General features: G+C 37.1%; 1 protein-coding gene across 1 annotated transcript; it reads right to left on the bottom strand.

Annotated features, from left to right (window-relative positions):
• Positions 1-22,537: 22,537 nt before the first annotated feature.
• LOC129253359 (uncharacterized) lies at positions 22,538-61,627 on the bottom strand. The gene is made up of 5 exons (XM_054891709.1): positions 61,548-61,627; positions 56,744-57,421; positions 35,123-35,281; positions 28,295-28,443; positions 22,538-22,597 (listed from the first exon to the last, which is right to left on the bottom strand). Exons 3-5 carry the CDS (start codon positions 35,256-35,258, stop codon positions 22,538-22,540), a joined length of 345 nt encoding a protein of 114 aa, XP_054747684.1. The 5' UTR covers positions 35,259-35,281; positions 56,744-57,421; positions 61,548-61,627.
• Between the last annotated feature and the right edge of the window lie 10,462 nt (positions 61,628-72,089).

Here is a 72,089-nt window from a genome sequence, read left to right as displayed (position 1 = left end):
TGTGGTTCCAGCAGGACGGTGCTACGTGCCACACAGCAAACGCCATTTGCTTCCATTTCAACATCTACCCACCCTTATTGAAAAACCCTTTATTAAGAAGTCGAAATTGCTTAAAAGTCTATGTGTGTAGACATTTTTTATTTAAATTTTTGAAGATATTTTTTTATAAATTTTTTTGTTTTTTTATTTTTATAATTTTTTATTGTTTAGTATTATTTTTTTATTATATTTGAAATTTATTGTTATTGTTATTAATTTTTTTTTTTGTTGTAGTTTATTATTTTATTTTATTAATTTTTTTTTTGTTGTATTTTATTACTTCATTTTATTAAATTTTTTTATTTGTCGGTTTTTACAAACACATTCACCAAAATGTAGAATTGAGAGGTACTCATATCGCACCCTAAATACAAAAGGGTCACAACTCAAAATTTTCCAAAACTGAGTTTTTTGCATAAATTAATTCAGAATACACATTTCTAACTGCTGCAAATATTTCGTTCACATAACTATCTTCTTTAACTGGAAAAATACAGTTATGTCTATTTTTATGTCAAGTGTGTTGCTTTCGCACGATCAACTAAAGAGAATTATTTTTAGTTGCGTTAATGGGCTCAACAACAGCTGATTACTTTTATTACACATAAAGAGTTTTATTTTGAGTTCTGCCTCTATAACTGTAAAAATGGATAAATTTCGTGGTATATTATTTTGCATTGTGCCTCTTTAGTTGTAAAAAGTGAGTTCAATTAGGTTAGGAAACTTATAAAATTAAAACATTTTATCAGTTAAAAAGGCACAACTTAAGATAATATCACTAGTTAATCGAAAAAATTTCAGTTAAAGAGTCATTAATCAAAATTTTGTTTTATTTTCGCAAACATAATATAAAATTGAAAAAAATATAGTAGAACCTTCTTCAATGTTGTATATTTTCATGATGGAACAATATTTTCTTAAAATATTACAATAATTTTTACATAAAACGTTTTTCGTCTCTCCTGAAAATCTTAGTATTTTGAGTTGTGACCCTTTTGTATTTAGGGTGCGATATCAGCAGCAAGCGCGCGACAGGGGGCAGGCAGCGCATCGAATTTTGAAAACAAAAGCGCAAGCAAGCAAGAGAAGAAACGGATTCGGAGTGTGACGACCGCGGGGAAAAGTTGTAGCACACAATTTTAGTGACTGAGCAACAAAGAGAAGTCAAAAACATGAACACAAAGAAAAAACAAACACAACAATCCACCATAACAAAGTCCTACGCACTTCACACAAAACAAAGGCTAGTTCTGTATGCATGAATGTCGTGATAGTGACGTCGCAGCAATTGTCCGTGGGGTGTCAGTGGTGTACACACGTAATTTTTTTTAAATTTTTTTTTTACGCGCTGCTTTATTATCATTTTCTCTATCACAGGTAATTCTCCGCTAAGCGACGCAACTTCTATGCGCATTCGTGGAATATTTTTACAAGATTTACATAATTGTTTTTTCTTTGTAAATTTTCCATTACCTCACGCAATATTTGCCGCTGCTGCGGTTGCCACCGATATGCGGCATTTCTTTTGTTTTTTATGTATTTTTATTTTACTTAATGCAGCTTTTATTTGGGCTTCTTCACAGTTTACTTCACATTATATAATTTTGGTTTACATGTGTATGTACATATACATAAATATTTTTTTAATTTCTTTTATTTTTAATTTTTATTTTTTTAATTTTTGCTAACTTCGCTTTTTTTCTATATCGAAAAATGCAAATCAGCTGTCGCGCTGCGTCGTCTTTGTTGTTTTATTAATTTGTGTGCCCTCACTTTTATTTTAATTTTCGCATTTCTTGCACTTCTCGCACTACTACACACATTTTTCGCTTTTTGCTTTCGCTTTACTTCCACCACCGGTCTATCAGCAAATTGTTGGTTTCTTAGTTGCCTGGGGTGGCTGGTTGCTTTGCAAGTTGAATGGGTGGTGGGGCTACGGTGCTGCATCACCACTAACACCAAAACAGCTGTTTGTTGTCGCCCGGTGGTTTGGATGTGCTTTGTGAAATTTTTTCTCGATTTGCTTTATTATTGGCGTTTTGTTATATCGCCATTTTCATTTAAATATTTTTTACTTATTAACCGTGTCGCGCTTGAGTTTTTGCAAATCATCATTTTTTTATTGTAATTTTTAAAAACTCGCGTATTTGAATAATTTCTTTGCAATATATTTTGTGATTTTTATTGTGTTATATTTGCAGTAAAAAAAATAATTTTTTTACATCTCTTTTTTTATAACTTTGCAAAAAATTTTTAGATGAGTAAAACAAAGTGTAATAGGTAATTAAGTCTAAACCTTTCGGAAATTTCGATATTATTATATTATTACACATACAGACGTATGTATATATGTATTTTCTTATTATTTTAATATATTTCTTTCGTTAATTTTTTGGCTTAAAGACGGCGCTACAAAATCAAAACTTTGTCACATTCAAACAAGGGACTAGATTCATTGCGCCCGTTCCCAGGACAATCGGTGCCAGAACGACCAGAAATTATTTCCGGCCAAGGATTTCCACGCCAGCAGCATTCCCCGTACATGCTGCAACAAGAACAACAACTCATTCTACCCGAGCAAAAGTCAAATGATACGCCTTTAACTAGCAACGCTCGACGTAGTCACTGTATTAAAAAACAAAAACTATTGCAAAACGATTGGCTTTTGCCGGACAACATTTGAATGAAGACCCTAATTTTTGGAGTGATTAATCCAAATTTAAAGTGCTTGGGAATGATGGAAGGCCCTACGTGAGTAATCGAATTTCAAGTACACAAAAAACTACCACTTTAACAAGGTGGCTCGTGGCTCGGTCATAGTGTAAGTCGAAATTACTGGAATTATGTTCAAGGTATTCTTGCAACAAGCGCTTTCTTGCTATGGTTTTCCAGGTCAGGCGTGCAACCAGGATTTTTTTTTCGGTGGTGTTTTATTTGGAAACCGTCTAAATTTTCTACAAAAATGTACTCATAAAACAAAAATACACAAACAAATTGTTTGATATAAGCAAATTAAATCTCGTAATCCAACTAATCCTTGGTTGCGCACAGTGCTAGTAAATCCATGAATTGGCAGCAATTTTTTAAGAACCCTTCGAGTGGCCGGCGCAAAACTTCGACCTACAGGCAATAGAGAATTCGTGGGGAATCATAAAGACAGCAGTAGCTGCATGAAAAGCGGGAAAATTCGCATGACAGTCGCTTCTACATCGCGGGAACAATCCGGATTTACATTCGATTAAAGCCTGTCGATCCAGCAGCATTCACCAAATATTTATGGGGAATGTTTATGCTGGTATAACTCCAACAGCAACTTCATTATGGCCAGATCATCAAAAATTTCCCTTTTACTCAAATACTTTCAGACAGCACTTGATCGATGAACTCCGTGGCAACACTTGATAGCTTCACTCAGAGAAGCGTGTGTTACTGGCTGGGATTAGTAACACACCAACAACAATAACTATTTAGAATGATGGAGAGAATACAGAAGCTGGGGATATCCGCGAACAGCTAACCGCCTCTCAGTGGATTTGACAGAATCAGCTGACTTGTTGACGTAATATAATATAAACTTTTTCTTACTTTGCTGTTATCTAGAGCAGCATACTCGGAGAGTGCTTACGCACTTAGAGAGCGCTCAGTATGCTTTGGCCGAGACGCATTCATTAAAGGTGATGGGCATGTCGTCCTTATGAGAACATCGAGAACGTAGTACGGAAAAAAAACATTGACTTCGACACAGTGCAACAAAGCGAAGCCGCACAGATAGAGACACAAGAAGACGAGCCTATAGCATGAAAGCTGGCTACAAATATGGTGGACTCAGACGTGGGTGAATAGATTTGGTCATTTTGGATGCCGTACTGGCCCCTCCCGAAGTAATATAAAAATCAGTTCCGGGAAGGGTGTCTCCCCAGAAGGAGAGGAGGGATCGTTTTAGTGGCCACACCACACGACGTAGAAAACGACGGTCGCTGTAAGTGCGAGGGTATTTTGAACCCTACCTCACCCTCCCAAAAAAAAAAGCAAAAAAAAAAACAATGGTGATGGCACTAAACCAACAAAAAAAGTTTTGTGTATCAGAATGTCAAAAAGAAAATAGCAAAGAAAAAGGCAAACTGCGTTGAACGCCCGAAATGCAGTTGAAACTCGCAGCATACGACGAGAATGGTGCGAATGGAACGGCATTCGTCATTTCATTTTATGCTGGCACCCTAATGTCCGCGACGAAAGAAAAACAAATAAGCTGGTCTACTACTATCACTTTCAATAGATTCGCCTCTAATTTGGCCTGCCGATTACTACTCTGGATATTTGAACAACAACAAAATACACGCCATTATTATTTTTGCTCTACTGCTGCTACCTTTTAGAAGCGCCTTGCGACATGTACCAACAAAAATTAACCCCACATCTGCATTTGCGTTGAACTATCGCATGAGAACTGTCAGTTTCATGGTATGCGGAAAAATTATCACAGATGAATGTTTTAACATAACTTTTCATTTGAAAAAAAAAAACTCCGTACAAAGCCCTCCTTGCATTTTCGAGCAAAAGAAAAAAGTCAGTTTAACGAAAAATAAAAAAAAATGTTGGTAGACCAATCCATTCGCTGCTTTTATACACAAAAGGGTTAAATAGATTAATGGGACTAGAAGAAACGCCTCGTTCTTTAATTTCTTTTTTGATTTTATAATGCTGTCACCATAGATAACTAGATGTGAAACTTCTTCATTTTGAGAGAGAGCGCGCCCATGAGGACGTTTAAAAACTTGGCAGCACTCACACATTATGGGATTTTGAACAGCTGATAGGCGAAATGGCAGACTGCCAGAAGAAACGCGCCGAAAATAACTGACGAAAACAGTTCGTTTTTGCTTAATGGAGAAATGACGTGTTGAAATGTTTATAATTATTTGTCTTAAAATTAATTCAATTGAAATGTAATAATTTGAATTGAAGTGAGTTTGTAGAATCCAAAGCTCGTTATATCCTTTTCGACTTCTAATTTTAATTAGTCTTATGTACATAATGTAGTTTTATTGAGAAGTGTGTGTTGGTTTATGTAAATTTGTATATACGTAAATATTCTATGGTTGAAAAGCGTAGGTAAGGGAACTGAATTTGTGTTTGAGATATTTTACAAAAATTAAAGGTAATCTGCTTTAACTTATTTTGTTCGTTGTTTGAGAATTTTTGTTTTTTGTTACCCACTTTCTGTGTTATATTAAAAAATCGCTATAAGTCATGTTTTTAATTATAACTTATGATTTTCGGGTTCATAACTTTATTATTATTAAATTACTTATGTATATCAGTTTTAAATAATTTCATTTACATATAAATTTTTAAATTTTTGGCTTATTTATGTACACATTTCATACGGATTGTGCTTATTTTTAGTATATGTAGGTGTTTACGAGTGATATACGGCTATTGGGCAACCGCACACTAAACACTAACCTCAATGGTGGTATGGAAACTAAAAATTCCAGACCTTTGGTTCAAAAATACCCAATTCATGTTTCTACCGGTGTGGCAATATTGGAAAATGTTATAAAAAATGCACATTTTTCAGCGCTCTCACGAGAAAAAGAGTTTCACATCTAGTCATCTATGGCTGTCACTACAAAGATTTCTTGTGAATGAAAATATGTATGTGTAGCTGCGAAAAAACCCAAGGGACAGTTCATTGCATGCGATAAACCCATGCCATAAGCTCTGCGATAAGCGGTATCCATTTCCATTTGCATTATATCGCATGAGATAATTTGCATGCGATCAGTAAGAGATGAGATAATTTGCATGCGATCAGCGTCCGCATGTCAGAGCACAGGCTAGCGATTTAAACACACTTTCTGGAAATATTTTTATACACAATAAATTTGTGCGATATTTGTTTGCTCTTAAAAACAAAAATACACTTTTTCTTAATTTTTAAATATAACATTTATTTAAATTGCAAATTTTGTAAATATTTCATTTTAATTGCAAAACAAGTTATTACAAATACTAATACAAGGGATTAATGTATCGGCTTAATGTTATACAGATTTTTATTTACATTTGTTCTTTTTTTTTTTGTTGTAATTAAGGCAATTGTGAATCTTTTCTTCTCTCAAACGGACTAATGAAAAGGAGGTTAATCATGTGGCTTACAGTTTTTTAATAACTCGATTTTTTTTGTTTTAGCCTCAATTTTCGATATTCATTTTATATTTAGTTTATTATTTTTATAAACAGTCGATATTTGCTTAATTTTCCACGCAGAATACAAAGACGATGTTGAAGTTCGATTTTTTAATTTTGGTTCTACTTTTTCGTAGTATTTTTCAGAAAAAGGTTTACCTTAGAAAAAGCATTTTACCTTCCATAAAACTAAACACGCAAAAATATTTCATTATTATTTCATATTTATTTGTATCTGTTTACCCAATTTTTTTTTATAACTTTTGTTTATCAGTCTGATTCCACTCAAGAGAAAGACTTTATTATGTGTCCGGAGGATTTCGTGTCCAAAAATTTTATCAGTCGCCTGATAATAGAAATAATGTCAGTAGAATTTTGGCGTAGCTTATCTGCCACATAAAATCATGCAATTCAAAAAAATATAATAAAAAAATGGCGCATACTACAAAAACACTTTCAAGCTGCTTACGCTGAAGACAAAAATATAAAAAATGTGAAACATAAAAATTGAACTACTAATAAAATTTCTGGTAATTCAGTGAAGAGGTTAAATGGATTGCATTAGAAAAAGTTAGTAGCGCACAGAATTATTGCATTCTCCAAAACAATTAAAAATAAGGATAAATAAGAAAATTAAAAATTAACCACTTTCACTTTTGCCTAATGGTGCTAGAATGAACTGTCTTTGCCTGGAAAGGCCAAGCCAGTTTGGGGTACTCACCGAATGCCATCGTCTAGCTCATGTAACGGTAGGCCTAGGAAACTTGCTGTTTCGACAGGTTGGGTCCAGAGGGAAAAAGGTTTTAGATGAGTGGGTTTAATAGGGCATGTGAAAAAGTGGTTAGTGTCGTGCGGAGTGCCCGATTCTGGATAAGTAGGAGTTTAACCTGCTATAAAATCCAAAGCGTAATTGAGCCAAGGTTACGCTGGACACTCGGGGTAGCTAGAGGTCTTTGTCTGCGATGGGTGGTGGTTGGACTTCGATTATGCATTCGGTGGTCAGGACCTTAAGAAGTTGGTAAGTGTCTTCCGATGAATGTCGTTTATTGTCTGTCCAAACACTGTCTGGTCCAGTAGATGTCTCTTCGTTTTGTCCTAGATCTTGTCGGCGTAATTGAAGAAATGCCTCCTGATGTGCCTGGGAGGTGGCTCAGGTTCGAGCAGGTGCCTGCATGGGTGAGGCCTGCGGTAAAACCCTAGCAGAGACTGCTTACTGAGCAATTTATTGTGCTCCTTTACTGGGAGCATCTGTGCCTCATTGTGAAGGTGCTGAAGAGGGGACATCCACTGCGTGTCACTAGTTATAGACGACCAGACAGGCGCAGCATAGTTTAGAACCGGCCGGTTTAGTTGGCCTTAAATGTCCATAGTCCATAGCAACAATTCTTTGTCTTTGCCCCAAGTGCTGCCGGCAATCGATTTGAGGACCTTGTTGCGATTTTGTACTTAAGTGGCAATTGCGGTTGTGCGCGCAAAGAAGGAGAGCAAACTGACAAAGATTACGCCCAAAATTATCGAATTGTTAACAATCGGAATTAGTGTATCATCGACTTTTACCTTGAGCTGCAGTTTGACCTCCTTTGTCTAGGTGATAAAGTGGGTCGCAGTGGACTTTATGGGGGAAAGTTGGAGATCCTCGCAGTGAAAAAGATCTGTGGGGTAGACGTTCACTTTGGCGCACAGGCCATCAACGTCATTGCCCGTCGCCATTATCGTGCAGTCGTCAGCGTATGAGACCAGGTGACTCCCTCTAGTGGTTGGGGGAGCATCGATAGATAGAAGTTGAACAGCAAAGGTGAAAGGACACCACCCTGCGGAACATCTTGCTTGATCTTCCTCTGTTTAGATTTTTGGTGTTTAAAAATCACTGAATCATTTTGTTTATGTCGTATTAGCGTCCAGCTTCTTCTAGAGGAGTACACTCGAAGAATATATGATTTATTGTCAAACTCATTTAGCAGAGCAGGCAAGATGACGTTTATCACTCGTCTGGGCGAGAGCTTCGCCTATGACCCAGCCGGAAACTCGAGAAAGTTTGAATGAGCTCTTTCGCAATAACAGTCAGATAAATTGGGGTTTTGCGCGCTCGGTTAATGTTTGAGTAGTGGTGGCGCTAGTAGTCGTGCCATTTCTGTGAGCTTTTATAGCGTAAGTGATCTACTATGAATCGCCGCGTGTCACTCTGCATTTCTGCTTTGCTTTTGTCTTTGCAGCTTTACAATTTATAAGTACTTTAAGGGCTATTTTCAACGCTATGGTTCAAATATTATATTATTACGTCACGAAATTAGTTGATTCTGTCAAATTGCCTGCGAGCAGAATATCGGTTCGCGGATATCCTCACCTCTGTATTATTTTCACCGTTAACGTTAAGCTGCAGTTAGTGATGCCGTAACCATAAGCATAACCATAGCCGCAGCATTAGAGCATATGTCGATTTGTCATGCCGTAATCATAAACATCTGATATTCAAGTAGAATTAATGACAACATTTGCATTTTGTCTTAAAAACACAGATTATTTTCCACTGAGTCAATTCAATTTCCGTCTTTAATTGTAATCAAATTTGTATCGCAATTATCAAAACAAATGGAAAGTATTTTACAGCTGCTTACGGTTACGGGAAAAACCAAAATTCAATAGTTACATACGGTTACGGTTATGGTTATGCCGTTATGGTGCGGCACCTATAACCGTTTACAGTGAAGCCCAGATGATGTTTGATCCGAACAGCTGATTGCTATGGTTACGGTTACGGCTAAGGTACGGTACCAGTCGCAGCTTAAAAGGTAATTTTCATAACCCCACACTCAAAATTTCATAGTGAAGAGCGAGTAGAAATGAGCGAAATAAGCAAACAATTTTATTGCAACTTAATGGAACATTTTTGAAATTTCGCGAAATTGTTTAACGCACTATTTTGAGTGTTTTTTCTATAAATAAAATAATATTTCTGGTTGTCATCAGTTTAACAAAACAAAACTAAGAGAATTGGTTATCTTTTTTTAAATAATTTTTGTATTACTTTATTGGGTATGGGTATAAGTTTCCGTCCTTTCTTAGCCAAAGTTACGAATTATTTAAACAATTAAATAATTAAAATTAAACTACAACTTTACTCCATCTTTCAGGCAGCATACGATTTCCTCTGACGAAAAATTCGAGTTCTTTCGACCTGATCCATTCATTGAGCCAGTTTGCGATGCTCTCGTAAGAAGTGAACCGCTCTCCAATAAGGGCTGACTGCATTGATCGGAACAGATGGTAAGCCGAAGATGCAATGTCTGGGGAATACGAAGGGGTGGGTAAGATTTCCCAATTGAGTACCTCTAAATATTTCTTGACCGATTTAGCAACGTGTGGTCTGGTGCTGTCGTGCATCAGAATGAGTTTGTCATGTCTGCCGTCTCAATCCGGCCGCTTTTCTTTGAAAGCTCGATTCAAACGCATTAGCTGCAGACGGTAACGATCGCCAGTGATGGTTTCAGATGGTTTAAGGAGTTCATAATAGCTGACCCCCTTCTGATCCCACCAGATGCACAACATAACTTTTGAAACAAGAATTTTTTTTTTCGATGTCACCTGCAGGCTCCAACATTTTCGACGCTTAGGGTTATCATAATAGATCCATTTTTCATCGCCAGTGAGGATGCGATGCAGAAAACCTTTTTCTATCTGCCGTTCAAGAAGCATTTCACACGTCACCAAACGTCTCTCGCGATCTTTTTCACTCACGTCGAAACTGCCACTTTGGAGCGTCGAAACCACTCTTTACAAGTTCTATTTGATGGAGCATGATTACGGTAAATATTGATCAATATTCGACACGTTTCAGCTGCACTTTTCTTTAAAAAGTAATAATGAAGCCTGACTTTCCGCAAATCCTGTTTTTTCAGGACGAACGTAGACATTTTTGAAGTCAGTTAAAAAAGGATCTTTACGCTTTACGCGAATGTCAACTACTGCAATCGAGACCTCACATATATACCTTCAAGTCACCAGTATATTACTAAATCGAACACAAAAATAGTATCAGCAGCGACACCTCTTTTACGAGGGCGGAAACTTATTCCCATAGCCAATAATTTCGTGATTTCGGTTGTGTTTGAGAAGAATAGAAATTTGTAAAAATTTAGCTGCAAATGCAGCGGAGTTCCCACGACAAACAGTCGGTTCTATGCAACCGGAACGACCCGAATTTATATCCGACCAGAGGCTGCCGCGTCAGCAGCATTCCCCAGATATATGTATGAAGAATATTTATGCTGCTGCAACAACAACAACAACAACAACAACCGCCTACGTGGCAAATTCTTTTTAGTAAAGAGCTGCAACAACAACAAAAACTAAGTTTTTGCTAAATTACATAGCTTTAACCACAAATTGTCAAAATTGGCCAAAATCGACCAAAAAAACTTATTTTTTGTATTGCTTTATTTTCATCCTTAAGATCTTAAAAATGATTTCATCTACTTTAAGATTTTTTTGGTTTTTTCGTTTCAGATCAGTTGACAGGGCTGTAGAGTGCCCCGCGCATGACCGTCGTCAGTGAGGGCTGGAGCTGCCATTTTGTATTATTTTTACTCGAAAAATTTTTGTGAACTTTTTAAAATATAGACAAATAAATGCCACAAAAGTTTTTTTTTAAATACGTACATATGTACTCTCAAAAAAAAAACAAAATCATGAAATTACGCACATTTTCGGGCCTTTGGACTAGAACCTCCCCTTAAAAGCTATAAACCTCCGTAGGATGCGGTTTACTGTTTCAGGATGAGGATACACCTCTCTACTCCCCTTTACATCCTTGTTTTGCAAATCGTGCGCATGACACCATTTATGCCCCAAAACTCCAAATTGAGGTTAAAATAGTTACTCTTGTCAAACATAAATTAATTGAAGTGGCTTTTATTTATTTTTATGCCTTCTTAGTAGTTTAAAAATTGATGAATTTTGCAATTGGATTGTTTAAAAATTAGTGCTAGAAAGCAAGGGATAATATTTTAGTACTAAAAAAATGATTATATTATAGCTCCTCTTATTTCACATGGATGTTGTTGGAGTTGTGTATTAAATTTTTATTTTCAAAAGTTTGCGTTATTTTTTTTCTGCCTTCCATATTTATTTCACTAAAATTTTAATTTGACTTCTGCCTACTCTCTCACACTCCATCATCCATTGCAGATTAACCCTCTTTTGAGTTTTTAGAATTTTTCTAACTGCTTTTGCCATTTTTTTTTTGTATTTCTCTCTTTCTAATTGCCACAAACTTTACTTCCAATGCGTTTTTGCATTTTCTTATTTGCACTGCACTCACTTCATTTTACTTCACTTTTTAACTTTTTCTCTCTTATGTACATATATACATACATACATACATACATACATACATACATACGTACATATGTATGTGATTTTGCCAGACTGTAAAAGTTTTACAGCCAAACGGTCGCAAATGGCCGCAGATACATTTAGCCAAAGTCCACCAAAACTACAAATTTATTGTGGGTAATTTAAACCAATTAGCCGCGTTTCAATTTCACTTGTTTTCCCAATTGAACTTTTAATTGCGCCCAAGCGTTTAGACAGCAAGGCACTTAACAAAAAACAAAACGACACAAAAGAATTTATACGCACAACGAAAACACAACTTTGATTTCAGTGGAAAACATAGAAACTACCAGTTGGTGCGTACATACATTTAAGACACTCGCATATACTTAAAACTTGCCGACTAAGGCATGAGGAAAACAATTGGAGGAGCAAAAATGCATAGAAACACACGCGCGATCGCTGGCGACACGCTCGTCCAATTCTACTCGTACCCCACCGTATGGAGTTAATATTTCTCACGCTTATTTTTCTTTTCAATATTTCTTCGATTTTCCAGCGTTAATACAATTCGCATATTCTTTCGTTGGATCCGTATCCGCCGTTCTATATCAGATCGACCAACCAACAACAATTAAACGAAAAGTAATCAGCGATACCGTTGTTGAACGTTCACACTCACTGACAGTTTGCCAAGTACTAAAGTCGCACACTTGCATACAATCGCCCGTTTCCAAGTCATTTTCATTTCTTTTGCCTTCTCTACCGCCTGCTGCGGCGACCTTACCCCACCCACCTCCAAAACTGACATTGTTTTCCGCTTGGTATTCTGCGTATTCCATCTCCAGCCGGTCAGCTGCCAATCTAAAAGCATGCCAACCAACTAAGTATTCCGGCCTCCAGGTGTACTAACATACAACGGCAGTGAAGTCATTTAGACTTTACCCGTTTGCGCTAGCGCTCGCTAATTTAGATTCTACTATTTACTGTTTGTTTCTAGTTTGGTCATTTTCATTTGACTTTTTTGCCCCCTTTTTGTGTTGTTGTAAGGAAGAAGCATGCCTGCCATGCTCCAGCTAGTGAGTTGTTTCATTTATTTCATTTTTTTCTTAGTGTTTTACTAGTGTGTCACTAAAGGCAGAGAACGTTTATTTTATTCCAATTCAACGCGTTCGTTTTCCATGGCTTTTCGCTGCTGCGGCAGTGTTCCACTTCCAGTTCCAGTTTCCAATTGTCAATTCATTTATAGTGTGGCCAGGTTAAAATTTTCAATGGTAGATTTAGCATAATTTTGCTAAAGCCTTGGAATTTAATTATGGCCGCGTTATATTTTTCTAACATTCTTACTTAAAATATTAATTGAGTAATTACATAAATTTTATGAATTTTTCAAATTGATTGAAAGCTAAATTTTATTTGATTTATTGGCAGATTCAAGAATTTTATATTATTCACGATAATATTTTTTTTATTTACTTATTATTTATTAAGCGAATTAAAATAATAGATTCTTATAGCTTAAGTAGACATAATTTAAGGTTAATATACATTAAAACAAAAGAAATTACAAATAGCTATTTTTAATAAATATTAAAAAATTTCAATAGACGATCTTTTGAACATGAAAAATCTATCTCAACAAAATTAGGGATTTTATTGAACTCAATTAAGGCTCTAGTAATAGGAGAGACGATTTTGAAAAATCATCATAGAAAAACTTCGAACTACGAAGGGCTCTGACCGGAATATTAAACCAAACAGTCAACAGAATAATGGATTAAATCAGAAGTGAAAGACAAAGATAAGAAATTTCTCCTGTTCTGCAATGATTTTAAGTTAATCAATAACCTTTTTTAGCTCTGCTTCGTTGGGATCCGAAAAGCGTAAATTATGCAATTTGAAATGTAAAAACTACTTTCTGGATTCCTTCAATTCTAGCAGCATGGCACGGAGACCAAATGAAGCATGCAACGTTTGGAACGTACAAACGCCGTATACAAAAGTTTCAGCGTATAAGGGTCAGAGGAATCGGAGCTATGACGCCTAACAAAAGCAAACCTGTTATTCGTATGAACTACAAAACATTAATAAATCATTTGAAAGACACACAGCTTACCTTGCAAAACTGTTTTATGATCTAAAATAATGACTTCCTCTTAGAGCACCAAAATTTATATTTACATATAGATTTATATTTCGGTGAGCTTACGGTAGATATTTGCCGTACCCCGTTTAACTTTTTTGCTCCCAACTTTGAATTTTTCCTATTAATTTTAAGAATGTATTGATAGTTGAATTAAGATCGTAATTTCGCACAAGATGTCAGTTCTTTGGCCAGCAATTTGGCCAATAACAGCAGTCTACTTAATTTCCAAGTATATTAATATTTATTTATTTACTAAGCCAATGAATATAATAGATTCTTACAGGCTAAGTAGAGATATTTTAAGGTTAACAGGCATAAGAAGAAAAAAAATTAAACTATTTATTACAAATATATAAAAATTTCAATAGGCGATCTTTTGAAAACGAAAAATCTACCTCAACAAATTTAGACATTTTATTACGCTCAGGTCTCCAGTAATAGGAACATTTTCAGCATAAAGAGATTTTGAGAGACCAACATAGAAAACTTCATTACTTGAGATACATTGTCAAAGACAGGTGAGAAATGAAACCTCAAACGCAGAGTTTTGGGAAGAACTTCAAGAATTTAAAAACTTATTAATTTTCCTTATTTAGACAAATTGGTTTTTATTTTAATGTTAGTATGACCACTTGGTAATGCTTATTTGGAAAGAGTTTATAGGACCATGGAAATTTTAAAAATTAAAAAATGGAACTCAATTAAAACGAAAATGGTTAGCTAGCTATTTAATATTAAATGATTAAAGCTCTCCCGATTAGTTTGATGAATATGGCATTATATAATTACGTTATTTATAATTTTTTAGGTTTTTTCTCTGTAGATCGTATGAACTGTCAAAACAACGATGCCAATTTGTCGCCAAAAAGCTGAGATGTCACATCACTGGACTATTTTTCATGAGACGCTGTAAAGCATTAATACTTCTTGAATTATAAGAAGATGATTCGAGAGTTGAAACGTGAATCGAAGACGTCATCGGCGAGTTGGGGGACGAATTTAACGAAATTTACTGACAAATCGTAATGAGAATGACTGAAATTTTGTTCTATGTTTAAATAAAAGCTCGCTATTTTCATTAAAAAAAATTATTCACTGAAAAATAATCAATTAATGTTATTTATAGCCGAATTAAGTTGAATTCTAGCACTATATGGGTCACCTTGTATAACATAAATCAGAGTTTTTGTAAAGTGTTTCATTTATATTCAATTTTTGTATTCATACAGGTATCTACTTTCATAGAACTAAGTGAACGTGTTTTTAGCTTTATTTATTTACTCAATAGTTTAAAAATGCAAAATTTCTTACAGAATATAAAATAATAATAAAAAAACAAAAAAAAAATATATATATATTATATACAATATATATATATATATATATATATATATATTATTTATAAAAATAAAACAATAATTTAACAAATTAAATATCAAAATTAAACTTACAATTTACTTGTTTCAGTGTAATGAATGCAAGTAAATGTGACATTTCTTACAAATACAGAGAAAATATCATCTGAACTTAGAATTTACTTCAATTTTTCATAGAATTTAATATTTTCTAGTTTTATTTTATGTAGCGGCGCGCAACAAAGTTAATCTAAAATAATTGTTTCAATAACTATAAATATATGAAATGATTATTTAAAATTTATTTGGTTTTATTGTTGACCAGAAAAAAGTTTTAAACCATTTCGTTTCAATAATTATGAAAAAATGGTAGTTTATATAAAAAAAAAATGTGTTTCTTTTGCCTAAGAAAATATGATGAGTTACATACGCGTCTTCCAAGAATATTTTTGATCTATTTGTTTTTATTATTATTTCTATTTTTATTTATTCATTTTAATGATTTTTGCTCCTCTGGCTGCTGCGCTTTTCAAAAGCATAGCTGTGCTTTCTATACAAATGTCTTTTATAATTACGCAAATGATCCGTTGAATGAATTTAAAACTAAAAAATTTGCACACTGTCCCTCTTCAACTCGAAAGCATAATCGCCCCTTTTAATCCTGTCTTCTGCGAACCGAATTTTTTTATTAACATTGAAACAAAATTTTTATTAACGAATTTTTTCAATAATTAATAAAACGGAATTTTTTTTTTTCTTAATAACCAGCAAACCGAATATTTTTGTTTGAAAATTTAGGAAGTGCTTGGCAGGATTTTATTTTAACTTAACATTCACATTATTGGCATAAAGAATAGAAACTAAATTATTTTTCTTTTATTGTTAAAACTAACCCAATGCAGTTTCTTTCGCTTTTTTAATCATCTGGTCACACTGTTAATTTCCATTCGCTAGACTATGTGCGTTTTGACAACTCACTCAGTTGGTTCACTCAGCTGCTGCTTTGTCATCGAAACTGGTTGGTTTCGATCACCCCTCTTATCCCGCTTCCATTCGTTTGTAAACAGAAATAAAAAGCGATTGGCGTGCATGGAGCGGTTTGTTGGCGTTTATCATTTCTCCGCCGCTTCGTCTCGGCTGTCAGCTGTTTGTACTATTTAATGTGCTGCTTATGTACAAATTGCCTTTTTTGCCTCTTTGGAGTTTACTCGCTGTTTTGCGTTTTGTTTACAGTTCACTCGCAGAGAGATCAATTTGTTGTTTGAGTAGCGAGTAACTGGTTAAGGGCATGTTTACATCATCACAAAGTGTTTAATCTTAATTAGCAGATTGCAATGCATATTTTTGGCTTTTATTTGATTTTTTTATTTCAGTAAATATTTAAGTTTTTAAAATTTTGTTGCTACTTTTGTTAAAAAACTCCAAATAAAATCGGCTTTTATCACATCACATTTAAGTCACTTAAATATGTACTTTGCGGATAACTCTTACATTTTATTAACAAATAAGTAATATAAAAGAACATTGAATTCGACGTAAGTAGTGAATTTGGCAGTTAATTTAATATTTAACAATTAGAAAAATTTTCTTTAATGATGCGTCGTGCGCAGCATTGCACGGTTGAGGAGGGGAGGTTTTTTTTGTCAATTTTCGAAAACAAAAAATATCGTACAAATTTATCGCTCAGCCACTTGGACGATACACAAATTTTGTTGTAAATGCCCTTAAACCCGAAAATTCACAGAAAGTCGTGGTGGCAAAAATAAAGCGACATTTACTTCTTAAAATTTAATTGCGTCTCTTGCCAAGAAGGATCCTTTAAGTCATTAACGGCCATTGCAGCTGAAATCAACAACGTCGTGCCAGCAAAAACTATTCGGGTGTACAACATGGACCTACCAGGCAGAAAAGCTTTTAATGTTCCTCTATTGAAACAAACAAATTTAAGGAAGAGGAAAAATTTTGCTCAAGAGCACAAGTCATGGTGTGGACTAGAGGGTATAAAAAGTGGTATGGAGCGTATGCTATGGAGCGTTGAAATTAAAATAAATTTATTTGGAAATGATGCTGGGCAAAATGTCAGGCAAGAGTTCTCACCGGGTTCACAAAAAAAAAAAACAGCCAAGTACGGTGGCGGCAACATATTGTTTAAAATTTATGCTTCTCTTGGTATGAAAAAGGACCTATCCAGGAAAATGGACAAATTTATTTACAACGACGTATGCACTTCGCTGAGGAAATATGCGACTTGGGTGGCTTTTTATGCAAGATAATGACAGAAAACACTAGTCAATGTTAGTACGCCAATGGTTTTTACAAAATAATGTTACAATTATGGATTGGTCAAGTCAGTCAACGGTCTTAAACCCCATTGAAAACCTTTGGAGAGATTTAATGAAGCGAAGCGGGAAAGAAATATTTAAAAATAAGAAGGTTTTATGAAAAAAAAGCAAAGAACTATGGCATTCTACTTTCATAGAAACCTGCCGTAGGATTATCAATTATTATTCTATGCCAAATCGAATACAAAAAGTTATTACCAATCATGGCGGATACAGTGGCTATTGATTAAACTTCGGCCGGTAGTCTTAAACTTTAGGCCGATAGTCTTAGCTGCTAGTGCCTTTCGTAATGCAATATAATTATTCATTATATTTTTTATCTATATATATAAAAATGAAATGATGTTCGTTTGTACGCATTTTTTTGGGCCGATACGAGGCCAATTTTATTCGTTCTTTTTTCATATTATAGGGATCCACTAGGGGAAGGTTTTTAGCAAAAAAAAATTTCTTTTAAATATTTTCTTCATATAAAAAAAAGAAAAAATCAAAATATTGTACAAAACAAAACTTGCTCGATTCTTAGAGTAAAGTAAGTTTCGAATCGACATTCATTTTATGTGTACAACTTTTTTTGAATTTTTCGTTATTGTATACAGAAATTTCAAATGATTCGAATGAAAATTTTTTTTTTTTTTATTTCTTCCATAAAATATTACACCTGTCGTTAGACAATAAGTAATTTGATTTACAAAAGGATGGAATGAGAGTGATATTGAAGGGCCAATGCCCCCAAGCTCATTTAGAAGAAATATATACATATTATTTAAAAACAAGTGGTTAACAAACAATGACATATACGATTAGTTGACAATTGATTACAAGGATTTTGCAAGATCTGTTGGTGTTTGACGGTTAAGCCGACTTTGGGTAGATTTTTCTTTATTTGGTAGTCTTCTCATCATAGGATTTGTATGCGTTAATAGTCTATTTATGTGTCTTCTGGCAGCGCTTTGTATTGTTTCATCAATAGTATCGATGTCAACGTCGCGATGAATATCTGCGTTAGGTAATCAAGGCGCATTAGTTAAGGTCCTAAGTATTTATGAAAATAATGTTTCAATTCAATTCAACATCCGATGAAGCGACGCTTGGAGTGTTCGAGAGAAAGATTCTGCGTAAGATTTTTGGACCTTTGCACGTTGGCAACGGCGAATATCGCAGACGATGGAACGATGAGCTGTATGAGCTTTACGACGGCATAGGCATAGCGCAGCGAATAAAGATCCAGCGGCTTCGCTGGCTGGGTCATGTCGTCCGAATGGATACAAACGCTCCGGCTTTGAAAGTATTCGATGCGGTACCAGCTGGTGGTAGCAGAGGAAGAGGAAGGCCTCCTCTGCGTTGGAAAGATCAGGTGGAGAAGGACTTGGTTTCACTTGGTGTGTCCAATTGGCGTCGGTTAGCACGAGAAAGAAACGACTGGCGCGCTTTGTTAATCTCGGCCAAAATCGCGTAAGCGGTTATCGCGCCAATTAAGAAGAAGAAGAATTCAATTGAGCAATGCTTTCTTTGACCAATTCTATATGGAAATGAATGCGTTTGCAAACGATGTTTTCGGCTATGAACAAATGTTGGAATCGAATGAAAAAGGAAAGAAACGCGAAATGATAAAAAAAATTCTTGGAAAATTTAAAATGAATGGTGCTTCATTGGAAAAATTCAAAGGTAATAAGAACATACACAAGATAAAGTTAGAATTCGAATTTTTAGATTTATTTTGTTTATTTCTCATTTTTTCAGAAGTACACCACACAACAACTCATTCCAACTCTGATTTTGAAATCCTGTTGGAATTGGTGATCGATAATTTTGTCACTATAATGGTCAATGGAAATTTGCGTGTATCAGACCCTGCATATTATTTACCACATCAACTTTTTATGGAACATATGGACCAAATGAACACAAAAAAATAATTTAGTTTTGTTTTGATTTTTTGCAACATTTTGGTTTTCAGTTAATACAATAAAAACAATACTGTTTTTTCGTGAACACAAAATTCTAAATTTATTACGTTGTTTGTTTAGAATTTTTTTAGAAAAAAAGTAAATTTTTTGGTTTTGAGGAAATTTGTTTATTGTTGCTATTTATGAAAGCGTAGATATTTGTAAGTATTTGACTATAATCCTAAAAGTTAATGGAATACCACTATGACACATAGAAAACATTTTTTCAAAGGGGTGTTTTTCGAAAATTATAAAAAAAATTGTTTTCAAAAATTTTGAAGAAATAAAGTAAAATAAAAAAATTTCGAAAGCATGAAATTTTTTCAAAACAAATTTCTCTCAAAAAGATAAAAGAAATTTCTTCGAAGAGGTGTTTTTCTAAAATTACAAAAAAAAAATTCAAAAATTTTAAACAAATAAAATAAAATAAAACTTTTTCAAGGGTATGCAATTTTTTCAAAACAAAATTTTCTGAAAACCAAACAAAATTAAAAAAAAAATGGTGTTTTCAAAGCATTTCATATTCCACTATTAATAGAGAATACATTTTTTCGAGGGGGTGTTTTTCAAAGCGGAAAAAATCTTTTTTAACAAATCAATTTAAACTTTTACAAAAGTATGAAATTTTTTCAAGAACAAAATTTTCTCAAAAACGTTAAATTAAAAAAAAAATAGTTTTTTCAAAATATTTAATTTTCAGCAATTAACTGAGAAGAAATTTGTTAGAGCGAAGTGTTTTTCAAAACTTCAAAAAACACTTTTTAACCAAAAAAAATAAACCTTTTTTCAAAAACAACAGGAATGATAACATTGCCTAACAATTTCTGCACTTTTGCACAGTCTAAAGAGGCATTGATACAGAGTGTATTTCCAAACATAGTTCAACATTACAAAAACCATGATTGACTCATCGAAAGAGCAATTTTAGCTGGGAAAAATAAGGACGTCAATGATATGAATTCAGCTATTTAGATCAAATACCTGGTGACATAGTTGCATATAAGTCAATGGACTCTATTACTGATCAAGATGATGTCGTAAATTATCCAACTGAATTCTTAAACTCACTCGATTTGCTAGGCTTACCACCTCATAATTTACGATTAAAAATTGGAGCACCGATTATTATGCTGCGCAATAGTAATGTGCCCCGACTTTGCAACGGTACCAGACTCGCTGTGAAGAAGCTAATGGGTAACGTTATCGAAGCAACAATTTTGAAAGGGAAGTACAAAGGAGAAGACATTTTGATACCCTGAATTCCACTGATTCCGGCGGATTTACCATTCGATTTCAAACGTTTGCAGTTCCCTATTCGCCTTGCCTTCGCTATGAGAATTAATAAGGCGCAAGGACAGTCTCTACAAATGTGCGGTATTAATTTAGAATACCCAATTTTTTCTCATGGACAATTGTATGTAGCTTGCTCACGAGTTGGCAAACCATCGTCATTATTCACGCGAAAGATGAAAAAACCAAAAACGTTGTCTACCAAAAAGTGTTACAATAAAGTTCGAATGAAATTGTATCAAAGAATTTGCTTTGTTTCGTATTAATTTTATTCCCTTTCAGCAAATCATTGAATTTATCGTCTAGCGAAGCGGGCGAGGGTACGCTAGTAAATAATATAAATAAAATAAAAGAAACTTCGATAATTTAAAAACCATTTTTAATAAAATCACTAAGTAATTTTTGTATGGCATTTTTTTTTTTGCTATTTCGTATCTGTTTTAATGATAGCATGAATATTTACTGTTTATTCCTATTGCCATTAGTTTTAAAAGATCCTTCCAATATTATTTATATTTTTTGTATTAATCTATGAAATAAAAATCACATGCAATTGAATAAATATCTGTTATTACTAATTCCAAAAATTCGCATTTTTCGTTTGAACCTGGGGGTACTTATTTTAATGGCCAGTTTTAAAAATTTTATCCGCCAACGAAATCTTTCTTCCTCCCATGAGGCCTCCAATATCCTACATTAAAAAATCCTAGCCTGTTAGAAAATTCCAGTAACCAGTTCAGTCAGTTGCGAAATGTTTTAATGAAATATGCCACAGAAATATGCAGGCAAGCATTCGATTGGAAGCCGCAAGGACGCCCGATGTGCACTTGGAAGAGAACTCTCGAAAAAAATTAAGACTGCAGGGAACTTTTTCAAATAAGTCAAAATCAGAGCCAAGAATCGTGACCGTTGGAAGCGTTTTGTAGAGGCCCAATCAGGGAGTCCAGGAATTAGGAGAGAACGGTGGCGAACACAAATACCAAAAAGAAGACGCTCACCCGGCAGTCGGTGCTACGTTACCAAATTTATATCTGGACTGTAACTCCCGCAGCATTCCCCGTAATTGTTTGGGGAATGCTCATACCGCTACAGCAACAACAACTAAGAAGAATAAAAATAAATATTTTAGCTAAATAAACAAGTAAATTTTAATCGAACTTAAGTAATTTTTTAAACATTCGAGGCAAAAAGTATATATTTCAAAGCTGTTTTGCCATAACTTACTTATTTTATGTTAAAGAAAGAACTTTTGTTTATTGTGATTATTTGATTAAAACAGGTTTCAGATAAAACTGCATCAACACATTTTTCAATAAACTTTTTGGACTTTCAAACCAACGTAAATAGGAGGTGTATGTAGACTTTTTTCCATCACTGTATGTTTAACATTTCTAATAATAATGAATGACGTTTTTAGTAGATAATTTTTACATGTACAATCACATTACACCCCTTACTTCGAGAAAATACAACAAACATACCTACCTACTCGTTCTAGAATTTAAATATCATAAAGTTGGCCCTGTAGTATAAAGTTTCTCATTTTAATTTGTTTCACTTGCAAACAAATACTGTAGCTATAGAAATTACTCATCTTCGCCTTTTATTATCCCAATTATTAACAATAATTCTGTCAAGGCAACTCGATGAGCACATTAATACATACATACACACATATTTATGGATTTGTGTATCGGTATGCCAATACTAAAAATTACAATTAGCGTCGTTAATACTCTGCTGTTTTATTACGCCATATTAATTTTTACAATATTTGCAAAATTATTGAAGAGAAATTCGCAAAGAATGAGAAAGCCTGACGATTTTTTGGAATTTGAGTCACCTTGCAAAATGCAGCCGTATATTATTTACGGCCGTTCTCTCAACTTCCTCTTACGGTGAATCTAACGAAGCAGTCAAATCAATCCGTTGATGCGATGTGTTCGATTTGGGCTTTGGATTTAAATACATATTTATTATTAGGTGCGTTTCAGTATACAATTTTTGAAGTACCATAAGCCCGCTTTTACCTTCCGGAGTAGCTTTTATTTCGCGCCATTTCAACAGTTATAGACTTAAGACTGCCATCAATTGTTTGTGGTGCGAAAGCTCACTCTATTTTGTAAAACCGTTACCTTTTTCCAAGAAGCTGCACTTTGACTAGTCTTTTCGGCGTTTCATAATGATAAGACACCAGTCGAAAATAAGCTTCTGAAGAGATAGAAGGTGCTGATTGTTGTTTTGGATGACTTTAATTATAATTTTAAATTAATTTAGGGGTTCAATATTATCACAAGAGGAGCGTGAACAAATTTTGGCCTACAAGGATTCAGGCTTGTCAATCAAATTAATTGCGAAAAAAAAAACAGGCAGAAGTCGTTGTGTTATCCGGAATTTTTTACGGAGTCCTGAGAATTACAACATTTTGAAGCCCGTTGGAAGAAAATTATCACTATCAAGTCGAGAACAGCAAGCAATCATAAGAAAAGCTTCCAACTCGACTAAGTCTTGCGCCAACTTTGCCGCTCTTGTTCAAAATAAGGTTTCAAAAACAACAGTTGGGCGCACATTACAGAGGTGCAATCATTCAAAATTATCAAAAATAAGAAAAGGACCCCATCTTCTGTCACGGCACAAGCTAGCGCTTCTTCAGTATGCAGAAAAACACCTAGACACCAACTGGGACACAGTAAGATTTTTGGAATATTTTTAATGTTGCCCAATTTCATATTATTTTTAAAAAGGTTATATTTTCGGATGAAAAAAATGGAACCTTGTTGGACCCGCTGGTTTTGAAATTATTGGAAAGATTTGCCCCCTCTTATTTCCCATGCGCAACTTCGGTGCAGGTTCTGTTATGGTTTGCGGTGCGTTTACATCGAAAGCAACCCTTGATATACAGTTTACATCAACGCGAATGAACAGTGGGGACTAAAAAAATGTTTTGAAAAAAAGTCTCCTTCCTTTTATTCAGGATAATCGGAAAGTGCCCTTCGTTTTTCAGCAAGACAACGCCCGAATCCACATAAGCAGGAAAACAAGACAGTATTTGGCCGACTGTTTCATAAAAACTATGGACTGGGCGGCGTGTTCTCTGCATCTAAACCCAATAAAAAACATTTGGGGTATATTAGTCAGAAGAGCTTACGCTAAAAATCGCCAATTTGACAACACCAACGAGCTTCAAGCGGCAATTAAGGCAGAATGGGCTTCTCTGGATATAAATTTACTTAAAAAGTTAGCAGAATCGATGAAAAAAAAAGTTATTTTGTGTCGCTAAAGCAAATGCTGCTTCCATAGAATACTAAAATATTCTAGACGACAGAAAAAAATTCGAAAAAAGTATACTTTTGTTAAACGATCACTTTACTTAAACAGTGTCTTATCATTTTGAAACGCCTGGAAATACGTTTTTGCTAAACATTTTCTTTATGTATTAAAAAAAGTTCTAAATTTTGTTACTTTAATCGATGTATAAAATTTTCATTTTCCTCTGAAGGCTACAAATTAAAATACTTTGAAAAATTAGGGGTGTCTTATGATTATGAAACGCACCTTATTTGTGGAGAGCGTCTTGATATTGTTCCACAATTGGAGGGACAGTTTTAATCTGACTCCGAACGACAGATGTTTCTATGAGGAGCTTTTTCATGGCAGAAATACATTCGGAGGTTTGCCATGGCCTGCCGAGGGGCAACTGCTATTAGAAAAAATTTGCCTATTAAATATTTGATATTCATGCACGGATATATAAACTCACTCACTCCCGAAATGGTAATCAAGGAACCAACCCATTTGTCAACAGCGGCCTAATACAACAACAAAAATCATATAACGCAAATTTTCAAACTTAGTGATTTTTTTTTATATTCATGAAAATTTTCAGGTTTTTAACCAAATACCATACATACTCGAGTTTTTTATATAAAACAAAATGCCCCACATCATCGAAATCAGCAGTATTTTGTAGACATTTGAAACTTGTATTTTGTACGGCATGCCCCAAAAATTCTGAGAAAGAAAGTTGCATATACCTTCTACTCAAATATGAACGAGACGTTATCAATAAAACGGTCCGCGGATGACATATGGCAAAAATAAATTTTTTGTTTTTTGGTAGGACTGTTATAAGCTTACATGGCAAATTTCAGCGTGATATGTCACATAGTTTGTTTTCTGTGCTACTGTAAACAAGTCAAGCTCGAGTGTGTTCTTCGAATTTAACGATGGAAATTCAAGTTGAACAAAGAATTTGTTTGAAATTTTGTTATTCCAACAAAATTTCGGCTTCAGACGCCTTAAAAATGTTGCAGACAATCTATGGAGACTCTTCTCTATCGCGTGCACGTGTTTTCCAGTGGTACAAATCGTTCAAAGAGGGCCGTACATCGGTTGAAAACTTGCCTCATGAACGTCGTCCAGCAACATCAGTAAACGACGAAAACATCGGAAAAGTAAAGGAAATTGTGCTTGAAAATCGCGCAAATCGCAAAATCGGTTAACGCTGAATATTATTTAGACGTTTTAAAGCGTTTGCGCGAAAACATTCGTCTTAAAAGGAAGGAATTGTGGGACAACAAGTCATGGTTCTTGCATCACGATAATGCACCAGCTCATACCTCACGTCTTCTTCGCGATTATTTGAACAAAAATAATGTTAATATCGTTCCGCAAGCACCGTATTCGCCTGATATGGCTCCATGTGACTTTTTCCTGTTTCCCAAGCTCAAGTTGCCGCTCCTTGGAAAACATTTTGAGACAATTGAAGTCATAAAAGAGCAGCACAGAAAACAAACTATGTGACATATCACGCTGAAATTTGCCATGTAAGCTTATAACAGTCCTACCAAAAAACAAAAAATTTATTTTTGCCATATGTCATCCGCGGACCGTTTTATTGATAACGTCTCGTTCATATTTGAGCAGAAGATATCTTAATATGGAAATCCACGAGCTCCACGTGAAATTTTTGATTTAGCACAGCTTTTTTAGCTTTATCTATGGAAGGTGTATACGAGGGGTGCGACTTAATTCATTGAAGAAATCCTTTTTGTTTTTTTGCACGCATTTTTAAGGGCAGAGTTGGGATGACCAAATTACGGTGCAGTTGCGGCCAACATTTAAAAGCGATTACCTACCTTTAAAAAATATATCTCGTGAATGGTTCTACACAAAAATCACAAAGATTTCCCAATTAATTTGAATTTTCGTTGTTTTATTTCAAATTAAAATGCAATTTAGAGATAAATTGATCACCCTTTACTTATGTGAGATTCGAAAAACAATGGCGATGACTGTATGTCTATATGCACATGGTGTATGTATGTATTAGGGATGTCAATCTCTACGTTTTTTTTTTTGAAATCCCAAGATAGTTGAGTAAATTTTTTTTCACCAGATCCTTTCACTTTTCATCATCATCTTTGGTAAAGAAAAAGCTTTATTTGCAACATTGGTTGAGCTTTACGCGTTTGCAATATCTTTTTAGAAAAAAACTGGGTTTACATTAGGCGGAGAATTGTGTTTTAGAGTGCGAAAAAGTAGCAGCACAAAATTCCCGTTACACCCAGTAGTTAACATGAGGAATAAAATGCAAAGAGGGTTAATAGAAAGCCGTATGATATGCCAGTGGTTTTGATTAAGGAAATTAATAAACGGTGCTTTTTTAGCTATTATCTTTTTAAACAGTTAGTTTAAACAGCTGACGCACGTTTCGTGTTTTGTTTCACTGTCAAACATCTTTAATTTGGTCTATAATTTAACCATGAATCGTCTTACAAACGAACAACGCTTGCAAATCATTGAATTTTATTATAAAAATGCGTGTTCTGTTAAGAAAGTTTAAAGTCGAAAAATTGTGTTCAGCGACGAAGCTCATTTTTGGATCAATGGGTACGTAAATAAGCAGAATTGTCGATTTTGGAGTGAAGATCAGTCAGAAGAACTGCAAGAGCTACCAATGTATCCAGAAAAGATCACAGTTTGGTGCGGTTTATGGGCTGGAGGTGTCATTGGACCGTACTTCTTCAAAGATGCTGCGAATCGTAACGTAACTGTGAATGGTGAGTGCTACCGTGAATTGATATCCAACTTTTGTTTGCCCAAAATGCAAGAGCTTGACTTGCATGACATGTGGTTTGAGCAAGACGGTGCCACATATAACCCTTTGGGGACGGAGCCGTTCGACGGGTGAGCGTCGCTGAGGACGAGAGCTATTGGAGTACGCAGTAAAGAAAATAAATACGTTCAACGTTATTAAAACTAAGGCTTTATTTAACGCAAGAAAAAATTGTTCATGAAATCAAAAAATAATTATAAACAAACTGCTATCACTGCCAATGTTGAAATGCCTGAGTGGATTCCTTATTGCACGGATTTCACTTTCACTTCACGAAGTAATGCCGTCATCTTATCAGATTCAAAGTAATATTCGTCAGAGCTGTCACTATCTAACGTATCATCTCTAGATCGCTTAGCCATCGTGCGTGGGATAAAATATAAAATATATAAAAATCCTGCTGGTTCCTCTGGCAGTGACACGGGGAGATTGAATCGAAAAACTGAAATTCGTTCTGACTTTACCGTCGTCTCACATCGTAAGTTTACATTATAAGGAAGATAAGACTTCGTCGCTAATGGCCCCTAATGTCTGTGAATGAAAAAGTGACTATTTTACTATACCTATGCGTATCTTATCGCTTAGAACAACAGACGTCGCGAGCCTTGCAGCTACGAACTAATTTGGGCGGCTATATACCGAAACTCGTCCCCACAAGGTTAGTACAGTCAACAAGAGTTGAAGCAGAGTGGTGTTTCTCATCTGCTGGTTTTATGTGCAATAAATTTTGGTCTCGCTTGGAGGATAACACTCTAAACTGTAATACGCTAATATATTTAAAATACAACAAACTCCAAACGACGTTTAATTTCGGAATAGTCCCAGGATCCCAAAAGTACAAAATGAGATCTCGAAAATTCCGGGATCAGCAAAGTCCCGAAACGCAATATTTTACACACAATTCGCTAATGTATTTCAAATACAAAAAACTACGTTTAATTTCAGAACCGTCCCGTGATCCCGAAATTACAAAATGAGTTCCCGAAAGTTTCGGGATCAATAACATCCGAAAAATTTGCATCCCTACTACATACATTTCCCGCACGCTTATGTACTTCAATTCATTAGAGTCTAAACACAATTAAAAACACTTCCCAATGGAAAATTGATATTGAAGTCTATTAATATTTCTGAGCGATTTCCGTCTAATTACAAGCAGAATTTCAGTAGTTTACTTGAAATGACAAAAAATAAAACAAACGAACCCAGAATGAAAATTAGATCAGCATTACTCAAATGCTAGAACAAAAGTCAACAACAATTTTGAGCGAAAGCAATCGATAAAAGTATCGCCTTTGCATAACCGACAAGGCACACATACAAAAGTACGCATGAGCCAGTATATGGGTAACAAAATTTCTATATGAAAATACTAATTAGCAAACGAGTTTCCATGCCTTGGTAACCATCAAAGTCTCAAGGCTTTTTAAGCGCCGAGTACAGTTAAGCTGCCCAGTATAGTTGCTCGTAATTGGAGGTTGAAAGCTTATTATTATGTCTGTAGGTAAATCATCTATGGGCTGCGCACTTACCTGTTCAATGTCGAAATCCCATTCCGGCGAGGGTGAACGTACCGAACGTTCTGTTGGTGGTGTGCCCTGCGCCGGTGAACCTTGCGGTTCCTCGGGGATGACAGCGAAACGCCCACGTTGCAATATGGGCGAAATTGCACCATAATTAGCTGGAATGTAAAAATGGAACACAAAGAGTAATCGGTCAGTGAGTTGTATGAGAGAATAAAGTAAAGGATTTTTTAGATAAAATCAAACAATTTTATAGACTTTTTAAGTGTTTATGAGTTACTGCAGGTTGTGTGGGAGTGAGTACTGCAATGCGTTAGGGTAAATTATAAAAATACAATGGTTAGGTTGAACATTCTCGTCGATTCTCGTCTCATCGGTCATAATTGATTGCATACTTATAAGCGCAACGTTTTTCGTTAAGTCAAGCGAGGCTAAGTAATACGATTTCGGTGTCGCCAGTAACTGGGCATGATGCCCAGTATACAGAGAGAGTATGAACTATATTCAGCAAGAGTCTCTTACTACAGTCATGGTAGGTAAGGTACGGTACGGTGCACTAGACAGAGCTAGTTTCCTGGGGTGGCTGCCCTTGGCAGGAAAAAATGCGAGTGATTCCGGTAACGTAGAACCGGCTGCTATGGACAAAATGACGCAAACGCTATGTGGCAGACGCTAAATGGCATTCAAAGGGAGACACTTACGTCTTTTCTAAACTCCCAACCTCTGAATGCCATCATCGAAGTACATTGAAGAGCTTTATAGATGAAGAGCAGACTAAACTCCTACCTATCCAGAATTGACCCCGACATACCCAACATATGTCCAGCATGTGAAGGCACTCCGCACGATACTAGCCACTTTTTCACATGTCCCATCAAAACTACGCACCTAACACCCCTTTCATTCTGGACCCAAGATGTCGAAACCGCAAGTTTCTTGGGCGTACCACTAGATGAGCTAGACGAAGACGACCAGTAACTACATTACTCTGAGAGGGTTTAGTAAGATGCTAAACAACAACAACAACACCTTTATGAACTCTGGCTCCCGGAGTATCGTTATCGGAATACAAACACTACCCATCGCAGACGAAAAGCTCCAGCTGACTTGTGAGATTCTGGTTACTGTAGCAGGTTAAACTTCTACTGAAACAGAATCGATCTGCCCAGCATGTGATTAAGGTGTCTTACAGGACTCTAATTAACTCTTAACTTGCTTTCATAAGCACTCTCATCCAGCATCTCTTTCCTTCTGGTGCCATCCTGTTGAAATGGCCCTTTTCTTGTGCCTGCCGTTGGATGAGCTCGACGACAACGACCGATGATTTTACAAAACTGGGTAAGCAGTTTACAATGCTACAACAACAAAGAAGTTTTCCACCTTTCGATGACACCATTGAGAAAAATTTCACACCAAACTATTTAGGAGGATAGAGACACCATAGATTTTTAGTGCTCCAAATACGGCAATTTTACTAATTAACGAAGCCTCTTAACCAAAAGTCTGCCTCATAACTAAAAAAAATTTCTTTCTAAGGCCAGGGTCATCCGCCAATTGCTCTGAAACCCAATTATCGAACACCCAATCTAGTCTATGGTCGTTGAGCTTTAGTTTTTGAGTTATGTTAATTAAACTTTGTTGGGATGGAAACCAAGGTCTGGACGCAAAATCAGCTAAGTTGATGTCACTCAAAGACCCAGCTTCTGTAGAATGGACTGCCTTAGATTCTCTCGCGCACTACCTCGAACGCCAACACTATTCTCTAACGATCTTACGTTTCTCCGACATGAAGATACTTCTTCATCGACCTTTGCGGTTGTCCAAATTTATGGATAAAGTGCCGAATTGTTAAGTCTGCAGGGTGGAACTAATATATTTTGTTTAAATCGGTTCAATTGCTGGCTTACGCGAACGACATAGACATAATCGCATCCTCACTGAGGAGTTTGGAAGAAGCCTTCGTAAATATTGAAAGGACTCTGTGAGTCAAATACTAAAAATCGGTGACTATGGTTTCGAAATAGTGAAGGAATTTAAATATTTTGGAGTAATTATTAAATATGACAACAAAATATTCTGCAGAAATCGGCCACAGAATTCTAGTAGCCAACCGCTGCTATTTTTCGCTGCGTCAATACCTAAAGAGTCGCTTCTTAGACAGAAAAGCAAAGATTTCACTGTATCGCTCAATTATAATTTCCATCTGCTATACGGTAGTGAAACGTGGACACTCAAAGATGCGGATAAACAGAAGCTGCTGATTTTCGAGAGGAGAGTTCGGTGGAAAATGCGATAAAGGCGAGTGGCGCAAGCGCTACAATCATGAACTCGAAAAACTATAGTATATGCGAACCCATCTGTGATAACCACAATCATGATCACATATTGCGGTCGAACACGGATTACCCACCTGAAAAATACTCTTTAGTAAATGCCACAGACAGAGAAGAAGCGGCCGCCTGTCGCTTAGATGGATTGGCGGTGTAGAATAAGATGCAGGCTTACGAGTATTGGGATTTCGGGCATGGAGCACACAGGCACGAAACCGAGGCAATTGGAGGCATATGCTACAGCAGGCGAAGACCCGACCAGGGTTGTCCAGCCAACAATGATGATGATAATGGTATTTCGTAGTCATTCCTATCGTTTTCCTAAATTCCTATACCTTTTAATTTTCTAAATTCGGCATAATCGTGAAATCTTTTAACATTTAGCCCTAACTAGAAGATAAATAATTTAATTGTCCTTGGTTGATTTGATAGTTTGCTTTCGCTCGTGATTTTCGTGACTATCAGTCTGTATTGCATCGCTGTAGAGAATTGGGAGTGAGGCACGTAAGACTGATTTGCTTGTAGATAGCAATAATATTCTTCGATGGCTTGCGGGTGTAGCTACTGTGGCCGAAAATATGCAATTTATTTTTTTTTAAGCCAGAATGCTCCAGACGTCATTGATCTTAATAACTCAATATTTTGTTCACCAATTTGATGAGAATTTTCACCAAAGACCCATATAACTCAGCAATTGATAGCAAACAATCATTATTTTTCAGGCAAGAAAAATTGAATTGATTTCAAAATCAAGATTTTAACTAAAATTTTTAGAGGGTTACTGACTTGTTGAATCCTAATAAGACCTCAGAAGAACTTTACCACGCTATTTATCCGGCTTGGATATGCAAAAACCATAATTTATTATATTTGAGGTTATGCAACATCATGAGCACTGTTTTTGAAGTGAAACTTCTTAGGCGTCGATGGACGAGCGAGAATGGACGGTAAAATTTCAAGGCCATGCAACGTTTTGGGCATTTTTGTTCCGCGAGAGAGAAACAAGATATAAAGTAGAGGAAAAGGAGAGAGAGAGAGCTATACCTTGTATATATCTTAGATACACTTTAGGCTTTTTTTCCTGAGTTTTTCCTTGTGATTGCTAATTTCTAGTGAGAAATAACACTGCCTACTTTTTGGCGCTTTTTTGTTGGAGCAAACTTGTAGGAAATATATTTTTGGAGCTTACTTTTTGGCGTTATACAATATTTCCTTGGTGCCTACTGTCTTGGGCGTTTTTTAGTCCCAATTTTTTGGCGTTTTTTTTTTCGGTGCCTATTTTTTGGCGCTTATTTTCGTTTCCTGGCTAGTGCTTACTATTAAGTGCGTACTATAAAGTGCTATCCATTCCGGCGTCGAATTTATTGGCATTGCCTTGCGGTAATTTGTGCCGTTGCTACGATCCTGGAATCGTTGCGTTTGTGCGGGTGATAAACGCTCGGACTACTGCGCGTTGTTGCCACGGTTTGTTTCCGGCATTTACTTACACCGGTCGACCCTCTATAGTGTCGCAGAGGAGTGAGTGAGCATGATCTGTCAATTAGCTTGTTTTTGGCATTTAATTTATGAGTCAACTGCAGGTTTGCTCTGCGATTTTCACTATGGGTAAAAATATCGAACAAAGAATTTATCTTAAATTTTCCGTGTTTGAACGGGATTACATGTGCCGAATCGTTGAAAATGTTGAAGAAAGTCTATGGCAAGTGTGCTTTATCAAAACCACGGGTATACGAGTGGCATAAGGCTTTTGCAGGGGGCCGAGAAGTCGTGGAAAATTTGCTCCACCGCGTGAAAACATCGACAAAGTCAAGGAAATGATGCTGGAAAGCCATCATTTAAATTTGAGGGAGGTAACACGTGACCTTAGCATATCAATTCGCAACATTTTACACCACCAATTGGACATGAGACGCGTGGCTGCTCGACTCGTTCCCAGAGAATTGAATTTCTTCCAAATCGGAATCATCGGGAGAAGGTGGCTGTAGGCATGCTCGAGCAAGTGAATTCGGACCCAACGTTTATCCAGCGTATCATAACAGGTGTTGAGACGTAGGTATATAACTTTGACATGCAAACCAGTTAACAGGCGACTGAATGGCGCTATCCACATGAGCCGAAACCCAAAAAACCACGTCTAAGTCGGTCAAAAGTGAAAGTTGTGCTACTCGTTTTCTTTGATATCTGGCGTTGTGCACTCGGAATTCATTCCAAATGGTTCTACGGTTGTTGTTGTTGTTGTTGAAGTGGTTGAGTATTTGCACTGAAATAGTCCTAATTAGTGACCAGCACCGTTTTGCTACCACTGTCCTCGTGTGATGAAGTTTTTTTTTTTTTTTGATCTAAGTCAGATAGTAAATTCTTCATCTCGATGTCTGAGATCTCATTAATTTGCTTCAAGAAAGGCTTACCAAAGGATCGGAGTCGTGCTCTAGGCAGCTTTGGACATTCACATAAGTGCATAAGTCTTTTCCAAGACTTTCCTTCGCCCCTTCTGCTTCACAGCTTCTGCAGATAAGATTAAAGGGTAGGTTGAGTCTAGCTGCATAATCCCCTACTTTCCAATGACCTGTAAGGGCTGCAGTGATTCGTGACATGTTTGGCCGAGAGCATCCTAACAGATCATTCGTCCTTTGGATTTTGTATGACGGCCATTTGTTTTTTGTTGTAATACATGTATGTAGTTAATTGCTTCCATCTTCTTTCGGCTAATGCATGATAGTGTGAAGCAATGGATGCTTTTAATGTGTTGAGTGGGGTGGAGACTGCCACTGCCTCTGCTATTTCTAGTGTCGAACCTTTTCTTGCTAGCTCATCCGCTACCTCATTACCACGTATGTTCCTATGACCGGGAACCCATATCAGAGTGATTTCAAGCTACGGTAAATAAAGAATATTATTTGGAAGTTATGCGACGTTTGAGAGAGAATGTGCGTAGAAAACGTCCCAATTTGTGGAAAGAAAACGCACCATCTCACGAGGCTCATATTGTGAACACTTTTTGACCAAAAACTCGACAAATATCATCGAACAACCACAGGGGGCTAGTGACTTTTTTTCCCCCAAAACTTAAATTTCCAATTCCCAGACGCCGCTAGAGGGCATTAAGGAGAATTCGCTGAAGCTGAAGAAGATCTCTTCGAACGCGTTTAAAAGGTACTTTGATGACTGGACTAATAGTTGGCATAAGTGTATTGCTTCGAATGGAGCCTATTTTGAAGGCGAAAAAAAAACATTTTGATGATTAAACAATTATTTTGCATATTACTTAAGAATTCACAGTATTTTTTTGACAGAATGTATTACACCGTTTTCTGCTTGCTTGTTTAATTGCTACGCCTCAACCATAAATACAGGGTTTGATTCAAAAGTAATGAGCCTTCACGCGCGGAGCGTCTGCCAAGCGATCAACCGAATCGTTTGGTGGGGGAAAATGATCGTTGGACCTTCCCCTTCCACTAGAAACCGGTCCCAGTTCGCTGGCAACAGCGGTGCAGTCAACATCACTCCGCGCGTGAAAGCTGTTTTAAAAGTGTGTTATGGTTTTGCAGTGGCGAAAATGCAGCGATCGTTGGAGCAACGTTACTCGATCAAATTTTGCGTAAAGCTAAAGAAAACGAGTACCGAAACCATTGGGCTACTCAAGGCGGCTTACGGGGACCAATCTCTGTCCAGTGCCCAGGTAAAACGGTGGCACAAGTCGTTGAAACCCGGCTTCGGCGCGACCTCATCAACAATTGGACCCTTCATCACGACAATGCACCGGCGCACACCGTCTTCCTCTGCACCTCTGCATTAGCCAAGATGGGGGTTCCGGTGCTTCCCTACCCTCCCTACAGCCTAGACCTGTCCCCTCCGGACTTCATCTTGTTCCCGCGCCTGAAAAGAAAGCTGAAGGGGAGGCGTTTCGACTCCATCGAGGCGATCCAAAAAACTGTGACAGCCGAATTGAACGCGATTCCGGCGGATGAGTTTAAAAAATGTTCCCTGCAGTGGAAGGACCGCTACCAGCGGTGTATTGACGCTCAAGGGTCCTATTTTAAAGAATATTTGTTGTATAAGCCAAAAGGTTTAATAAAACTGCTTAAAAAAATAAGGCTCATTACTTTTCAATCAAACCCTGTACGTTCTCTTGTACGGCTGAAATTCGAAACCAACAGTGGGTATGAAACTCCAAATGATACAAAATAAAACAATAGCGGTGACCCCTCAGGGCAATGGCAAATCCGAATGTATTTCTGCCATGAAAAATATCCTCTTTATGCTTGGCTTAGGCTTGTCAAAATGCACTTGTGTTATTCTTCTTTGCTTTGTTGCAGTTTTATTTTATATTTTTCAATTTACGCGAAGCTGTAACTTAAGCATTCAAAATCTACAGGCTGTTTAAGCTTTTTATTAAGGTAAGTTAATTTTCGCTCTGTACGTAAGTCCTGCATAAGTAATGGCCACTGGGCAAAATGTTTCTCTCTTTTTCCATTGACTTTTGTATATTACATTTAGTTATACTTACATGTGGGCATTAGACGAAAACGTCCGAAGGTCGTCTCTGGTGGTCCTTGCGCTGTCGTTGAGGTCACATGAAAGCGACCACGTCTGGCGGCGGCCACCTCTTCGTAGCCACTGCCACCACCGCTACCACCAGGCATTTTGTTGCTGCTGCAGGTTCGGGCTGTAATTAAATACAAAAATATACGTGCATAAGTATGTATGCTCATCAATGCAAAAACAACAAAAACATGTTAAAGGCGATTATAATTAAGTAAGTGCATACTTATGGTGCTACTGTACTTTCAAATATATTACAAACACACTCTACTTCGCATGTGGATGTAGAGGCGAGTGCATACGAGCAGAAAACTAGTAGATTTTAAGCGCTAAAACCTTAAAGCGCGCACAATATTTATGGCATTGACGTACGAGCGACACAAAAAAAAAATGAGAACAGAAAACAAATAACGAAAAGAAACCGTAAATAGTTTTACATAGCCAAAAATGTACCTATTATAAAAAGTAGTTTGAGAAAGGGTTGCTTCCGCCGTCGATGAACAGCCATGCAGCGGCCCTAATGGTAGGCAGACATGCGATTATATTTATATGTGTATATTTGTTTTTGTTTCTATATTAATTTACAGCCAAAATCGAAATGCTAAACTAAAATGAGATAAGAAGTTGAAGGAAAAGCTGCGCAACGGAAATAGGCTTAAACGAAATTGCAAATAAGGTTGTAATTTGACAGGAGATACGTATCTACCACGTAACGGTATATAAAGCATATGTCATAAAATGTTGGGGGCGGCTGACGCAACACAAATGACAAATGACAGATTGCAGATGGCAGACATATTGGATTGAAGAAGTAAGTAAAAAATTGCAGATAACCAGTGCCATTGAAAGGCAAACTGAGACTGAAGGTAATGGCATGCAGCCCTGCTCTCCTGTTCAAATACCTTTGTGATATAGAACTTATCACCGATTAGAAATCAAAATTTGCATAAGCACCAGTAGCTTTGGTATCACAATGGGCGAATTTGTTCAAGTCGGCTCGCTCAAGGCGGCCATTTATATAAAGGGTTCCCCAATAACAGGTGTTATTTTGAATAGCCCGCTATTTCGGTAGATGTCGCTTTTGAAACTGTCATTTTTTGATATTTGACAAGTAGAAACTACGCCATAAATAAAAATGGAACAATACACGCTTAAAAAACGCATTGAAATTATTAAAATTCACTATAAAAATGGTGAACATTTGGCAGAGACGGTTCGAAAACTCGAACATTTTTGGGTCACGTAAAGCACCTTATCGGACCGCAATACAGAAATTGGTGAAAAAATTCGAGTTGTTGGGACAAGTTAGTGATGTGAAGAATAAAACTCGTGCACGTCGCTCAAGAACAGTCGAAAATATTGTTGTTGTAGCCAAAAGTGTTGAAGAAAACTCAAGTTTGTCTGGGAATTAGGCATTCCACAAATGTCATTACACCGTATTTTGCATAAAGATTTGGGTCTTAAGGCTTATAAAGTCCAGTTAACACAAGAACTCAACCGGCCGATCATCAACAACGTTGTGTCTTTGCTGAGTGGGTCGTTGAAATGCATGAAAATGGTCCGGAATTCCATCGAAAAATCATCTTGAGTGATGAGGCCCATTTCCACTTCGGTGGCTTCGACAACAAGCAAAATTCAAGAGTTATTGTTGGAAATCCTCTCTGTCCTCAAAGTGTGACTGTTTGGTGCGTTTTATGGTCCGGCGGAGTCATTGGATCTTACTTTTTCGAAAATGAGCTGGAGTAACCGCTACGGTGAATGGTTTGCGCTATCGAGAGATGATTAATGATTTTTTATGGTTTCACGCATCTACGGCTTCCTTGGGGATTCCAGTTTAGCGCTGTTCCTGCGATGTCATCCCGTAGTTTGCGCAATATGTGTCCGATCTATTTCTACTTGCGACGCATAATTTCTATGAGAACTGGTGTTTCACCGGTAGCCGCCGAAAGATCATCGTTGCTTGTAATATCAGGCCAGAATATCCGCATTATCTTTCGTAGGCAACGGTTTAGGTTATTAAGTTCCATGTTTCACATCCATACAGAACTACCGACTTCAGGTTGGCATCAAATAATTTCAGTTTTGTGTGCCTAGAGATGTGGGTTGACTTCCATACCTTGTCTAGCCTGCTAAATGCAACGCGTCCCTTCGATATTCGGTTTCATATATCAGTTGTTGATCCGCCGTTTTTTGAAATTATGTTCCCAAGGTAGCAAAATTCATTTACATCTTCAAGCGGCGTGTTGGAAATTTGAAGGGCTTGCGTTTCGGTGGTGTTACTCCGCATTACTTTGGTCTTTGCTATGTTCAGTTTTAGACCTGTTTGTGCTACTGAGTATTTGTGCGATAATAAACAAATGTCCTCCGCATAGTCTAGGTATTTAAGCCGCATAAACCCCAGGATATGCCCCTGCTGACCGCACGCGCTTGTCGCATTACTAAGTCCAGGACAAGGTTGAACAAGAGTGGAGATAATACACATCCTTACCTAACACCGGTTTGAACTTCCATAGTACTACTTAAAGCAATTTCGAATTTCGCGCGGATGAAGCGCCCGAGTACAATTCTTTTATGATGGTGGCAATTGGCTCAGGTACTCCTTTACATTCAAGAGCTTTCCAGATTGCTTCATGATTGAGAATGTCGAACGCTTTCTCGAAGTCGATGAAGCAGAGGTAAAGAGGCGAGTGCCAATCAACCGACTGCTCCACGGTCACTCTCAAGGAGTTTGAGCTTACACGACCGACGCAAGAGCAGTGGGGACGAAGGCCTGCTTGTTCTTTGCGTAGTATCTGATTCAATGAGTTGGGCAGCCTTTTGAGAACTACCAATTTTTGCACTCAGATAGGTTACCCTTCTTCGGGAGACTGGTTTTTCACCCCCTCTTTTAACTCAGAGGATATTTTTTCAGAGTTCCAGATGTTTTTCAATAAGGGCAAAAGGATCCGAGCGCTTATCTTGGCAGTTTTGCAGTTTTTTAGCCATTTAACCTAACCTAACTAATCACTTGCCTGACTATTACGTTGAAACTCAAAAAATACCGAATACTTGCCCGAGCACTCCCTCTCCTGTTTCGACAGGCTTACAGATGTTAGAAGTATCTATATTAAAATAAATGGTAATTATTACATAAAGACATTTGATTGTACTCTTTCCTAGAACTACGAAACCGATTCTAAACGAATTGTTCTATTAAGAAAGCTGCGATACTCCTTATTGGCATAGGTTATCTTTCGTCATGCCTAGAGATATACACTCGATAGAAAAAGTCAGCGTACACGGAACCAACAAAAATAATTAATTAAAAAATCGATTTATTTTAAATCCACTCAAGAATAGTTGGCTTTCAATTTTATGAAAATAAAAGAGAAAAAAAATGTAATCAATAACATACATCCAAAACCAAACATGCATTCGCCTTCAAAATCCATTATGAAAAGTCTGCGTACAAAATTATTTTTCTTCCAAATATTCACAACAAACCTGCTATTACATGCTATGCTGTGTCACAGTAGGCATTAAATTGCACTTATCGAGTGCCGTACCCTTTTTTCGCCACACAATCTTACGCCCTTTGATTCCAAAGACGCAAAATTTGCTCTCATTGGAGAAAATACCACAAAACTACCGAGGATAAGATATTAAGATCTTTTTGTAAGTAGGGTATAAATTCCAAGAACCAATACTTAAGTTCCTTAGATTCAAAAAGCTGCAATATTTCTGGGTGTCATAGACTATATATAAATGCTAATATCTCAAATAATGTCAGAGGTATAGATTAAATAGGAAGCGTATGTCATCTATGCCTATGTACAAAGCTCAAATTAAGTATAAATCTCCGGAATGAGCGAATTATAACTTAATCGAGCGAATTACCATTCCGAGCGAGAGTCAAGCGACACTGAAAGCGTTGTCATCCTTTTCGGTTAAGATGTTATTTGTCCCTGAGGGAGTCGAGAAATTAAATTTATTAAGGACAAATCGCATTCGGCTCACACAGGTGTCAGGACATAGTGGTGTATTTGGAAACAAAGTAGCGGATGCGTTGGCTAGAGAGGCTGCGGCTTCGTCATTAATAAGACTCGAACTCCTCCTCGCCATGAGACAACACACCACCAAGGGAGAGCTTGGAAGCGAAGAGCTAACGTTAGAAGCTGAGCTAACACCAAACTATACCGAGTTCTCTACTGGCATAATCAAACGAGGTTCATGCAACTCATAATCCTACCTAAGAACAAACTGAGAATGTTCACGCAGATTTTCAAAAGTCACTGCGTAACCATCTGCACAGGCTTGGATCTCTGATCCCCAAAAACTCCAGCACATCTTCTTTTCGCATGTGATGAATACAGCGAGAAGAAGGAGAAGATATCTCTTTCGGATGCGCCGGAAGGAAGGCATATATGCTCAACCCAACCTAGCTCCATCTTAGATTTATTGTTATTGAAAGAGCTGGGTTTGAATGAGGTATAGTGATGAGTTGAGGGCACAAGAGACCGTGAGATCGAAGAGCAACCTTCATTTTCATTCATATATGGAAGTAGTCGATTTGCTAAACTTGAAATCTGTGCTTCGATAAAACTGACTTCCCACAAAATGGACATCAAACGAAAGGTATTTAAAAACGTTTCATTCCCTAAATGTCTCTGTACCGGTGTGAAAAGTTAAAGCATATGGAGGGCCGCAAGCAAGGAAGTAAATTTACATCTTCGACTAGAGAAGAGTAAGTAAGAATTATACATAGTGTGCCCACACCAGACGATGCCGTGGCATTATATGATTTTGCAGGTCCATATTCAGCAATCCCTATGCTCGGTCATCAATGCAAGCATTATAAGTCTAGATGTGCTTTTTTTTCTTTTTAACAGAGGACGCTCTTGGCAATCAATTTCAAATCTACCTGAGTGTACTTCTGATTTTCAAAAATTTCTCATAAACGGTAAATGGCGTTGGGAGGTGGATCAAAAGTTACAGCTTTTCGATTGGTCCGAGAACATCAAGACGCATGCCGTAAAATGCAAAAATAGCTTGGCGCAAAACACCAGTCAGGGGTGCATGCGTCAGTATTTTATTTTTTTGCTTGGTAAATAACAAACATAGAGAAAATAACTCGTGAGGTAAGCAAAGAGGCACCCAGCATGTAATAAATTGCTGAACTATAAATACAATGCCAGGGGTGGCAGGAAACGCCTGTGGCTGCCGATATTTAAAGAGCCACATTAAGACTTAGGCGGTAAATAAGGAATGACGTGGGGCACATTGACGGTGACTGCGAAAAATATCCTTGTCCTCATAATGTGAGTTAGGTAACCAAACAAATTTGCTACAGATATCTGACTGTTGTGGGTGTGAAGAAAGATTCTAGGCAATTAAACTCTGAAAGAAATGAAAATTTATAAAAAGTGAAATATGTAAGCAAAGGGAATTACTCAGATAGCGCGAGTAACAAATTTCTTTATTCTCAACTTTTCAAATTGCTCTTTTATGCTCTGCTCCCATTATAGGCAATGCCAAATGTAAGCATAGCCAGTAGTCGCACGTAGTAAACAAAATGTATACAATGAAAGTGCAGGGAAACATGACATGAAGGGGCACCTAGGGGCCTTCTAGGGTGAAGTTTCACCCATCTTCGTACTTAGTGATAACCAAGCTGCAATAAGAGGTATCGGCTCTTTCACTTCCAATTCTAAACTTACACTGGACTAACGTCGATCTATAGAGAAAACTCTAGACCGCTTGGATCACAGGCCATGTCGAAGCTGAGGAAAACTACCATTCAGATGAAATTTAAAGCGAAATCCCGTCGAAGCAAATCTTCTTCAATTTAAGAAGGTTCAGTGAAGAGCTGATGATATGGAAAAAAGTTCGTGGATCCAGTTGAAAAAGGATCTCAAGAGTCTACTAACGAGGAATGTGGCAAAATTCGTGTAAATTTGTATGGTTCTACATTGCTATGAAGCCACTCTGAGAAGATTTTAGTGCTAATGAAAATTAGTTGGTTTTTATAAAATTTGATATTTTGAAAGTGTGAATTTAATTTTTTGCTTCTTTTAAGATCATGGAAGAACATTAAATGTCCCTCTCTCAACTTTTCTTAAGATTGAAAACTTTTTACACATTTTAAAAGGCGTTTGAATTTACTGAATGCGGATTAAAACCATAGAGGTGTAATCGTTTCTTCCGGCCATCAATCCTTAGTGGGACATAGGACATTAAGAGTTATATTCATTGTAAAAGTAAGCAACAAAATAGCAGAAAATACTAAAGCAACCATACTGGCATTTTTACAAAAAGAGTACCTTATCTAGTTACATAACTTCAAATATAGCAAAAAATTCGTTCCCTTAACAAAAGAGTCTCGCTTAACAAAAAAACTCATAAATTAAATTAAAAAAGGGTAGCACATTTATTTAAAAAAACGCACATTTTATAGACAATTTGTCACGTATACAAAGTTCTTTAAGTGATTCAATAAAAATTTGTTGAGTTATTTTCTTTGAATGGGCATTTTAGTGCCTTTTTATATCCAAAGCTAGGCAACACTGCAGTAGCGAGAGAGAGATTTGACTGCCGAAAGCAGAAGAACACCAACAACACCTGCAATCGCGGGCAATGCCACTAAACTTACACTGGACTAACGTCGATCTATAGATGAAACGGTACACCGCTTGGATCACAGGCCATGTTGAAGTTTTTTTTTTTAATTTTTAATAATAAGTAGTCTTCCTCTATCTCTTCCCCTTCCTGTAGCTATTCCTTTTCCTCTTTCATCTCCAGCTCCATCTCCTTTCTTTATCCCGGAAACGGGCAGTAAAAATTACTTCACTTAAAAGCTTTCATCAACAGCTTCCATCTTATACCCATATTGTACAAACACATCCAAGGGTACCTTGGTCCACCTTTTCGACTATATTACGAGACCCTGGTCACTCAGAGATCTAAAAAATACTCTGTATTAAAGCACTCATCAGTAGCTTTGATTTGATACCCACAATGTAAAACCACATCCTAGGGTTACCCGGGTCCTCGTTTTGGCCTTCGGCAGCGCCACCTGGTGGCGAGTAGAATCAATAAGCATATTATACTAACCTTCTCCGTGGAAAAATATGTATATATACCAAATTTCATAATAATCGGCCCAGACACACACGATCAAAATGTATTCAATTCTAATGAATGCTATGTGCGGTACAAAAAAAACGTGCGGCAAATAGCAAAAACACACTCACTTAACTGGCGCACCGCACACACACACGTTATCGGATTTCAACCAAATTTCACAGAAACCTTTGCCAAAGCAACACCAACAATGTGTGAATCTTTCATTGTGTTCCTTACACGCGTTGCTGAGATTACTCCGGACAAACGCACACTTTTTTTCGGCTTAATTTTTATATATATAGATGTATGTATATAATTGGCGAGTATACCCTTTTGGGGTGTTTAGCCGAGCTCCTCTTCCTATATGTGGCACGCGTCTTGTTGTTGTTGCACAAATGGAGGGACCTACAGTTTAAAGCCGACTCCGAACGGCAGATATTTTTATGAGGAGCTTTTTCATGGCAGAAATACACTCGGAGGTGTGCCATTGCCCGCCGAGGCCCGACAGCTATTAGAAAAATGTTGATCTTCATTTTGATGTTTCGCCGAGATTCAAACCTACGTTCTCTCTGAATTCCGAATGGTAGTCACGCACCATCACATTCGGCTACGGCGGTCGCCTCGAAATATATAGATGCCTACAAATCAGTTGGTGATTCAAGAGATCTCTGTGGGACCTCAACCTTAAATAAGCCCCGGAGGTTGCCTTCAACAGATTGCGCTACCTCTGAATGCATATTATTGTAATCGTAGCTGAGGCACAGAGTCATGCTAGAGCGCACTTCGCGGATGAGCTGGGTAGGAGAGGAACTGAGCTGCCGGGTATGTGAACATCCCTTTATCATCAAGAAAGCTCTGGACTAGCACTGACGTAACCAGACAAATCTGACCTAGAAAGTATGAACACATAATTAGGCCACTCATCAATCTAGACTGACCATTCAACAGTATTTGGTATCCTCACCGGGCACCGCCTAATGGGAACACATGGGAAATGTATAGAGTTTCCCTCTAATTTCTTCTCAAGCAGCTGCACGAACGAGGATGAGTTAGAGAGCATTGAATACTTCCTCAGCCATCGTCCCGTTCTTAATAGCGCGACATCGCTCTCAAAACTCTTATTTCCTTGCAAGTCTGGCAGATCTACATAGAATTCAGAGCCATCAACAATATTTCATCGTTTATTGCATAAACGAAGTAGTTTCATCACATTGTGCATTATTTATTTATTGGGTAGTGGTAACACAATTGGTCTCCAGTCTAAGTGGGCCCCTAAAAACCTTCAACCTTTATTGAGAGTGGAAACCACCTAATCTAACCTAGTCTACAGAGCCGCAACATGGCTGGCAGTATTTGGCGCAAACGCGTAACGATGGTATGTCTGCGTTCTGGGCATAGTAGCTGGTTGAACTTCTATTGTATTTTTCCAATAGCGGCCCCAACGACACAACAATATGAGAAAAATTCTTCTACGGTTGGTTGGATGGTTAAAGTGGTGATTCATTCAGAATCCAATTAACGCTTCTGCACCATTTTGTTGTCACATCCTCGCTACCAACTTATTTAACAGTTATTTACGGCAAGACTATACCCAGTCTGTCCGGCTATATGTAGAGCCTTATTAGGTTGTTGACGTCTAAGCCAGATAGTTGTTCTATACTCTTGAACAGTGGCTTGCCCAGGGTTGACATTATCTCCTTCCATAAGGCAAACCGTTCACAAAGGAAATGGAAAATAGTTTCCTGTGACAGTGGGTGTTGTGAGAGATGCCCATTTTGGCTGCTTGTTCCCCGACAGACCAAAAGCCACTTATGCCTGTGGTGAGTCTCCAGATGTCCCGTCATTTCATATTTATCAATGTTGACGTTTGTTTGAGGTAGTAGGTAGGTCCTAATGTTTTGATAATTTTAAATGTCGTCTGAACTCTCCATCTATTGTACAATCCGCGTATCGAAGGTATTTTGAAGAAATTTAATTCTTGAATGCACCCAGTGATGTGAATACCGATTCTGCAAGAACGTTATTCTTATACGGTACTAACCATCTATTTACATGCCCGCTCAAAACTAGCCATCTATCTGCCCACCTCTCCCCCTTTGGGCCAATCCCGTTCAAACACATGATGGAAAGAATAATGAGATGGCGCCTAGTTACTTAGTGCCGTTACTTTGCGCTCACCGAATTTGACAATGAGTTACGTGGTTTTAGCACCAGTATGGCCAGATTACCATTTTCGTAACTTGATTTTGCATTTTTGTTTTGTTATTTAGTCTCGGAGTTTTAGTTCTTTCTTCATGACATTTTTCTAGCCTGCTCTAATTAAAAGTTTTATTTAGCTTTACTTTTTTTAACAGCTGGTAGCATTGCCCGCGCTTGCAGTTGTTGTTGGTGTTCTACTGCTTTCAGCAGTCAAATCTCTCTCTCGCTACTTCAGTGTTGCCTAGCTTTGGATATAAAAACGCACTAAAATGTCCATTTAAAGAAAATAAAACACTAAATTTTGATTGAATTAATTAAAAAACTTTGTATGCGTGACAAATTGTCTTTAAAATGTGAGTTTTTTTTTTAATAAATGTGTTATGGATATGTACAACTTAATTTATGAGTTTTTTGTTAAGAGAACGACTTTTTTGCTATATTTAATGTTATGTTACAAAATCTTTTTGTAGCTCTTTTTGTAAAAATGTCATTATAGTTTCTTTAATATTTTCTGGTATTTTTTGCTTATTTTTACTATGAATAAACCTCTTAATGCCCTATGTTCCACTTAGAATTGATAACCGGAAACAACGATTACACCTCTATGGTTTTAATTCGCATTCAGTAAGTTAAAACGCTTTTTAAAATGTGTAAAAAGGTTATCAATCTTAAGAAGAGTTGAGAGAAGAAGATTTAATATTCTTGCATAACCTTAAATGGAACCAACAATTAAATTTGCACTTTCAAATTATCAAATTTTATAAGAGTCAACAAATTTTCATTAGCACTAAAATCTTCTCAGAGTGACCTTATTTAACCTTCTTTTGTTAAATAATATAGTTTTCTTTTTTAACTTACAGTTTCGGTAACTTTGAATTAAAAAAAGAAACAAACACGAAACTTAAAATTTTTCGCATTTTGGGTATAAAAAAGCACTAAATTTATTGCGAAGAGCAAATGGTTGGCAACACTAAACAACTCGGCAAACGTGACGTCACGCACGCTTGATGGGCGCAATCTTCTTTCTATCATTCTTGGTCCAAACAGTATGTTTTCTGAGTGTGAGTGAGATAACCTCGACATGCCGATCTATAGTTTCTGACCATTTTCACAACCACTGGTGCCCGAGTATTGTCTTGGAGTTTAGGAGGAAGCATGGGACTTATAAGTCCTGGGGACGCATACGTCCTGCTATGATACGCTTTTACTTTATATTTTTATCGAATTGTTATCTTAGTATGGCCGATGTGACGTGGAATCTTATTTCAATGCACTAACGCCTTCAAGTCTTGTCTAAATATTTAAACATTCACAGGCATAGTACAAATGATGACGCCACCGGAACCGCTCCAAACATTTTAAGTATTCTTTTTTGTGCATATTTACTTATTTTCAGAGTTCCTATCTCACTACTTCGCAGCAGAAAAATTCCTTAACCCAAATATGTGGGCGTTTTGCTGATGTCATCTCCTATCAAATGGCTAAATCCTGCGTTTGATTGAAGGAAGAGTTCACAAAATCCACACAACAGCCAATACAAAGACAATATGGACAAAAGGACGAAATGCATATACATACATAGCACAGCACGACAACAACAAAAGCAACCAGAAAATCTAATAAGAAATGCCAATAACTACAATAAGGATAAACAGCATTGCCAAGAATGAAAATGATTTGTTTGCTCACAACGGCCTCAACATGGAATTCCTTTTGGTTAACGGTACATACGAGCATGCACCGCGCTGAGGTTTAATAGACTGTGAATGAATTGGAAAACTATATACGCATACACATACATACTTATATAACAGTTCTATAACCTTGCAGTTAAACTGACTGTCTAAAGGTTTAAGCAGAACTAGACCATTTCGACTTAATACTGGTTGGTTGGTTGATTGAAGGATACGAGTACGAGTGGAGGCAACACAAATGGATCGTAGGCGGTCGCACTTAACCAATGCTGTCGCCTTATACTATTTCAACAGTTTATACGAGATCTCTAATTTTTGCTTATCCTGTCTGTTTTTATTAGGTTTTAGACCACAAAACGTAAGTTCTTAGAGTTAATGCTCCAGAAAGTGATCGTCATCGATTTGTATTCACCTGCTTTTTATCGAGTCTAATTTTTATCAAAATGATTTCTTTGTCCTTCTAGCGACCAGTGGTTCGTATTAAAGCAAACCATGCACATATTTTGGGCGATTCTTTTTACACCTGCCAGCCGCCATATTCGAGTTTGTTTGTGTTTGACTACCATTCCATTGCAACCGGATTCAATACTCACTTTGGATATGAAGCATCAAGTGATAGGGACAATTTTTTAATAGCGTTCGCCCCTCGGCAGTCAATAACAAACCCCCATCGACTACGTTACTACCATCAAAAAGCTTCTACACAATTGGCGCTACATTCTTTGTTGGATTTTTGACATAACTCCTTTTCTTATTTGTGGTGTTTTGTCCTTGATGTTTTTCCACGAATGGAGGGACCTACAGTTTTATGCCGCCTTCTTATTTCCTTTGGTGTTTCATGCCCGAGATTTTTGCCTTTTATTCGGTTACTCATTACTCTTCTGGTTTGAGTAGGCATAAAATACTTTCAAAGCCTGTTTTCGCAGTGATTTGAAAGGATCCATAAACACATTGTAAAACGGCAATCGAAGAGCACCTAATCGATGAGTTCAGTGTCAGGCGCTTCTCTTTATGCTCACCTACTATATGACCAACTATAATATGAATTACAGAAGCCCTGTCGAAAGACATGACATTATTTTAGTGCAATGACTTTTAAACAAGAATTTAACCTTTTCAGCTAAGACAATTAATCAAATTCAGTGATAATATTAAGTTTTAAGTTGCCAAAATAAGGTTTGACCCGCATGCTCCCTACTTGGAAAGTTACAAGTGCGGCAAGAGATTGTGTGCTTCAGTGCCGCACTCGCTGCGTAAACACCCAGTGCCCTGTACACAGTTTATCCTGTGAAAACAGGGCTAGAGTCTGAATATTGCTTTGAAGCTGTTGTCCGCGAGTGGGCCAAGATACCTGCAAGTCACATTCGGGCAGCTTCCGACTCGTTTTTGGCCGTCTCAAGATCATAGTCAAGGCAAAAGGTGGTCATATCGAGAAAAAGTAAATTGATTCTTAATTTTGTATTATTTTCACACATTTTTTACTTTGAATTGAATACAAGTAATTCTCCAAACTAAATTTATGGCCTTTTTAACCTTCCTACGGTCTTCGGGTCATTTTTGACCCATTTCAGGAAAAAAATTAAGTTTTTTCAAGAACGAAATTTTTTCAGGACTTGATATTTCGTGACTTTTTCTAATTTATTATATTTTATACAATAAGCGTAAAATTAAAAAAAAAAATTATTTAGGCTCTGTCGCGTAGAAATTTTTATACATCTACGACCCTCTGGTCAAATTTGACCCAATGTATAAATCAGACGTTATTTGAATTAAATTTATTTGCTAATTGCAAATTTTCGGCTCAGCGGTTGCATTATATTATTTAATCTGCTTTTATTGAGTTCACAGTAAACATAAATTTAAAAGCACGTGCTTTGTTTGGTTATTCGACTATTTACTTCGTAACGATGAGTGATAGTGAAAGTGAATTCTCTTTGGCCGCGTTTTCGGATGATGAGGAATCATGTTCTGAATTCGAAGATCATGTTGAGGTTCCAGATTCTTCCGACTGTGATTTTAGTGATGACGAAAATTCTCTTGTGCCTTCTGAAATGATGTCGTCAAAAAATGGTCAAATAAACTTTTCAAAAACCCTTCTTGTAACAAGTGCCGGAAGAGCTTCAAGAGAAAATATTATCAGCTTGATTCCTGGACTAACGCGTTACTCGTGCTCAAGAATTACCGAAAAAGAAATTTCTAGCCTTGAACTATTTTTTCCACCTCCTTTGTACGATATTGACCTACGTACGATATTGACCTACACAAACATTGAGGGAAAACGAATATACGGTGAAGAATCGCTGGATTTTGAAAACATCGAACTATTTGCATTTATTGGATTGCTAATATTAGCTGGCGTTTTTCGATCAAATAACGAAAGCTGTGAAAGTCTTTGGAACCCTGAAACCGCAAGACCAATATTCGCTGCAACTATGCCTTTGACGACTTTCAAAAAAATGTCGAGAGTGATTAGGTTCGACAACAGGGAAACTCGAAGTGAACGAAGATCGTTGGATAAATTTGCTCCTATACGTGATTTGTGGAATCAATGGGTTGAGATATTACCTAAGCTTAACAATCCAACGGAAAACGTGACCATCGATGAACAATTAGTAGCTTTCAGAGGAAGATGTCCATTCCGCCAGTACATGCCAGCAAAGCCTGCAAAGTATGGAATCAAAATTTTGGTACTACTTTATTCAACAACGAGCTATGTTTGGAACATCCAACCTTACACTGGCAAGGCAATCGGAAGAACCCCCGAAAAAAATCAAGGCATGCGTGTTGTTCTTGATTTGATTGAAGGGCTAAAAGAACATAACCTCACAACCGACAATTTTTTCACGTCTTATCAATTGGTACAAAAATTATTGGAGAAACGTATTACGATAGTAGGAACAATACGCAAAAACAAGCCCGAACTACCACCAGACTTAGTGAACATAAAAAGAAGACCACTAAATTCATCAATCTTCGCTTTTATCGAACAAACAACTCTTGTTTCGTACATACCTAAGAAAAATAGAGCTGTGATTCTACTTAGCACTCTACACCATGATTCAAAAATTAGTAATCGTCGGGATAAAAAGCCAGAAATAATACTGGACTACAATAAATGTAAAGGTGGTGTAGACACATTGGACAAAGCTGTAAGCGGTTACACTTGCAAACGAATGACAAAACGGTGGCCTCAAGTAGTGTTTAGTAACATAATCGAAATTTCAGCTTATAACGCTTTCGTTTTATTCAAATCCGCCAACCACACCTGGAAAGGATGTTTTTATCACCAATGCTCTTCAATTTATACTCTGAATATATATTTGAAGAAACGTTGGCATCAGTTAACTTAGGAATAAAAATCAACGGCGAAATAATAAATAACATACGATTTGCCGATGAAACCACAATATTGGCTGATACAATTAATGACCTGCAGGACAGATACCTGTAAACGGCCATATTTTTTTCCTGATTTTCATTAAAATTATTTAAAATGAAGACGTCAATATATTTTTTTCAAAATTGGCTCACAGTTTTTTTATACATTAAAATAATATAAAATATTTTTTTTTTATTTTTACCATTTAAAATGGCGGATGTACACTCAATTCTTCCAGGAAGATCGCAGCGGGACTTCTCAATCGGCGGGCATTGTAGCATCGGCGTCAGTTACCTGAATACAAAAAACCAAACATTTTCGCGAAATAAAATGCTTCAAAAAAAAAATTAATTTTGGGACAAATTTTCCTATTATTTTTGCTTCGAAAAAATTACTTTTTCGAAAAAATTTTCGAAAACTTGTAAATTCACATAGAAAGTGATATCATAAAAAAGATGTGCGCAAAATTTTAGAGAGATCGGTCAATAACTTTTCGAGTTATCGTGTACGCCAATTCGAAAAATATAGTTTCGAGAAAAACCCGTCTAAAGTTTGAATACAACGTAACTATACCTCTCCCAGCGCTTGAACGCTAAGAATAGAGTCGTCACGGTTGACAATCTATAATATAAGAAATACTCAAATTTACGTCCTAAAATTTTTTTTGACATATTCTTAAAGGATTATGTTAACATTTTATGAAAGACATTTTTTTTTCGAAATTTTACAGGTATCTGTCCCCTTAAAGAAGTCAGCGGAAAAAGTCTGCAGCACGGCCTAAGTATTAACACCCGAAAAACCAAATTCATGGTTGTTTCAAAAAACTCTCAACAAATCACCAATTCAAACATTTATGTATATGACAATCCGATCCAAAGAGTATCCCAATTTAAGTACCTAGGATGTTGGCTTAGCGAAACATGTACAAATGGCAGAGAAATTTGCTGTCGGATTGAAGCAGCGAGGGAAGTTTTCTTCAATCACAGGAAAGTTCTTTCCAATAAAAGCTTGAATATAAAATTACGTCTTCGGTACCGTAAATGTTACGTTTGGTCTATTTTGTTGTACGGTGCGGAGGCATGGGCACTAAAGGTTACGAGTGTGAATAAATTAGGAAGTTTGAGATGTAGTGCTATGGTCGAATGATGAAAATATCGTGGACAGACAAAGTTAGTAAGTAAGAAGTAAGTATAAGAAGTCTTCACAAAACTTAGTAAGGATATAGAGCTGTAATTAACGATAAAGCGCCGCAAAATCTTAAATATGCGATTGCAGGAGAAGAAATTATTTAGATACGTGTCAACTATTAACGTTAAGTATTTTTGCCGTAGTCTGTAAGAAATCATGAGTTTCTAGATTTATTAAATAAAAAACAAGTGCGTGTAGCGTAGTACACATAACGGAAGTGAAACTTTCAAGGCAGACAAAGAAAGAGGGAGAGACGCGAGAGAGAATTACATAGAGAAAGAATATATATCTAAATAAATTCACAACATGTGCAGAGAATACAAATAGACAAAATTTACAAAAAACGGAGAAGGGTCGACCGGTGTAGATAAATGCCGGACACAAACCGTGGTAACAACGCGCACTACTCCGAGCGTTTATCACCCGCATAAACGCAGAGATTCCAGGACCGCACAAACGGCACAAATTACCGCAAGGCAATACCAATAAATCCGACGCCGGAATGGATAGCACTTTATAGTACGCACAAGCACTAGCCAGGAAACGAAAATAAGCGCCAAAAAATAGGCACCAAAAAAAAAAACGCCAAAAAAATTGGGACTAAAAAACGCCCAAGACAGTAGGCACCAAAAATATATTTCCTACAAGTTTGCACCATCAAACAGGCGCCAAAAAGTAGGTAGTGTTATTTCTCACTAGAAATTAGCAAACACAAGGAAAAACTCGGGAAAAATAGCTTAAGGTGTATCTAAGACATATATAAGGTATAGCTCTCTCTCTCCTTTTCCTCTACGTTATATCTTTTTTCCCTCTCGCGGAACGAAAATGCCCAAAACGTTGCATGGCCTTGAAATTTTACTCTCCATTTTCGCTCGTCCATCGACGCTTAAGAAGTTTCACTTCAAAAAATAAATAAATAAAAATATATAAAACTAGCTTAACATGAATTCAAAGCAGTTTTTTTAAAGCGCCTAATCTCATGCCATAAAAAGTGAGAAGAATTTATTTCTTTAAATATCCATGCAGACTGAATTTATTTGTTTAGCATCGCACGCAGACTGGTAACTGGTATCAACATAAAATGAAGTAGTTCGGCGTCAGTTGCCTTTACTGCATGGCTAGCGCTTGCGTGGTGGTAGGCAACAAGTTAATAAAAATCATCCCCCCTACGCTGCCTACACATTTCTCTATAATCTGGCAGCTTGAGGAACTGCTTTATATGGACTTTGAGAAACGTAATTTCTTTACGCTTTTTACTTATTCCTCATTCATTTATTCGATTCAAGTCAATGGCGCTTAGCGTCAAATAACAACACTGACACGTGCGTACATACATATGGAATAGGCATATTTTTATTAGTATTAGTATTAAATACATTAAGGATAACGAAATTTTTATTAGTATTAGTATTAAATACATTAAGGAGAACGAAATATTTATATTTTATATAAAAAAATTTATTGCCAGGGATTGGCTTTGGAGGGCACTAAAGGTAAACGTATTTGGTTTACAGAAAAGTTTTACACATACATACATATTTGCACATTTCATACAATTTTATCGTGTTTGCTCATCTACAATACTTATGTGTGCATGTATTCGTAAAAAACAAAAAAAAATAAAAATCAATTTATGTTTCATCTTCAAGGTTGCACAATCGCTGCTATGCAACTTTGATAACAATCACGCAAATAAGAGTACAAATACAAACACAGGCATACAACCGTAGTGCGCACACACATAAATACTCATATATATGCATTTATACACACATACATGGGTAATTGGCGCATATATCCTTTGTTCGCCTACTGAGGCACCTACATTTTTGCGCCGCCTCCGAATGGTAAACGAAATTTATGAGAAGCCTTTTCAGGTAGAATTGACAGCTACTAGAAAAATCTTTTTCATCAATTTTATTTTCCCTTTATTCAATAAAAGTTGTGTTGTGCTCACAAAACTTCTGTTTGGAAATTTACAACTTTGAAATAATGCACACTAAGTTGCCCCTATTTCATAGATTCCTATGACGCCTGCTTTTGGCTGTAAAATTCCACAAAGATTGACGTCAATGGTAACAATTCAAGCCATTTAAAGCCAATGATAATGAACGCGTTCCATTTTGTTACGCTTACAATACCAACGTACGGGTTATACAATAAAGATTCTGGAATTAATTGTTTCAACGTTTTTCATAACTTCCGCCCACGTAAATTGGATTCTTGCATCGATAGATCTCCTTGTGGTAGTGCCGAGACTGTATTGCGCCGAAATTGGTCGGAAGTTGTGAATCACAAATTGCTCACGCTCCTACCTGTGTACGAAACTTGGTTGTATACGAAACCTGCAGAGGCTAAGAAACAGTGAAATTGAGAGGCTTCTTACGTGGAAGAAAAGGTTTTGTAAGTAAACGCAAGGAGATGGCCACTATTTATTTCTACCAGGATACTTCCTTGGTATGCAAGGGTGTGTTGACTATGGAAAATGCTGCTCAAGTGGACCACAAATGGATTTAACCGTTTAAGTCCGAAGCAGCGTAATCGCGTTGTTGTGATTTTATGCCGAGAAAACTGAATACTCTTTTCGAACTCATTTAGAGAAAGTGTGATGGCGCTGTGCGGGATTCTTCGACTAACACTAAATGGGCTGAAAGGTACCGGGCCTAACAAAAAAAGCACGGTTTTTATTTTTTTTTCAAAATTAGCTTTACTCATCAAGGTAATTTCCATCAAGAACAACACAATTCCAGAGCAGCTCTAACATTTCAATACCACTTTTGTAGAACGATTTATCTTTTGCCTCAGTTCATAGCAGAGAGTTTCGACAACCTCTTCATGCGAGCGAAATTTCTTGCCGGCGGCCAATTCTTTTAGGTCTGCGAACAGCCAGTAGTCGCTAGCAGACAAATCTGGCGAATACAGTGGATATGGGAGCAATTCGAAGTTCAATTCATGTAGTTTTGACATTGATTTGATTGACTTGTGACACGGACGTTTAAACGTTCCAGTAACGCTATATCATATTCCCTGTTGATGGTATTTCCCTTTTCAAGATAGTCGATAAATATATAATACCACGCACACCTCAAAATACCGAGGCCATAACCTTTCCAGTGGATTGTTGTGCTTTCGGGCGCTTTGGACGAGGTTCACCACTGGCTGTCCACTCAGATAACAGATAAATGGATTCGATTCCGGAGTGAAGTGATGTATCCATATTTGAACCATTTTCGCATATCGACGCAAAACTTCCGATTTATTGCATTTGCACGTGGCCGAACACTGCACAGAATCATCAACACTTTTGTACTTTTGGTCACCAGTGAGCAAACACAGCACCCACTTTGAGCAGCGCTTTCTCATAGTCAAATGCTCATGCAACATAAAGTCAACCCATTCTTTTGACATCTTTCGGATATCAGCTAACTCACGCAACTTCACTTTTCGATCTTTCAAAACGATTTTGCGTATTTTTTTCGATGTTTTCTGGTGTTACCGCCTAAATGAGGCGTCGACTGCATTGTGCATCATCGGTGTCTCTACGGCCACGTTTGAAGTCAGCTAACCATAGATTTATGGTTGTTTTTGATACAGCGCAGTCCCCATAACTCTTTTGAAGCTATTGCCTCGCTGCAGTGTTCTCCCCCATGAAAAAGCAGCGAGAAATTAAAATACGAAATTCTTTTCTCATTTATTGTTTTGAAAATAACAAAAGTAGCGTCACTCTTAGCACAACAACTCACGAACTAATGAATAGAATGTCATGAAATTTTAACAGCTGTCTTTTTAAGGCTAGTAATAACTGAAAAAGAGATAAATGCAATAAAACTAGTGCCATCTATGTGTTAGGCCCGGGACTTTTCAGCCCATGTGTAAAGTTGATCAATGCAATTTTGTCTCGATAATCCACGTCAAAAATCATAATAAATCATTGCACGAAAATTTCTACGAGTTAGTTCCATCCAGACAAGAAATAGACTACTCTATTCCTAGACTCACCTTCGACAGTCTCTTCAAGACGAGTATATCGTCAAGAAGGGAGTGGCAGACACCAAGGCCATGGAGAAGATGGTTCCAAGCTAAACGATAAGGTTGGCTATGGAGTGTTTTCGAAGGAATTAGGACTGGAATTATCCGTCCGACTACCAAACTACTGCAGCGTCTATCAGGCAGAGGTTCTAGCCATAAAAGAAGTGGCTACATATCTAAATACGCATGACGTAACAAAAACGACTATAAATATATTCTCGGGTAGCCAGGCGGCCTTTAAATCAATGAATGCGGCTACACTAAGATCGAAGGTTGCACAAGAATGCCGGGTGGTCCTAAATGATATTAGTGACGTATTCAAGGTCAGCCTTATTTGGGTTCCGGGTCATAGAGATATTGAGGGAAACTGTAAAGCTGATGAGCTAGCCAGGACAGGTATTGCTCTTCAACTGCTCATTGATAAAAGTACCATTGGAGTACCTTTGACCACGAATAAACTAATAATCAAAAACAACATTATCCAACAGGTCAATAGGTCATGGAGAGATGAAGCCACATGTGCAACAGCTAGGCTACTATGGTCGCAAATAAACAAGAAAAGGACAAAGGAATTGCTTAGTCTCTCAAGAGATGATATTTCGAAGGTCGTGGCTTGTACAACCGGTCATTGACTATTTGGCAGGCATTCCTCGAGACTAGGAGTTTTCTACCATGAATATTGCAGTTGAGGAAGAGAAAGCAACAGTTAAGCACTTCCTTTGCAATTGTCCAGCCCTAGCTAAAATCAGAGCAGGTTGTCTAGGTAAATACTTTTTCAATTCTCTTACAGAGGTCTGTCTGACGTGGGGTTGACATCAATTCTACGTTTCATAAAAGCCACAAAATGGTTCCACGAAGGAAAGTAAATGAGGTTCCCGTGCAACACAGTGGTATCACAACGGAACTGTAAGGTCTAAGTGAGTTGGCCGCGCAGACCGACTACCACCATAACCTAACCTAATCTATGTAATTCCATCTTTTGGGCGAAATGAATTTTTCAACTCACTGGAAAAAAGAACAAGTAAAGTTTTAAATAAGAAGTCATATGTGTAGGTTTAGATATAAGTTTATACTAAAAAAGATCAAACTTTTTGTTAAAAATATCGCATTATTGCGCATCACACGTCGCTTTGCAAAGGCAATCGGGTTGAAAGAAAGGGAACCCTTGTATTAGGGCATATTTTAACCAAAAAAAAAATGTTTTTTTTTTAATTTCTTCAGTGACCATCCTTATTTGAAGATTATTCCGTTCACTATCAGTTTCACATTTTAAATTTTTAAGTACACAGAAATTAAAATTCACTTTCAAGTGCGTAAAAATAAATTTAACAGCTTCCAGTTATTTGACGTTTTATTTCGGGCAGGCGAATTGTTTTATCGGACATTTTGCATTTTCCCTCATTTGCGCGCGTTCTTGCCTAAAATATATATTTAACGTAATACGAAGTGACAAATATTACTTAACACGTTCCCTGTCCCAATACAAAAATGCAAAATTGACCGACAAGTCCAACAGGGTTTTTTGAATAATTTGTGTTTTTGTAGTCATAGGATAGCTTTAGTAATGTAGGGTATTTCAACCTGAAACACATATGGTCCATGAGCGTAGAGGGACATTTTTGCTTCTGCACGTTCATGAAACACATGTGGAACGTATCAGTGCTTATCAGGCGCACTTTTCCTGAGCCATATGTGGCTCAGCGGACAGGGAAAGTGTTAAGGCTAATTCAAGCAAATAAGATATTGGACTGGATAACTCATATTAAGCTGGGCGTCAGCAGTGCCGCGCATTTTTCGGAGGGAACAAAATTTATGACACACCATTCCTCAGTATATTTTAATTTATGGCATACCATTTCTAAACTAATCAACAGGCAACGGTAATGCAAAGCGCTTGGCACTAAATAATATGCTAAATATATAATATTATGTACTTGTGTGTGTGTATCCATCTATGTATGTATGAAATTATGTGACATCGACGGGTAATACTCACCGCTACGATTTGTTGACTGCCACACTGTCGGTGGCGGCGGCGGGAAACTGAAAACTGTAAACTGTCTGAATCGACGGATTTACGCCTTTTTTGTTGTTGTTTTTTACGAGTTTTGCTGTCGCTGCTATTTATTTTAAACAGGCGGCGTAAAAATACTTCTTTATTTTGTATTTTTTATTTTTTTTTTGTTTTTTTTTTACCAACTCGAGCGCGCGAGGGGGAGAAAAGCGTTGCACTCGACTTGACACGCGTCAATCCGCGTTAGTTAATTAAGCCGCACGACAAAAGTAAGATCAATTAATGAACGTAAGCGTTGGAAATTTAAATTCCCCACTTTTTCTCTTTTTTATTTTTTTTTTTAATTACTTTGCAATAATTCGCGCGGATTATAATTTTTTTAATACACTTAGTAACTTTTTTGTGCTTCAGCAATAAATAGCAGATTAAATAGTAAGCATTTTAAAATTACAGATGAAATTGGCTTGCAATTTTTTCACTTTATTTTTCTCTCTTTAAATTTTATTTTAAAAGAAGTATATCAAATTTCTCTTAATTTTTCTTATTTTTCAATTTTCTGAATTTTTTTTTGTAATTTGTTTTAAGACTTAACACAAATCTTTAATCAGCAGCTAATCGCGTTTAATATTTTTTTATTTCACTTTTTTAGTTTTGCTTTGCCTTCGAAAAAATAAAAACAAAATCAAAAATTTCATTGAAAACGCAATATTATTAGAAATAAAAAATCATTTTTAATATCATTTTGTGCAATAGTTTTTTTCACTTTTTTAAGGTGGTTTTTTTATTTCAATTATTATTATTAGTTTTTAATTTTTTTTTTTTTTAAATATTTTTTTTATAAAAATTTTTTTTTTATCATAATTTTTTTTTAATGAATATATTACATTAAAAAAATAAATAAATAATTGGCGCTTGCACTTCTGTTAGGTGTTTGGCCGGGCTCCTCCTCCTATTTGTGGTGTGCGTCTTTATGTTGTTCCACAAATGGAGGGACCCACAGTTTCAAGCCGAATCCGAACGGCAGATATTGTTTTATTCTCCTCCTAATCTTCTCATAAAGCTTTTTCATGGCAGAAATACACTCGGGTGTTTGCTATTGCTTGCTAAGGGGCTACCAATATTAGGAAAAAACTTTCTCTATCATTTTGCTGTTCCACCGCTTTATTATTTTCTTATAATTTTTCCTACATTTTATTTATTTTGCTTTGCTTGTGTGAACAGTTTATTTGACTGCAAAAAAATTACTTTTTTTTTGTTTTTTGGAAATGAAAAATTATTAAAAATAAAAAATCACTTTTATTATAATTTTACTTTTTTTTTATGCCTATTTTTTATTTGCTTTGATTTTTTCATTTGCTTTGATTTGCTTTGATTGAAAAAAATTTTAGTCCAAAAAATATCGGAAAGTTGGCAGGCCTTACAAAAGCGAAACCAGCGGAGATTTTTACGAAGTTAAATTGCCGTAAATATTCCCATCGTGAAATATAGTAGGCCAGTGTTTCAAATATTTAAAAACAACTGAGAGCTGGAGAACAATTTAAAGCTGAATAGAATATGTACACCAAAAACACAAAATATATTTTTTTTTTACAGATAAATAATATACTTGTGTTACAACCAGTCTAATTTGGTCGCAAAAGAAAAGGTCAGGAGAATTGCTCAACCTCTCAAGAGAGAACATCTCTCATGAATACTGCAGAAGTTGTAGAGACGAGGAAGAGGAAGAAACAGTAGAACATTTCCTCTGTAATTGTCCAGCTTTAGCTATAAGTAATGTTAGGTTATAAGAAAACAACCTAGTTTGACTCTCTTACGGAACTATCCGGTGTTGTGATAAAACCTATCCTACGCTTCATAAGAGCGCCTAAATGGTTCCATGATGAATAAACACTGAGGTTCCCGTGTTACACAATGGTGTCATAACGGACCTGTAAGGTTTAAGTGAGTTGGTAACACAGACCGACTACCACCATAACCTAACCTAACCAAGCCTACATAACTAAGAAAATCGTCGAAAACATAGGCAGATTATTCGAAAAACTGTAAGAGATGATGTGGTAAAGCAGCCGAAAGTAACGCTGCGACCAGACTTGCGGAGTTTCATTTGAAATGCTGTCGTCCTTTCAAAATGCTGAAGCCATGCAACTTGAGCACTTACAATGCGCGAAGTCTAATAAGAATCGGACACAGAATGACTGGAGCAACGTTTTGAATCTTAAAAGTAAATCAAAATATTTTTTTTTTATTAAAATCGCATGGTACGTTTCACTCCCAGATGAGTCATCCACACAAATTTTTCAAGACAATACCAGAGATTTATACGTAGAAGATCTCATGAAAAATTCAACAGTTACTGTATTGTACAACGTCTGAAGGAACCATCTTGACTCAGCTATGATACGGTCCGTGATCAGCAGTAAAGATACAGCTCGTTAAAGATACCAAAATGGAAGGGTTAATAGCGGAAAATTAAAGAGGGGAACTCATCATCAGACTACAAAATGCTACCGAATGACACATTTATATTTATACATAAAGCTTATTCAGTCACGGAGTTTCAGAAAAGCCTTAAAGTGGCCGGGATACCAGATTTTAGTCCTATAGAAAATCTGTAGAATGCCCAAAAAACACATATTTCGAAGGGTAAAAGTATAACAGATATAAAAAAACATCATCCATAATATCCACAAAATAAGGCGAAACTTGAAAAATCTTAAAGAAATCTATGAATTATACATAAAACAAATACGATACAAAGGGGCATACGAGGGCAGCACCTTGAGGGTGTACCGACGCAGGACAGAGAAGCCTGGCACATGAGGACAAGAAGAGCATATCTCAAATAGGAACGAGGCAAAAAGAGAGAGCGAGAGATCGGAAGATTTATAATTTTAGCGTCGTGCGTCAATCATAATTGACACTTGTGACATAGACAGACTTCTGAGAAAACAGACATGCAATGGAGCGCGAAAAGATCAAAATAAAGATTTCCATCATCAAAATAATTTTTTTATTTAGTAAAAAAGTTATTCAAATACAAAATGTATTAATGATGATTAATTTTGCGCAAATTGTTTCTAAATTGTTATAATTTTCTTTTCAACATTTTTTTCAACAATTTTTTTTAACTTTTTTTTTTATTTTTTAAATATTTGTAAAAAAGTTATTCAAATACAAAATTTATTAATAATGATTAATTTTGCGCAAATTGTTTCAAAATTGTTACACTTCTCCTTTCAACATTTTTTTCAACAATTTTTTTTTAACTTTTTTGTAATTTTTTAAATATTGGTAAACAAGTTATTCAAATACAAGATTTTTTTTTTTTTTTTGAAAAACACCTCTCATGTGAGTCTCTTATTTTTTTATTCAACATTTTAAACTTTTTTTTTATTTTTTACATTTTTTACATTTTTTGTGGTAGAAAAATTAAAATTTGACTATACCCCTTATTTGGCATCTTTTACCATTTGGTGTTTCATGATCGGAGATTCGAACCTACACACTTACAAATAGTAGTCACGCACCAACCCATTCGGCTACAGCGACTGCTGGAAAGGAGTATTTTAAACAAAACAGATACGAAGAAATATAAAACATTTTTCGGGGGAAAAAATTTTGAATTATACGAATTTTTGAATTTAGTGGATTTAGTTAAAGAAACTCCCAATTCCTGATTTGCGTTCTATCAATAATCTTAAGAGGGAACAAGTTTAGTTCACTCTATCCGGACTCTACTGTACTAAGTTTAGCATCTAGTAATTATTTATCGGTTTTAGCAAAGTATTGTTGAAAAGTGAAGTTTTGTTTTGAATATTTTAACACCTTCAAGTCCGAAAGTTATACCGCGCGCACTGTTTTTCTTTTATTTATTTTGTAATTTTTGGTTTCTTGAAAATTTCAACCATTTTAATTTTTTACTTTTTCACAATTTTCTCTCAACCGAAACCATATTTTAAATTATATCACATTTTTGTGAACTTGGTTTTTCATTTAAACGCTCTTTTCTTTCGCTTCTTAGCACATTTTCTTAAATTTTATAAAAATTTCATTAATACCACCACAGCAGCGCTTCAGAATTTTCGCGAGTTTTCCTGCCTTGCAGTCAAAAGCCAGTTAGAACACAAACTCAGAACGTAATTTTGCCACCAACACTGCTGCCACTTGGTAGTTACTGCGACTATTGATTTTGTGTTAGGTTTCCGTTGCGTTGCTTTGCTTTGCGGCGTTTATTCACCGAGGTGTCTTTTTTTATGTTACTGAATTTTCTGGCACGCGCCGACGAAATTGCTATGTGCCACTGCCACTACTATTGCTACTGCTGCTGCAGCTGCTATCGCGGTTGCCTTTGCTGGTACAGTGCAGCACCGGAAACTAAGTGCAGCGCATTGCAGCACTTCTTTCAGTTGGCCCTACGTGCGCACACACACATACGCAGACGCAAAACGCACACCTAAACAAGCATATGTGTGTGTTGGCTGTTAAAAAATCGTTGCAGAGTAAATTTTGCAAACACTTTATGCAATCTTCTGTGAACTTTGCTGCTTTTGGCAATCGTTTTTCCCCTTAATTTGCTAAATTCATCAGAGTTTGACGTTTTCCTTAAACGAACTATCAGCAAGAACTGAAACTTGTAAAACTGGTGCACATTCACAAATATTCACACACCCTATGCGAAGTTAACTAATAATGAAATTTTTCAGCGCAACCAAATTCCCAAACAAGACCAACCGAAAATTAGTCACACTTCGCGGAAAATTTTTAAAATTTTCAACAATTCACAGACCACAGACTTTTTTGTTTTGAAAATATTTTATTTTTTCACAGAAATAATTCTTGTAGTAGCTTCTGTGTGCTGGCTTCGAACAGCTGCAATACATTAGCATTCGCAAATAATGTTCCACTCTTCGTTCGAGAAGACAGAAGACATGACAGGTATGGGAAAATGTCTATTAACTTGCTGGCCTCTCCTCTCTTGCGCGTAGCCAATGCATAGCTACTTGGCATGATGCTTTTTCGTATGGCATTTGGCGCTTTTCCCGCAGCTTATTTTCATGAGTTTTCTCTCGCTCGCTCGCTCGCTCACTCTCTCCCTCGCTTTTTCTCTCGGTCGCATGTTTTTGTTCTCTTTTATTCTTTGTTTCGCTGAACCAAATGTTCGAGTATATAAATAAACTTTTGAGTTCATTTACATTTCAACATTTTACGAATTTTTGCATTTTCACGTTTACGTTATAAAATTTCGTTGCTGAAGCAGCAGAAAATTTCAATAAAAGCTATGCTTGTGAAACTTTATTTAGGCGTACACTGCGTATGCGTGACGCGGAGCAATGCACGTGCCATTGATTACGTATACGTAGGGTAAGCCGGCTAGATTATTCTGCAAATATTGAGTGCACCAACCGTAAGTGCGTGCCAAAAATTTCATTAAGAAACGTCACGCGGTAAACTCAGACATTAGTAAACAACTCATCATCACTTCCATTTGAGAATTTTGAAGGGCGTCACGTTTATGCTACGTCATGCGGATGCCGCTCATTTACTTCAATGGTGGCATAACTCAAAAAACCTAAAGGTCGAGAAAAATGGCTTCAAAGTTTCCAGTTTACTATGCATCCCTAAGCAGAAGTAAAGACTTATTCTCATCTAATGAGATACTTAATAGATATTCCCATGCATTTTTTACAGAGCAAAGAAGAAAAGTTTGTGGTAACTTCTGCATACTTAGCTAAAAGAAAAACTTTTTTTTATTATGACTCTATTGAAGTAGAAGAGCGACATGAGCCAAATAAGTATCATTGAAGTGAAGCATTGTCGTTTGCCTTAAAAATACTTTTGCTTTCAATGATTGCCTAAATTTGCGGAGACCCCCCTCTTAGTAAAACAGCGCTTCGCCAATGGTTTTAATGCCATACTATAAAATTGGTGATTTCGCTATAAAAGGCAAGGAGAGTCCGAGATAAATGTAATACTACGTAGGTGCAAAATTAGTGGCAACATTCGATGAAAATCCATGTCAAATGCAACAACAATTATTCTGACGTGGAAATAATCCACACAGAAAAATTGGATGGCGTACGAATTGAAGCCCAAGGACGGTAAATGACGATAACCTAAAGCAAAATATTGGGTGATTTTGCGCCAGCAATTCAAACATTTAAAGCACGAAATTCGAAACACCCGGTGGGTTCAGCTTGGTATGGTGTACTGTGAGCCCCCGAAATCTGGTAAAATCATTACAGAAACGTGTTACCAGGTAAAACTAATGCATGCCAGTCGCATAAATAAATAAATTACGCATACACTTCTGTCAGGTGTTTGGCTGAGCTCCTCCTGATCCAAAAATGAAGTGACCTACAGTTTTAAGCCGACTCCGAACGACAGATATTTTTAATGAGGAGCTTTTTTCATGGCTCAAATACAATCACAAGGACGAACGCTATTAGAAAAAACTTTCTCTTCATTTTGGTGTTTCGTGCACGTAGACGTGAACCTACGTATTTTGAATGGAAGTCACGCACCCACCCATTCGGCGGCCGCTGAATATGAAAGAAAAAAAGTCACAATACAAGAAAGCATACCTCACTAACCTCTCCAAGATAGAATCGGCAGTCGGAGCAGCAGTTTTCTCTAAATCAGTCAATCCATCTACTTCCTTAAAATTGCCGAATACTGCTAGTGTTTTTCAAGCAGAAGTCTTTGGAATCCTGCAGGCGTGCAAACTGCTTACGGAACGTGGGCGAGCGAGGGAAATATTAACATTTTTTCCGATAGTTAAGCCACCATCAAGGCTTTGACGACGCCATGGTGCACATCAAAACTAGTCAACTCTTATGAGTAGATCAAATCTCTTGGGTGTGCAGGTAAAATTTCCCTGAGCTTGCCAGGAAGGGTACTCAATTCGTCTCAGAGACGTCCTACCCAATCATCGGCGTCACCCTGACTGTTGTTAAAGGGGAATTGCACAACTTATTTCTCAGAAAAGCGCAGAAGAGATGCAGTTGAATTTCTTCGTGTGCTGTTGCAAAAACTCTTTAGCCCCATACAGTAAACGGAGGATTAAAAAAGTCCTATGTAATCGACGCCATTCAGAACGTCGCTTTAGTGCTACTTCGGAAATGCGAGAGTGGTGCTCCATCCATTTCACCTGCCTACAAGAAAGCATGGAAAGCATTAAAGTCCTCTCCCGACGAGCACAAACCAGGCTCCTCAGTATCTTATTATGCCCGTCCCATTGTACGGCATAGTAACATGAACAGCGAACGCAACTATTGAGCCAACTCTTGAGTATTCGTTAGAAAGATTCTGAAACCGATTTATACAGGGTCAGCAACTAAAGCGATCCCACTAACTACATAATGGCGCACGAATAAATACAACGTGTCAGCTCTGAAAGTCTACGTTGCGGTATCTAAAAGGGTAATCAGATTGAAGGTACTTTTTCGAATAGGGTTTGTTTTTGACAGGTCGCGCGTGACTACTGACAAACTAAATACATACTTTTTTTCAATACTTATTGCCATTTTATCATGGAAAGACTTACGCCTCAACAAAGTTTACAAATCGTAAAATTGTATTACGAAAGTCGACTCTCTGTGAAAAGAGTTGTACACGCGCTCGGGCCATTTAATGGTGTTCAGCGATGAGTAACAGCTGAATAGTAGCCCGAAGCCATTCAAGAACAGTTATTACATCCATAGAAAATAATCGTCTGGTGCGGTCTATCGGCTGGAGGAATCATCGACAGATATTTCTTCAAAGACGAGGCTGGCGCCAATGTAACAGTGAATGGTGAACGCTACCGAGCCATGATAAACGACTTTTTGATGCCGGATGTCAGAAATTGAAGCCCGAGATCTCCACAACATTTGGTTCAAACAAAACAACGTAACCTGGCATACAGCCCATGAACCATGGATTTACTGCGTCGTCGTTTCGGTGAGCAATTTATCTCTCATCTCAGACCAATGGATTGGTTACCAAGATCGTGTGATATCACACCTTTGGACTTTTATTTGTGGTGATATGTAAAGTCTAAATGCTTTGTGGATAAGCCAGCTTCGATTGAGGTATTGGAAGCCAACATTACTAAAGTCATTCACGACATACCGACCGAAGTCCTCCAACAAGTCATTGAAAATTTGTGTTTCCAGAATCCACACTTACGATTTTTTTAACTGAGCTAAAATCGCTTAAAAATCACTGAGCCGAAAGTTCATCACTACGAGTATGAACAAAATAGTATTAAATAAAGGTTGTCAAAAAAGTCTTGCGGTATTTCCGCAAGCTTGTCTTTGCAAGCGCGTAGTTCTAGTTGTATTCGTCGCATCGGTTCACGCTAGAGCTTTTTGGAAAGCTCTTTTCACGTGCTAACACGTGTTTGATTAATTGTTGTTTGCTTTTAGTCGTTCGTGAGTTATAGCGTTGCAAACATGGAGCAAAATAAAGAGAAAATACGGCATATTTTACAGTACTACTACGATAAAGGCAAAAATGCATCTCATGCTGCCAATAAAATTTGTGCAGTTTATGGACCCGATACAGTTTCCATTTCCACCGCACAACGATGGTTTCAACGTTTTCGTTCTGGTGCAGAGGTGATCGAAGATGCGCCACGGTCCGGAAGGGCTGTCGTCGAAAATTGCGATAAAATCGCTGAATTGATCGAAAGAGACCGGCATAGTATCAGCCGTAGCATCGGCCAAGAGCTGGGCATGAGTCATCAAACCGTTATAAACCATTTGAAGAAGCTTGCATTCAAAAAGAAGCTCGATGTATGGGTGCCACACGACTTGACGCAAAAAAACATTTTTGCCTGTATGGATGCATGCGAATCGCTTCTGAATCGCAACAAAATCGACCCGTTTTTGAAGCGGATGGTGACTGGCGATGAAAAGTGGGTCACTTACGACAACGTGAAGCGCAAACGGTCGTGGTCGAAAAGCGGTGAAGCTGCCCAGACGGTGGCCAAGCCTGGATTGACGGCCAGGAAGGTTCTTCTGTGTGTTTGGTGGGATTGGCAGGGAATCATCCACTATAAGCTGCTCCCCTATGGCCAAACGCTCAATTCGGACCTGTACTGCCAACAACTGGACCGCTTGAATGCAGCACTCATACAGAAGAGACCATCTTTCATCAACAGAGGCCGAATTGTCTTCCATCAGGACAACGCCAGGCCACACACATCTTTGGTGATGCGCCAGAAGCTCCGGGAGCTCGGATGGGAGGTTCTTTTGCATCCACCGTATAGTCCGGATATCGCACCAAGTAATTACCACCTATTTCTGTCCATGGCGAACGAGCTTGGTGGTCGGAAGTAGTCCACAAGAGAGTCCTGTGAAAATTGGCTCTCCGAGTTTTTTGACAATAGGGAAGCGAGCTTCTATAAGAGGGGCATTATGAAATTGGCATCTCGTTGGGAACTCGTCATCGAACAAAACGGCGCATATTTGACTTAAATCGCATTATTATAACCAATTTTATGAACAATGGAAAATTCAATAAAAATACCGCAAGACTTTTTTGACAACCATGTAACTTAAAGTAAAGGGATTTCCAATAACAGGTGTTATTTTGAACGATTTTTTATGGCCGGAATTGGATGGTATTGATCTGGACAACGTTTATTTTCAACAAGACGGTGCTACGTGCCACAAGCAACGAAACCATTGATCTTTTACGGGAAAAGTTTCCAGACCGTGTTATCTCTCGAAGAGGTGATCACAATTGGCCACTGAGATCTTGTTATTTAACACCTTGTGACTTTTTCCTTTGGGACCATGTGAAAGGGAAGGTCTACGCCAACAGCCCAGGGTCAATTCAAGACCTCAAAGATGGAATTCGTGAGGCTATCGAGTATATAGGGCAGCTACTTTGTAATTCGATTATGGAAAATTTCATGAAAAGGATATTGTCCAGTAAGCGTGGTCGTGGAGCTTTTCCATGGCAGAAATACACTTGGAGGTTTGCCATTGGCTGACGAGAGGCGACCGCTATTAGAAAAGAACTTTTTGTATCATTTGGTGTTTCATGCCAGGAGATTCGAGAGATGATATGATAAGATATGTGAGCTATTATCTTCGCTCTTAGTATTTATTTGAATATTTTACTAGTTAGTACCTGGTAGGCCGATTACAGCCTGTGGTAATTTCCTCGACTCGCATCTTTTAAGTCACGCGGCCTATCAAACAAAATAGAGCTCTTATGATTTTTTAGTAGTCGACTAGTCGAATATTTACTTCATAAGCCCAATGAGAATTGCAGATATCAGGGAATATTCATGAGCTATAAGTTATTAGCCTGAGTCTTATAACACGGAAATTTTGAGTGGAGTCCTGCTCTTAGTAAGAAACGTTCGATTTCAAAAATATAAAAAAGGAATAAATCGGGTAATATCAGAACTCATTTTCGATCGTATCTGAATACTTCGCTATGAAGCTTAAATGGATACCTGCTCGCAGAGGCTTTGCAGTAAACTGTATCGCTAATTAGCAGGCTAAGTGTGGTCTACTACGAGTAAGTTCTCAGCACGCGAAAACACTAACGTAGAAGGTCGCGAGGTCTTTCTGCCCACGGCGGTGATGGGGGTATTAAACAGACACTGTTAGCAGAGAATGTCTGGCTGAAGAATGGTGATGTAAACCATTTTAGCACTTTCCCTTCAGTTTACCTGTTTTTGGGAGACTAAAATTGAAAGCGACTAAGATTTTTAGCTGAAATTTTACGACTTGAAGTAATTCCAGTCTCAAGACATGCATACCTCGCGGATAGTGCCCCGTAAGAACACTCACGAAGTTTGAGAGCTGAGGTTTTGTCATCCTTAGAATATCCCTCCAGAAGTAGCCAGAAGGATTTCGTGACCTTATAAGTTTGTGTACTTGCCCAGTGCTCGCTGAGTTGTCGTGCGCTTCGCAGTTTCCCGCAATGGCGCTATGACCCAGACCCAGATACCCAGATTAGCTTTATGTCAAAGAATTCGGATGCAATCGAAAGTGCAACCAGGCATTCCCTGACCAGTTTCGAACACACCCTAACTGAGTCTAGGGCCTTAATTGCCGCTTGGCTAACGGAGTAAATATTTACTTTCTTTACAGTTATTACGCAAGTGAGTAGCCAATCAGCTGTTTCATCATTAAATCATTATATTTGCAGCGTTCTTGGCTTTTGTTTACATGCAATAAATTTCGCTAGTTTAACTAAGTACACTTTCAATTGAAAAATTAATCACATACATACATTTCAGTCACCACATTGCCTTTGCACCAAATTTTAAACGAATTCAATAAAACAATAATTGCGCCCGTTCGAAAGAATATACCAACGAAAGCTTTCTTCGCGAAAATGTCTTGCGCACATTTCTGCCATTGTTTTGTTTTTGTTATTTTTTTTTTTTGTCTTTTGTCACACGTTACACAAATTTTATAGAGAGTTGCCAAAAATGCTACGAATTCATCAATTTGAGGGTGAAAATCGAAGAGCATACGCCCGCATTAGCGCATCATTCAAGCCTCAAAGTATGCTCCGTCGAAGAAAAATAACGGTTAACCATTAGATGTGGTGTATGAGAGAGAGAGAGAGAGAGAGAGAAGGAGTAACCGAACAGCGAGTTGTGCTATAGAGCTAAATTGAGAGCGCGCTGGCGCAAAAAAGCATGTGTGCACAGAAAAGCCGCTATAGCCAGCAGAAAACAAATAACAATAACAAAGCGAAAATGCAAAAATTAATGTATGTATGTATGTGTACTCGTTTGTATGTACATATAACTAAAATACAAAATACAGCATAAAGTGTTTGTATTTGACTCACTGGTTGTCAGCTGTATGTAAGGGTGACTGTATGTGAGGTAAAAACACGTGAGCGCGCTTTGGTGATAGAAAGCGACTAGCGGTTAGAAGGCGACATGGGGTATGCGTGCGAAAGTGGGAAAGCTGGGTGGCGAAAGAATGCATTTTGCACAACATTGTTGCATTGGTTGGTTATTTAGTAGAATGGCGTAATTTTTGTTCGCCCATTGACATGTTTCTACACATGTAGCAATAAAAACAAATAATGATTTTATTAATTGGAAACAGCTAGCTGAGATCGCTTGCACACGCTTAGAACGCTTAGAACACCTATGTATTAGTCATGGTGTCAATTCCAGGTAATTCAAGTGACATGAGGGGAGGTCAAAAATTACACAGAATGCGGGGATTGGAGACTCCTTGGCGACTTGCTATAATTATGCGCGTTTATTATACTAATTTTTCAGTAATTTGAGGTTCATTAACCTTTTAAAAAAGGCAAAATAAATAAGATAAATGCAAAGAATCAACTATGGATAATATTTAGTTTCGTGAAGTGATTAAGTTCCTCTTTACGCCAGGAAAACTACCACAGATTCTTATGACACAGTTATCATCTGTTTACGAGAACTTTTGCGCAAGAAAAGCGGGAGTCTATAAGTGGCAATAGTATATTTAAGTGATTAATCCCTGCGTTGGACACCCTTTTTAAAACATTCGGTTGGATACCCAAGTCTGGGCTTTTTTCCGTCCTTTTCGAGGATCCTTTTAAAAAGGTTACATCCATAAATCGATATTTTGGGAAGCTACGTGAAAGCTCAAGTCACTAGCTATAAAAGAAATATGTTAAATTCGCGTCCAAAGTCGAAAAACCCAGTCTGGACAGAATCTTGTGTCCAATGGAGGGTTAAAGTGGCATTCTAGGACATTATCGTTAAAGTCGAAAAACTTTCCTTTTGAAAAAGGAATGTAAGTCCTGTTGATATCATTTGCAACCAATTTGAACGTAATCTATAATGATTTTAGTATGTCTGCTCACAGAATGCTCACACCCCCTCCGAATCAGCAACGCCTCTGGTGTTCGCGGTAGTTTTCAAAACTGTATAGCGCGAATAGGGCTAAATATATGGAAAAAATTTTTATTAGAGGCGAGTCTTTCTAAGCACCACCAAGAATTTTAGGCGTCAGAATTGACTAGAAAGTTGTTGGCTATTCTTTCTTGGGATTGTTTATAAAGAAAAATGTGAAAATTACGGTAAAATACTGCGCTATAAAGTATCTGTGGAATGAATTACGAACGAAAACAAAAAAAAACTTTGATTTTGATAAATAGTAAATGTGTCGAAAAATTGAGTTTTAGGGCAAGTTTTTAAAGATAATAGGACTATGAATAAGTTCGTGCGGTTTTTTTTCGAAATTTGAAACTTTATTGACGTAAAATGGTTACAAATTTAATATTCAAAGTATTGTCCATCGCTTACTACTACTTTTTCCCATCTTTCTGGCAATTCACGGATTCCCTTTGTGAAAAATTCGGTCGGTTTTGCCGCAATCCACGAATCGATCCATTTTTTGACTTCATCGTAATTACGGAAGTGCTGGTCAGCCAGGCCATGTTGCATCGATCGGAAGAGATAGTAATCGGATGGCGCAAGGTCTGGACTATACGGCGGGTGGGGTAGGACATCCCATTTGAGCGTTTCTAAGTATGTTTTGACCACTTGTGCAACATGTGGCCGAGCATTGTCATGTTGCAAAATAACTTTGTCGTGTCTATCGGCGTATTGCGGCCGTTTTTCTCGCAGTGCTCGGCTCAAACGCATCAATTGTCGTCGGTAGACATCCCCCGTAATCGTTTCATTCGGTTTCAGTAGCTCATAATACACAACACCCAGCTGGTCCCACCAGATACACAGCATAACCTTCAGGCCATGAATATTCTGCGCCGACGTCGATGTTGAAGCATGGCCAGGGTATCCATACGTTGCCCGACGTTTTGGATTGTCGTAATGGACCCATTTTTCATCGCCAGTCACAATTCGATGCAAAAAACCCTTTCTTTTGTGCCGTTGAAGCAGTTGTTCGCATGCCATAAAACGGCGTTCAACGTCTCTCGGCTGCAATTCATACGGCACCCAATGGCCTACCTTTCGGATCATTCCCATGGCTTTTAAACGTTTGGAAATGGTTGATTGATCAACTCCCAAAGTTTTTGCAACCTCTTCTTGCGTTTGAGCCGGATCTTGATCGAGCAATTCCTCCAATTCGGTATCCATGAACTTTGGCGGCGCACCCTCACGTTCTTCGTCTTCCAAGCCAAAATCACCACTTTTAAAGCGTGCAAACCACTTCTGGCACGTTCGCTCAGCTAGAGCATGCTCACCATAAACTTCCACCAAGATACGATGACTTTCGGCTGCTTTTTTCTTCATATTAAAAAATTCCCCGCAAAAACACATTATTTGGCACGAAATTCGACATTTTCAAGTGTGGTAAAAATATTGTTGTTTACGCTTCAAATAAAAAACTTATACTGACGTTTGTGCCTTACGACAGTAGCTCTCCAATGAATGTTTGGAAATGTGGATCGATGGAATAATAATCAAGTTACGCCATCTGTTGTAAAACCGCACGAACTTATTCATAGTCCTATTATTTTTTTATTTCACATTTGCTGAGCTCTCTTTTATTCTTCAACAAATCCCTGATTCCTTTAGGCGTACAATTCTTCCTTCTTTAGAATTTTCCAAAATTCGTTATGTTTTTCCCACATATTTTTATTGCTTTCTTTAGCTTATTTAGTCGTCCAAAGACTGCCTCGTCTGAACGAGGCGAGGTACACCGCCTTCCATGAAAATGTGTAAGTGGTTGTCTGACTGATGTGCCATGAAATTATGCTATAGAGTCAAACCACGTCAAGTGGGCCCCGAATTTTCCATCAAATTCCCGATTTTAAAATCAAATGCATTTTTGGATAGAGAATTCGTCACATAATAATTGCTGTGAATAGTTTTTTTTTATTTCGCTTTTTGTTTATGTTATTAACAATTGAATTTTTTTGCATGATATTCTTGTAAAATCAATATCTCAGAAACTACAATTGATATTATGATGAAATTTATTTCGGTTACCGAAAAATGTTTACTCTACCGATTTAACGTTCAAATACTGTGTATTTGTTGAAACAATAATTTTTAACAATGATTTTTATGAAAAATCGCAATTATTTTTGCGTTCTTCACACTCTAAATGGACAATATTACAGTCAGATTAAGCGCACAATGCTCACCTTTAATAATCTGTAAAAAAAACTTTGTTCATCCAATCCGTTCTGAAGATATCGAATTTTTTTTTTAGTCGAGGCACTACGTACGAAAACGAACTTGTATGAACATGGCTTTGCAGAGTCGTACAGTCGCCGAAACTTTTAGTGTCAGTGTGCTGTGATTCCTAGTATACTGTCTATGCTTTGAGGTTAGAAAAAAATTATTATGTATTGTTATGAAAATGGTTCGACCTGATGAGTGTTGCAGTACGTTGGGGGA

Source organism: Anastrepha obliqua, chromosome 1 (assembly GCF_027943255.1).
Source record: "Anastrepha obliqua isolate idAnaObli1 chromosome 1, idAnaObli1_1.0, whole genome shotgun sequence".
Classification (NCBI taxonomy): domain Eukaryota; kingdom Metazoa; phylum Arthropoda; class Insecta; order Diptera; family Tephritidae; genus Anastrepha; species Anastrepha obliqua.
Note: the sequence above shows the minus strand (reverse complement) of the source record. Positions and strands in the feature narration are given on the sequence as shown.

Excerpts from the sequence above, each read along its gene's own strand:
- LOC129253359 (XM_054891709.1), bottom strand. The coding sequence starts at position 35,258 with ATGCCTGGTGGTAGCGGTGGTGGCAGTGGCTACGAAGAGGTGGCCGCC. Across the intron at positions 28,444-35,122 it reads TTTTCGTCTAATGCCCACAT|CTAATTATGGTGCAATTTCG; the intron begins GTAAGTATAACT and ends TTTACATTCCAG. Across the intron at positions 22,598-28,294 it reads GGGATTTCGACATTGAACAG|CCCAAATCGAACACATCGCA; the intron begins GTAAGTGCGCAG and ends TTAAATCCAAAG.